This window comes from Podarcis muralis, chromosome 14, assembly GCF_964188315.1.
Source record: "Podarcis muralis chromosome 14, rPodMur119.hap1.1, whole genome shotgun sequence".
NCBI lineage: Eukaryota > Metazoa > Chordata > Lepidosauria > Squamata > Lacertidae > Podarcis > Podarcis muralis.
In genome coordinates this window covers 8,366,950-8,438,659 of record NC_135668.1, presented here as the reverse complement: position 1 = coordinate 8,438,659, position 71,710 = coordinate 8,366,950, and the positions used below count along the sequence as shown (strand labels likewise).

At 46.2% G+C, this 71,710-nt stretch overlaps 1 protein-coding gene across 3 annotated transcripts; it reads right to left on the bottom strand.

Annotated features, from left to right (window-relative positions):
- Nucleotides 1-17,171: 17,171 nt before the first annotated feature.
- On the bottom strand, nt 17,172-69,939 carry CD276 (CD276 molecule). Of its 3 annotated transcripts, none has more exons than XM_077919027.1 (8): nt 69,663-69,939; nt 53,247-53,371; nt 41,437-41,787; nt 39,399-39,767; nt 25,995-26,135; nt 24,546-24,580; nt 21,009-21,044; nt 17,172-20,357 (listed from the first exon to the last, which is right to left on the bottom strand). In XM_077919027.1, exons 2-7 carry the CDS (start codon nt 53,293-53,295, stop codon nt 21,030-21,032), a joined length of 960 nt encoding a protein of 319 aa, XP_077775153.1. In that variant the 5' UTR covers nt 53,296-53,371; nt 69,663-69,939; the 3' UTR covers nt 17,172-20,357; nt 21,009-21,029. The 3 variants fall into 3 exon arrangements, with proteins under 3 accessions (XP_077775153.1, XP_028561807.2, XP_028561808.2); XM_028705974.2 differs by having other exon boundaries at nt 24,546-24,584; nt 69,663-69,936; XM_028705975.2 differs by lacking the exons at nt 53,247-53,371; nt 69,663-69,939 and adding an exon at nt 52,611-52,747 and having other exon boundaries at nt 24,546-24,584.
- Between the last annotated feature and the right edge of the window lie 1,771 nt (nt 69,940-71,710).

The window sequence follows — 71,710 nt, the reverse complement described above, 5'->3', positions numbered from 1 at the left end:
CTAATACACTGTGTCTTTTGAGGCCGTGTTTGCTTTAGCACATTGTTTTCTTCTCCAGCATATGCCGGCAATATCCCCTCCTCGCTTCTGCATTGTTCATTGCATTACAAATGTTCAAACTTTCTTGCTTTCCATTTTTGAAGAGCATATATCCTTCCCTTCCCTTCCTCCCTGCCTTCAAATTCCGAGAATGTTACATGCACCACTCTCAAGGACCAATACTCATTCCTAATAGAATCCAGTGGGTTCAGGCCAGTCTTTTATTCAAATACAACATTCAAAGTGACAATGTGGTGTAGTGGTTAGAGTCAGTGGTGGCTGGTGCCTAGTGGGACTGGTGGGGCAGAAGGCAGAGAGACCAGTGGTAAGTCATGTCAGTGCCAATGACAGGCAAGACCACCCCCTGGACTGATTGTAAGCCAGAAGGAAGGCAGGTTCCAGTGGGGCAGTGCCCCATTTGCCAAAACAGACCAACCTCTACTGGTTAGAGCATTGGACCATGATCTGGGAGATCAGAGTTGAAATCCTCACTCAGCCATGAAGCTCACTGGGTCATTTTTCTACTCTTAAATTCAACGCTCCACATTTTGAAGCAATTTGTGATTACAGAGATATTGTCAGGGACTGGGCAGAGAAGGAATGATGGAGACCGCCTCCCTATCCTGACCCTTCTAGGGAGGAGGAAGAGGAAAACAGTATAGATTTACAACAGGGGGTTAAGGGAGGTAGCAGCTCAGAGGCAGATGAGGGGGAAAGCTGGGAAATCATGGGAGAGGCAGAGCAACACCCAGCTGACATGTTGTCATTATAAAGCATCCCAGACCCTCCATCTCCCAGAACCCGGCAAGCCTTAAAAGTAGGAGAGCAAAGAGCTCAAAGACAGAGGGCACATAGCAGCACCCGTAGAAGTGATGAATGAGGAAGTGGGAGAGACAGGGGTGGAGGTTCACTCGGGACAACACCATTATCCAAAAGGCTGGGTTCTATAGCCTCTCTCTGTAAAGACTTAAATAAAAAAGGACGGTAAAAAACTTTTCCTTGTCTTTATATTTTCCTGGGCAACCAGCCGGGAGCCGCTGACAGCATTCTGACAGATATATATATATATCCTCATGGAGAATCATCAGCATTTTCGTGCAAATTTATCCTAATAAACACATTCTTATATTTAGTTTTGACTAATGTACACATTTTGAAACCTCTCCAGGAAGGAAAGGTGTCATTGTAAAACAGTGCATCCCAGCAAGGTGGCCCAGAAAGTCGGTGATGTTGAATAAATTTGAATGGATTTAGAATGTTAGGTGTGCTCTGGTTCACAGGTGAGTGTGTGTGTGTGTGTGTGTGTGTGTGTGTGTGTGTGTTAAAAAAAAATACTTGCTTCGGTCATAAATCACTTTAGGACTGGAAAAAACCTAAATCCTAAAACTAGTTGCTGCACAAAACATCCCTCTGACACCTCAGGCCACCTCATGGTAGGGCTAGTTCCAAACAGATGAGCTTGATCTGGGAAAGTACATATCCAAAAGCAGACTACAAGATATAGATTCAGAAACCATTAAAAGCCCCAGAATTCTTGCCATGACTGAGAACATCTTCAGCATCAATACTGTTTGGAGAAATGCTTAAGCAATTAAATTTTCTTGCAAATGCAGCAGGCCTTTCCAGCTTTCCTTTCTTTCTTTAAACAAAGTCCCAAATGACGCTTGAAGGATGATACGCTAATGTAGAATATGGTCCCAGAAAGCACACCTGTGGCACATTGAATAAAAAACAGCCTCTTTCTCATTAGACAAATCTCCTGGAATTAAGCCGGATAAAGACTCTTGGACAGAGTTTCTGGCTGATCCAACTCACAAAAGATTTCCTATCTGTTAAATGGAACTGATTTATTCATTATGTGCCGGAAGCCAATTTTTACCGCCTCGGTTTGCAAAAAACAAAACAAAAAAACCCTTCAAGCTGAATTTGCAAAGGGCAACATGACATCTGGGGAGAAGGACTCCTTGAGACGAGCAGTACTATTTGGAACGGAATTGTTGTGCCTAGAATGGTACTAGATTGATGTATTTGTATTTAATATGCATTGCATTCAAAACAGTTAAGGCTTAAACAGTTTTTTGAAAAACGATTCATTTAATGATGGATGTTCCCGATAGCTGAAGTAGCAAGAAAATAAGCGTATTGGGGAGCCTGGGTCCTCTGTCCTGTCCAGGGAAGGCTCCCGTCCCCTTGCTGAAGAGCTAGAAATCAAATCACTTTGGGGTGCCACATCCACTTGACCACAGTAGAGCCTTTCTGATCCCCCTCTGCGTTGGCCACGAAGCAGAAATATTGGAATCTAAGTTCTAAGGGATATATCTACTCTCACAAGAAAACAATTAAGAGTTCACATTTACAGTGCTGCATAAAGGTGTTATTGTTCCAGTACAGTTTGGAGCCAGAACGTGTAAAAGATCATCTCTGTTATCACAGCGTTCTGCAGGAAAGGACAGCCTGTCTGTTTCATCATGTGGGATGTAACATTACAAAAGCTGTCAAATACAACATTTCCTGTTTGCCCAGAGTGGAATGTTGCTCCAGCTGGAAGGACTTCTTGTCACACCTGGTCTCACAGTGGTGTCCAAACTTTTTTCAAAGAGGACCAGATTTGATGAAGTGAAGGGCCATGAGGGCTGACCAAAGGGCCAACCAAAGTTATTTTTAGGATTGAAGTTGTTGAGCTTTTTTTAGGATTGAAAGTTGTTGAGGGTTTTTTTTAGGATTTTACCCCAGGAAATAAGCTGCCACGGTTTAAACTGACCGGCGGGCCAGATTAGGCCCCCGAAACAGACTTTAGACAGGCCTGGCTCTGGAGCATCCTCCCCTTGTATGTGACCAGATAGATAGACAGATAGATTTAATTTAATTTCTATACCACTTTATAGTTTTAAGAAGAATCTTAAAGCGGTTTACAGCATATGAAATCAATAAAACATAAGACAATCCGAAGAAAGTCAAATATAGAGTATACAGTCAAAACAGCATAACACAAATATAAAAGATTATCTTAAAGATTCCAAAATAAAACATTACAAAGGTCCACTACAGAATACGTATTTAACGTAGTAGGGCTGGTGAGTGTGTGCCCAGCCCCCTAGGCCTGGTGGAAAGGGCCTTGCAGCGAGTGGCCTTCATGCTTCACAGCTGGGCGATGTTCCTCTGGCCTCATGAGGAGCCTCTTCAGTGGGGCTGGTGAGTGTGGGTCCAGCCCCCTAGGCCAGGTGGAAAGGGCCTTGCAGGGAGCGGCCTTCATGCCCCACAGCCGGGCAATATTCCTCCGGCCTCATGAGGAGCCTCTTCAGTGGGGCTGGTGAATCTGATAAGCGTGACCCTGTGAGACCCCATAAAAGGGCCGGTCACACACAGGGCCTTGCAGAGGCCTGGGCCAGGTAGATAATATACCCCCCTTTTTTTTACCCTGGGGATAACTGAAGTCTTATAAATAAGTAAGTATATAAATAATTTTCACAAAAGTTATGCTGACAGGTAATTTTATTTCAAGGCTTGAACCATATCTGCATATAAAGACAAAAGGATTGTGAATATGCTGACCGAGGCCCCCTTTGGAGTCGGAGGCCCGGGCCAAGTGTCCCATATGCCCCCCCCCCTCTGTCTGGGCCTGGTCACACAGCCATCTCTCTCTTGATACTCTTCCTCTATTTTGATGCTATTTTGCCCCCAGCCAGCAGCACATGGGCTCATTCCTCACAAGGGGATGAACCCACACTTTGCTCTGTATCTGTAACTACAAGCTAAAGCCTGCCTTCAGGACCACACTGTGGACTGAATGTGAGTAAAGCTTATCATTACTTTAAAAGAAGATTTCATTTCATTTCATTTATTTATTTACGGCTATTAGCCCATAAAATATGTACAAACATAAAAAAGCACAAAGGCTTAAAAACCGAAATATCTGACAACAGAAGGTGAACACTGCGATGCAAGGGTGGGTCATTGGGCAGAGCCAAATAACAGGATGGGGCCCGGAGAGCTCCAAGGGACGGTTCACAGAAAAAGGAAAACTGAAGACGAGATCCGACATGCACTCTCATCATAACTGTCCGATTAGATTTTGATGTTGTTGTTGTTTTTTGGTGGTTTTTGCGTGTGAGATAACCGCATTCAGGAATCTCGCCACCTGCAGAGTAACAGAAGGATCTGTATCCTGCAAAAGCAGTGCGGCGTGTGACTCAACAGGCCTGCCAACCAAGCGCAGTAAAGCAGGACCCAAGAATTTAGTCCTGGCTATGCTATGTAAGGGACAGTTGAACATTATATGTGGAAGAGATTCAGCAGTTTTCCCGTCACACACGCATAGCGGAGACACCAAACCCTTGGAAAATCTGTGGCTCAGCAGGTTCGATGGAAGGACATTGAACCTTGCACGAATAAATGCAAGTCGGTGTGGTACTGATGAAAGAGATGACATGTATGATGGAAGGTCAAGTGGTGGGGTTATTCCGTGATACCTGGGGGAGCAGACACCCCCACCTCTGGCAAGGTTGTGTTGATTTTCAATGTCTGCTAATCTTTGCTCAATAAGGCTTTTAGCTGAGCGTAAGTTCATCTTTAGGGAGTCCGCTGGGGAAATTCCGATGCTCAGAAGTTTGGCATGGATTTTTCCTACCCACGGATTAACAAATTCGTCCCGCCAGAGGCACTGAAAAAGGTAATGGTCGGGAAGCCTATGCCAGCTGGACAGCCAATAGCCAAAGACTCGCTTCCAGATGACAGTCTCCAATATTGCAATCCTTAACTCCAGACGTATGGCTGCGTTGCTCACACACATGGGGAGTTTCAGGAGGCGACGGAGAAACTGATTCTGCAATGTCTCCAGCGATGTTAAATTGGACCCAGGGGCCCAGAGCGGGGCAGCATAGCAGAGGGTGGAAACCACTTTTGCGTGGTATACCTTCAATGCAGAGGGGATGTGGGAGGCTCCGTCAGCCGCAAAAAATTGGAGTAGAGCATAAAGTATTGTTTTCCCTTTGTTTAGTAAATACTGTATCTGTGGCTTCCAGCTTAGGTTGTAGTGAAAAAAGACTCCCAGGTATTTAAATTTGAAAACCTGTTCTAATTGGACTCCATCTAACTTCCAGCTGTAAGTTTTCCGAGACCTGGTAAAGACCAGGACTTTAGATTTCCCATGATTAATTGTCAGATGGTTGAGTTTGCAATAAGCCGCAAAAATCTTTAGAGCTCTGCATAAACCGACTCTAGAGTAGGAAAGGATCGCTGCATCATCGGCATATAGGAGCAAAGGGCAGCGAAAATCGGCTAGGCGGGGGGCATGAATGTTGGCTTGAGACTCATTCAGAAAGAGCTTCATATCGCTAATAAACAGGTTGAAGAGGAGTGGGGCCAAAATGCAGCCTTGGCGCACACCTCTATTTATTGGGACCTCGTTGGATAGGTTTCCCGCAGGTGTGAGTCTCACTCTAGCCGACGACCCGTGGTGTAATTGGGTTATGAGCCATAACAGTCTTCTATCTATGCCCCATCTCTCTAGTTTCTTCCATAGACAGTTTCTTGGGATACTGTCGAAGGCGGCCTTTAGGTCTATGAAAGCGACACATAGGCGCCCCCGCCTCGGGGCAGAATATTTTCTGGCAAGATGATACATAATTACCATATGGTCAGAGGTCGAATAATTGTTCCTAAAGCCCGCTTGCTCATGGCCAATCAAATTTGAGTCGTTTGCCCAATGGGACAGCTTAGACAGCAAAAATTTTGCATAGATTTTCCCGATGATAGACAAAAGGCTGATGTTCCGATAGTTCTCCGGGTCAGCAGGGGGACCCTTTTTATGGACTGGCACGATCACGGCCTCCTTCCATGACCTAGGGATAAGCCCCGTAGAATTAATTGCGTCAAAGACTTTGGCCAGAATTTCAGCCCACCACCTCGGTTGCGCAACAATAGCCTCAGCAGGGACTAGATCTGGCCCGGGGGCTTTGCCCGTTTTCAGATCTAATATCAAGTCCATTATCAGGTCTGGGTCGGTAGAGGGCCACAAAGGTAGATGGTCGGCTCGGAATTCCGTGGATGAGTTGGATTCCTCTGCCAAGGAGAAATATTTACTCAAGAATTTTTCCCATGTGGGCGCAGGGATAATCGTCAGTGGGTACTTCCTTCCTCTTATGTTTATCAGAGCCCAAAATTCCTGTGGTCTGCGGGATCTAGAGGCCGCAATCAAGGCTCGCCAACGCTTTTGATGCCACTCGCGTTTGGCCAGCTTTAAAGTCTGTTTGTATGCTCTTTTGGCTTGTAAATAGGAGGATGGTAGAGCTTGGGCATTAGAATCTTTGTATTCATTATAGATGGAACGAAGAAGGGATCTTGCTTGTTTGCAATAGGTGTTAAACCAAGGGGCCCCAGCACTGCAATGCGCCACTTTCGCCTTTTGAGGAGGTGATGTAAAAAAAGAGGTAAGGTTTATTGTAAGAAGGTTAAAAAGTTTCAAAACCGAATTGGAATCTTGTAAATCAGTAGTTATTTGAGGTAGATAGGCGGTGATTTCCCTATGGAAAAAATCCTGGTATTTTTGGGCCACAGCCTCCGACCATTTGATCCCTCTTATTTGGACCGATGATGAGGTTTCCAGAAGGACTGAGTGTTTATAGTCCTTCTGGCTCCGGAACAATGACAAAGTGGTCACTATTGGGAGGTGATCACTGAAATGTTGGTTTTCAACTTGGAAGGAAAGTACATTAACGGCCAAATTTGCGGAGATCAAGAAGTAATCAATAACACTGTTAGATGTTGGTCCCAGGTGAGTGAACTCCCCCGGTATATCGGGGGGGAAGGTGCCGTTCAAGAATACTAGATTCAAGCGAATGGCCATTTGGTAAAGGGTCACTCCTGCTTTGTTTACTCTGTTGTCCTTTGAAGTTCTAATTCTGGTATGTTCCAAGTCAAAGTTGTCCAAACATGGGGGAGTCCACCATTTGGACTTGGTTAGTAGGTCCCAATTAGTGGCAATACGAGCATTAAAGTCTCCCCCAATTAAGGAATACGAGTTAGGGCATTTGGTATGACATGACAATAGGTGATTTTCAAATGATTCCCATCTCCAATCAAGATCAGGTGCTGAGCCTTCGGGGGGGAGATAAACATTAGTAATTAGTAATGAGGACTTCCCTTCTGTGATCAGTCCAGATAGAGCAAAAGGCGGGGAAGCCCGTACCAGAGTGAATTTGGCGCGAAGTTGGAGTGAGATCCCAATCAAAAAACCCCCTTTGGGGCGACCTCCTTTCAAGGAAGGGGAGGCCGGAAGTGTTAGAAGATCGAAGCCGTCTATGATAATCTCTTCTTCATCCCACGTTTCTTGGAATAGAATGATATTAAATGAGTTTATGTACTTCCTGAATTCGGGGTCTGATTTTTTGGTTCTCCAACCAGCGATGTTCCAGCTAAGTATTGATAATGTCGGGTCCTTGTGCTGTCTCGGTAATTGTCACTTTGAGTTGTTTAATGGGTTCTTGGAGGTAGAACGAGGACCCATAAGAAAATCGGTAATTTTAGTTTGTGCGGATAAGGTCTTCTTCTGAGTTGATTGAATCCATGATTTGGTAACATTAACAGGCAGGAAGGGTTTTGCCAGGGAGGAAGAATTAGGCAAAGTTGGTGAGGTCGGATGCTGTTCATTGAGGTGAGTAGTAGCAAGTCTTTGATGGGCTATACTAGTAGATCCGTCAGAGTTGTCAGTCTTAACCAGGGTAGCGCTAAGCGGTGTTCCAGCCATCACTTGTAATTGCTGCGCAGATGGGGAAGAATTATCACGCAGTTGTATAGAAGGACGTGAAGATTACTGTGTCGCTATTCTTTTAAAAGGGAACAAAGGGGGATTTACCAGGAACAAATCCCATCTGGACAAACCAGAATGGGTTGCTTAACTCAAGTGATTCTCAGGAATCCAATCAACTAGGTTCCTTCTATGTACATGGGAACGTGCTCTGCTACAAGCTCACTAGTGTGAGGAAGGATAATATTAATCAATATATCCTCTCCTATTGTCCTCAACATTCCTACACATCATCCCATCAGGACATCCATTGTGCACTGGGGCCGCATTCAGACAACACTTTGTTCCATTTCCCCAATGTTTCCTCACGTGATCATCTCCCCTTAGCACATGTGTCATGGCACTTTCCCCTAAATTAAGTGTTGCACAAGACCTATCGTGACAAAAACCAGCAGGTTAAAAACTGCAGCCCTACCATGTAAAAAACGTTTCCAGCCACCATAGCCCTGTCTTACTGTATGTCAGACAGGCTCCTTCTCCCTTGCCTTTCTGACGTCCGCTGGAGAGTTTCCTCTTGTTGAAAAATAAGCCTTCTAAAAATGTTATCCCCTGTGGTATCTGCCTAGGATTTGAATGGATTTTTATGTATGTGTTGTTGCTGTTTTAAACTGATTTTTGAAAATTAGGTGTTTATATTGTATTTGTATATGGAACTGTTTTATGTATCGGTTGTATCCAATGCTAGTTCTGCTAAGAGCAGACCCATTGAAATTAATGAACCTTCAATGGGTCTGTGATGAGTAGGAGTACCACTGGATACAATCCCAAGTTGTCAGCTGCTTTGGGATGTCTTGTGGGAAGTAATTCCTAAAGGAAATGATGATGATGATGATGATGATGCCGTACCAAGTAAACTTATTCAGGGTTCCATTCTATTCCCTGGCTCTCTGGTTTTCTGTCGTCCCCCCCACTCCCCCCACAAAAAAGGCAGTCAGCACTGCATAATTTCCTGCCTCCTAAATATTTTTTGTACTTCTGCAAAGTTCAGGGCTCCTCCTCACCACAAACCTACCAACACTTCACGGCTATTTCTGGGTGGTGCCACACTGAGAGCCAGTGTGGTGTAGTGGTTAGAGTGTTGGACTGGGACCTGGGAGACCAGGGTTCAAATCCCCACTTGGCTACTGAAGCTCATTGGGTGACATTGGGTAGTCATTGCCTAACAGCCTAATCATAATAATAATTTTATTATTTATACCCCACCCATCTGGCTGGGTTTTCCCAGCCACTCTGTGTGCTTCCAGCATATATAAAAACATAATAGGATGTCAGACATTAAAAACTTCCCAATACAGGTGGCTGCCTTCAGATGCCTAACATTCCTCTTGAGCTCTTTGGAAGAAAAGGTGGACCATGAATACGATAAATGAAATATAAATAAATAGCTCCACATTCAATATGCAGCATATTTTAAAGAGTATTTATTCATTTGTTTGTTTATTGCACAATCCTTTCTGAAGCTCTCATTTGTGCACTGGCTAATAGGGTGGGGGGAACACACCCCAAAATCTGCATAATCGCTCTAAAGTTTTAGATGTTCTCCAGTGGAATGATACCTCATTAAGATTCTTGTTGGTGTCTTGTTGCATTTTTATTAAGGACTTTGGTATTTCAGCACTTAAGCACTCTAATATTTTTATGGCTACTCCACAGGAAGTATTGATTTGCTGCTTGGTAACCTTGGCTGGCTTTGTGATGTGCCTGGGCAAGCAGATCAACAAACAGGGCAAAGGAATGAGTGCCTCTGCAGAATCATCAAATTGCAGAGTTGGAAGGGACCACGAGGGTCATCTAGTCTAACCCCCAGCAAGTGGGTGGTGTGCACGGGAGATAATGAGCTTGAGCTTCTAACTGGGGGCAAGGGAATCTCCAGATCTACCATTTAAGGTTTGCCCACATGTCTGATTTCTAAAACAGAAATATGCTGTTGTTACACGAGTCCTTATTCTGCAAGTGCATAAATTTCAGGGGGGCAGTGGTCGCCTGGCCTGGTTTCCTTTGGAATGAGGTTACTGGAGCCTTCTGACATTTTACAAAAGTTGTATTTATTTACAAACCGGCACAGGAACATCAGAAGCCGCCTCAAACTGAGTCTGACTCCTTGATCCGTCAAGCTCAGTATTGTCTACATTGACTGGGGACATTCCCATGAAGTGCCCCTAAGGCACCAGGAGCTAAGCAGCAAGGCTCACCCCACTGGTTTTGCTGCTTGTGACCCTGGAGGTGGCTGACTCTCTCTGGCGCCCAGATACATGTTGTCTGTCTGCTTCCTTCTCTGCCATTCCCAGGAAATTGAGAGCAGCCCGGAATGCCACCAGCGCCGACTGGCCACTTTCCTGGATTGCGAGCTGCAGCGCCTGACCAGTTACCCTCTGCTGCTGAATCAGATCATCCAGCACACCAACGGTATGTCTCTCTTTCTCCATGTCTTGGTGTGTTGGGTGTGGTGGGGAGGGTGTCCCAGGAAAGCTGCATCTCTCCATGACTCCATGTTGATGTGCTTCCTAATTTTGGGAGGTTGTGAGGTGCATTGAGCCTGCCTTATTAGGGAAAGCCAGCACCCAGAGGGTGATGGGGCGGGGAGGGGGGTCTGTTGCATTAGTGCCCCATGAGGCTGTGTCTGTAGGGCATAGGTGTTGTTCAGCAGCCCACTTTCCTATCAGCAAACAAGGATCCGTTTGCCTTATGCATCTGGGCTACTGCTGCTCATCTGCCTTCCAGACCTGTTTGCTTTTAAATGCAGCCTTGTTCCTAGTTTGCACTGGGAGTTGCTGTAACTAAAAACAACTTTGCAGGCAGCCTCTTTCTCTCTCTCTTACCTCCTCTCTCTGCACTTTCAGAATCCACCTATGAGCACCAGTGCCTTTGCTTGGCCTGGGATGAGGTCAAGGGGATCCTGGCGGGCGTCCAGCAGGAGCTGCGGCTGGCAGAGAACAACCGCCAGCTGCAAGGGTACCAGCAGCGCCTGGACGCCCAATCCCTGCGCAAGAGCCGCCACCCACTAGCCAGGGAGTTCCAGGTAGGGTCTCCTCTTCGCCCTCCCCTCCAATCCCTGGCCTTGTCCTGCCCTTCCCCTCCATGAAATGCTGCCTTTTTCTGCCCCTCTGTGCAGAACCTTGACCTCAGGGAACACCACATAATTCAGGAGGGGCCTCTGCAGCCTGAACAAGAAGACGACTGTGGGTAAGTGAAGAAACAACCTCTCCTGCCCAGACACACCCACGTGGCACAGGCCTCTCCGAGTGGAGGGGTGATGTGCTCTGCCTCTGCAGTTGGCTTTGCCACTTAGACTCCCCTTTTCTATTAAGGCAGGAATCAAAGAGGGGAGGGCTTGTGGCTTCATGGCAGAAATACTCTGGAGTCTAAAAGCCCTGGAGAGCCACTGCTGCCAGCAGGAGGAGACAGGGCTGAGCTAGACAGACCAAGCAAAGGTCGTCAGGCAGCTTTCGAAAAGATTAAGAGAATGAAGCAGTTTTAGAACACAATCCCTAAAACAAAGTAGAGCCTTAGCTGTCAAAACATCCAACTTTCAGGAGCATTTAGAACTCTCAAACCACAAGCCACAAACCACAACTCTCCCAGAGAGACTGTGTTTGGGTGGAAGAAGGGCCCTTGTAGCTCCATGGCAGAACACTGCTTGGCATGCAGAAGGTCCCAGCTTCCATCCCCAACGGCATTTCCGGGTTGGGCTCAGGGGAAGACCCTGGGACCCTGGAGAGCCATTTCTGCCAGACAGCGTAGAGAAGACAGGGCTAGATGGGCCCAAGGGCCTGACTTGGTCCAGCCTCCTTTGTCCCTCTGGCCTGGATGGGCCTTTGGCCTGATTCTGCAGCCTGGCACCTAGGTGTTCTCCTCAGGATCAGTGGAGCAAGTGAGCAACAACCCCTCTCTCTGTGTGTGTTTGTGTCTCTTAGACCTGCATGTCCTACTTCTGGAACATCTTGTAGTATTTCTGAAGCCAAAGGGGTGGCGGATGCAGTTAAAGTGCTTCAGGAGGAAGGCAGGGGGCTCTGTTTTAAGCCCCGTGGTTCCCCTGGAGACCACCCTCGCCCGCCCTGCAGCCACAGGTAAGAAGGGGGGCCATAACACCACCGCTCTTCATGACACCGTGAGGACCCTTCTTCCATCTGGTCTCTTTTCTCTGCTCAGATCCAAGATCATTTTTTCTGGTCTACCTTTCGGAGGAGGGACCAGAAATCTACGAGCTGGTGGCGTCCAGCCCTTACGAGAGGATCAGGTAAGATGTTTGCCTCTTATTCTTCCCTCTGCTGGGGTGGGGGGACACACACACACCTTAAGTGTAAAAAGGTAAAGGGGGGGTGTATTTCAAACTGGCAAATGGAAGGCCCTTCTCTGTTCTCTTTGGGGCTTTAAGACAGTCTCTCTCTGTCTCCCCTCTTCCCGTTTTTCCTGGCAGGTGGATGCAGAATCTGGAGAGGGCAGCAGCGGCCACGGAGAAAGCCATCATCATGCCCTTCAGGCAGCCCCGCCAGACGCCCCCCGTGCACCCACCTGTGCCGTTCAGGTGAGAGAGACCCCCACTCCGCACGTTTCCTCTTGCCAGGCTGGGAGCTCCAAAGTCTCTCTCCCCCCTTTTTTCTCCCCTTCCCCCACAGCAAAATGGTGGCCAACTGCTGCCCTGGCAGACAACCAGCTTGAGCTGCTGAAGGAGGAGGAGGAGGAGCCAAAGGATTTGATCAAACAAATCATGGAAGACAGTGAGTCTCCTCTTCCACCTGTTGCCCCCCCCCCCATAGTTTCAGTCTCCTTGGTGGGGGAGGCTCCAGGGCCCCTCCAGGTAGGGAGGGGAGGCTGCCAATGGCTGTGTTCTCCCTCCCCTGGGGAGGAAGTCAATGCCTCTGACTAAGACCAGCAGGTGGAGAGCAGAAGTGGGGAAGGGGGTTGCTCTTGCACTGAGGTATCGCTTTGAGGCTTTTCCTTGGGGCGTAAGGTGGCCCCTGTGAGAACAGGGCAAGATGGGCCCTCTTGGGCCTGATCCTGCAGCAGCTGGGCTCTTGCCTTTGCTCCTTTCCTTCAGGGTCCATGTGGGTGTCCTGCTTCCCCTCAGCCTCACAAGTGTCCTGGAAGGTGGCAGAGGATGAATCCCCCCAGGTCTGAGGAGAGGCAGGCTTCAGCCCACTTGTGGGGTCGTGACATTTCTCCCCCCACCCCACCCCAGGGGAAGCCCCAGGGGAGCATTCCTGAGGATGCTCCTCAGGAAATCTGCTGAGTCTGATGGAGGACTGGCTCCCACCAAAGATGCCAGTGTGACCCAGAGCGGTACGTCTGTGATTTCCAGTGGGGTTTGGGGGCAATGTTGCTGCCTCCTTGCCTGGGGAAGGGGGCCCAATTGATGGGAGGGGTTGGTGGGTGGGTGGTGGGTGTCCTCCCTGAGGTTTCCCTGCCTGGGTATTTGGGCCTGGAGAACAGGGCCAGAGTGGGCATCAGTTGGGATGGTTTGGCCCACAGAGGACAGTTGGCTTGTGCCATCTCAGCCACCCAGGGAGCTCATGGGCACTAAAGGAGGCAAGACTAGGAAGCGTCCTGGGCAGCAGCTGCCTGTTTGCAAAGAGCCTGGTGGCATCTCAAAGGCTGACCCTTTTAACATGGAGGTTCCCTATCTCTCAGCAGAGGTGCAGCGGCCAGACAAGCAAACCATCAAGGACCTCATGTCCTGGATCTCAAAGAACCTCGAGAGGCTGAAGTTGAGGAGTCTGGGTGCGAGAGGGTGTCCTAGCAGGCCAGAGAAATAAGGGTGGGGGCAGCCCCTTGGTATGCCAGACCTATTTCCTCCTCTGAACACTTTCCAACATCTGCCCATGGCTATGAGAGGCAGGGCAATGAGTTGAATCTTGTGTCTAAATCCAGAGCCTGAGAGGGTGCATTGGGGGGGGAGCTTTTTATGTGTGTGTGTTGGAGGGGGAGGATCAAAGCCAAAAGGATGAGTGACAGTAGGCATGGAGGGGCAGGGTCTCCAGCCTTGCCAATCCCTTAGCCCCTCTTTGTTCACACAGACTGAGAAAACTAAAGAGGTTTTCACTTTGAGCTCCATTGCTACACCCCTCAAACACCCCTGTCATGCACCCCACTATTTCTCAGTGCTCACCTACATTGCAGGACCACCCCCTGTGCTCACCTGGAGTCACGGGCAAGGGAGAGGGGGCCACATATGCCTCTGGAGCAAGAAGCAGCTGAAAGACCCAGTGGTGGAGGAGAGAACCAGAGGAGGGGTCTTTGAGAGACCCCACAATCCCCCTATATTGACACCACACTCCACTTGAGGGTCTTTGCCTGGTTGGACCCCAGAGCTGGGATAAGAGGCTATCTGGGGAGGAGGGGTTGGGTGACTTTTGGCCTGACAGGACTGTAGCCAACAGGGCAAAGGTGGGAGCCGCATCCATGGCTGCCTCATCTTTGGGCCCTGACCTCTTCCACAGTCAGCAAGTGCTCCCTAGGAAGTTCCCCATGGGGCCCTCATTTATATACATGATGGGAAAAGCTTCATTAGTTCCAAATTTCCATACACCAAAAGCAGGGCTTCTAGAAAAGAAAGCCTCCCCCCCCCCCTCACATTCTCTTGTTGACACAAAAGAATTGCAATCTCTCCAGGACATTTAATCCATTTTACTTTTGGAAGCACAACATTTTTAAAATAAAAATGTGCTTGGACTTGTCACATCGCCTTCTCTACAAAAAGCAGCCACAGGAGCCCCAACCCAAATCAGGGCTGAGGTGCAGCAGGAGATGGGCTGAACTCTTTCTGCTCTGTGCTGCTCTCCCAATTTAGATCATAGCTGCCTTTTGGTAAATGGAAATATGTGGCCAGTTTGTGTTTCTGAATCATGTGCTTAAAGTCACTTCTCATTTGACACAACATGTGCATCCTCAAACAGATGTATCATACAGAAGACCATAATTATAACCTTTTAACAGGTTATAACCAGTCTCAGGAAGAACGCTTTCCTGGCCATGACTGACAAGTTCCCCTGCAAAGCAGGAATCTTTTTGCCTCTCTGAAATGTAGCCTAGTGTACAAAGGTAACAGACACACACATTGCTCTACCCACTTCTGCCTCTGGCCCCATGCACCACTGGCATGTGGCCCCTGAAATGTTCCCCTTGCGGCCCTCAAGATGAACAAGGCTCTCTATGCCAAAATTTTACATGATCCCACAACATCCATAACTGGGGACATTTTGAGGGGAGGCAGAATACGCAAAAGGTTTTGGAGATGAATTCAAGTTAGCCAAGCTTGCCCAAGAGCTTTTCTTTCCCCGTCTGAATTTGCCTCAGCTCTAGTTGGAATTCTCTCATCCAACAGATGGACTGATTCTGCCACCTGCCTGTCAGCAGGCCCTGCTTGCTGTGCAGGAGAGGCCCAGACAGAGCCTGGATGCTCTTGCAAAAATAGCCTCATTCAGATTTGCGATGGTGAGCATTCAAAATAAACCACCCCGTGCAAATTTACTGTTGAATTGCAAGTCTTCCAGCAGGCAAGAATACATTACCCCCACCCCAAAAGTATAAAACATCCAATTACGAAAAAATTGTAATGAACAGTACCCATAATCTTTTTACCTGCTCAAACTGTGAAATCCCACACTCCTTAGTTAAGAAAATGGCATGCAGTGGCACCACGGAGGGGGGTAGTGGGAGGGAGGGGAATGGATGGAGTATGCATGTGCATACCTAAATGGCCTCAAAGGCTCAATATACCTGAAGGAGCGTCTCCTCCCCCATCGTTCTGCCCGGACGCTGAGGTCCAGCGCGAGGGCCTTCTGGCGGTTCCCTCACTGCGAGAAGCAAAGCTACAGGGAACCAGGCAGAGGGCCTTCTTGGTAGTGGCGCCCGCCCTGTGGAACGCCCTCCCACCAGATGTCAAAGAGATAAACAAATACCTGAAATTTAGAAGACATCTGAAGGCAGCCCTGTTCAGGGAAGTTTTTAATGTGTGACATCTTAATGTATTTTTAATCGTTGTTGGAAGCCGCCCAGAGTGGCTGGGAAGACCCAGCCAGATGGGCGGGGTACAAATAATAAATTATTATTATTATTATTATTATTATTATTATTATTATTATTATTATTATTCAATTGCCTAATGTTGTTCCGTTGCCTGGAGAGGTCATTTCCTGGTTGGCATGGAGAAGCCGTTTTCAATGGAGCCCAGAAATGGAAGTTTGCAGCTAAGTCCTGCAGGATTTGACATCTTTCAGCAGGGCCTGCAAGATGGACCTGTTCCGCAAGGCCTTTGGTCCGGGCCTAGTCTGACCCCCTGCTTTCTTTCTATGGGACCCTGTATGTAAGTGGCCTCCTTGGCTCTTTCTGTCGGCCCATATGGGACCAGCACGGGTAGCTGGGCCTGGTGAACATTTAATATTACTTACCCCTACAGTTGTGATTCGTGGACTCCCGCTTAATTTTATTCTGATTTTAAATGTGATTTTGAATTGTATCTTAACCAATTGTTTGATTTTGTGTTTTTAATGTATCATATATTTGGTGTTAGCCGCCCTGAGCCCGGTCTTGGCCGGGGAGGGTGGGATAGAAATAAAAATTATTATTATTAATTATTATTATTATTATTATTATTATTAAGATTGCACCGGTTGTTGAAATTTTGCACCCCTAACAATTCTGCGCCTGGGGCAACGGGTGCCCCTGGTGGTATTTGGGTGGTGGATGTTTTGTGTTGAAACTGCATCACCATCCATGGTTACTACCTGACATTTAGAAGACATCTGAAGGCAGCCTTGGTTCAGGGAAGTTTTTAATGTGTGACATTTTAATGTATTTTTAATCTTTGTGGGAAGCTGCCCAGAGTGGCTGGGGAAATCCAGCAAGATGGGTGGGGTACAAATAAATTATTATTATTATTATTATTATTATTATTATTATTATTATTATTATTATGGCCTACTGTATTTGCCTCTGATGGTAAGGATCAGACCTGCCTTCAGATCATGCACTCGATGAGGCCAAGAGGATAGGCAAGAACCCCACAGAAATATTTGGACAGGGAAATCATTGACCCCCCTCCCCAACCTTTTCAGATACAGTGGTACCTCGAGTTATGTACTTAATTCGTTCCAGAAGTCCGTTCTTAACCTTAAACCGTTCTTAACCTGAGGTCCCACTTTAGCTAATGGGGCCTCCCGCTGCTGCCGCGGCGCCACCACATGATTTCTGTTCTCATCCTGAGGTAAAGTTCTTAACCCGAAGTACCACTTCCGGGTTAGCGGAGTCTGTAACCTGAAGCGTTTGCAACCTGAGGTGTTTGTAACCCAAGGTACCACTGTATCTCAATCATGCACAAAGGAAACATTCGCCCAAAAGAACCAAATGTTTATTAGATCTCCCCAAAGGCACTAAGGACTCCAATTTCTAACATTTTAAATAGCTAATTAATTTAAAAAGTTCAAATGTACTTTTTTTTATTAAAAAAAAACACAGCAAGTTTCTAAGCCCTTTTGAGCGAGAGAGAGGAAAATCCCCAGAAAATATTAGACTTAGAAAGCAAGAAGTGTGAGAATGAGGCATCTAGCAGTCCACAGTTCAACAGAGACTGCCTCAGCTCTTATCCCAAACTTTCTAATACCTACTCTACTTCTGAAGTGTTCAGTGTCTCCCAGCTGTACAGCTCAACTTCTTTCATCAGCAGTAAGCAACACGGTGCTTTCTAGGTGTTGCTGTGCTACAATTCCCATCATTCTTGTGCACACTGGCTGGGGCCAATGGGAACTGTAGTTCCAAACACTTGGAAAGCACCATGGCGGCTACCCTGGCTTTGGGGGTTGGGATAAAAAGGGAGAATGCAACCCTGCCCTCCCCAATAAACCAGATCTCTGCAGATTTGCAAATAACATGCTAAATAATGTAGACTATGTTGGGTGCAAATCTAATCAGAAATGCAAGAAAGTTTACTCTTTGGTTCAGCTTATGGGGTAGAGGGAGCCATCTGACCAGCAGATTCCCCCTCGCTAGTACCATGACTAGCCATCCATTTTCAGCCCAGTATTTTTATATATTAAAAAACACCAAAGAGACAGAACTGAATGCTCTCTCGGGGAAAAACAAAGAAATTTAGCTCCAGTGAACCAGGTGGTTAACTGGGAGGAAAGCAAGCACAAGGCAAAATAAGGCTACCCTGGTGCATGCAAAACACCATACCCTGTTGTGTTGCAATGCTCAAACCAAAAGCAGAATCTTAAAACATGGCTCCAAAGTCTTCCATTGTCAACAGTGAATGGAAATTCTCTCTCTCCCAACAGAGGAAGAAGCAGCAGCCCAATTGCTGGGCCAAAGCAGTTGCTCTGCCATATAGTTTTCCCTTTGCATCTAATATTAAGAGATCCCTGCAAATTCCACTCACCCCCACAGTTGTGGATTTGCTCCCAGACATGGCAAACAGCAGCTGGAGATTGCAGTGGGCTCTAAAATCATATGAGCACCTTCAGGAACCTCACAAGATGCCGTTTTGCCTCAGGCACAGGAAACATCAACAGAACAGAAATGCACTCAATTCTGAAACATTCCCATTCCACAGAATAAAGGCTTTGGGTTTGAGTTGGGAGGTGTAAAGGGGAGAAGATTTCTGAAATGCTATGCAGACTTGGCTGAGAGTAAGCCCCATTCAGCAAGTGGGGCCGTCTTTTGAGTAAAGGCACTGCCAGCGCCACATTCCTATTTCAGCTCAGGAAAGAGGCTCCCCATTTTGCCTGTGATTGTCTTCCAGCTGTGGAAGGAAGGCTGAGAGGGAGAAGAGACCGACATCTGAAGGCGAGCTTCACAAAGATAATACTAGAAACTCGAGGCCATCATTCACCTAATATTGGAAAATTCAGGACAGACAAATGGAGGGACTTTGACACAGCACACTATGGAGTTCGTTCCCACGAGACGGAGGGATGGCCACCAACCTGAAAGGCTTTAAGAAACAATTGGATAAATTCATGGAGAAGCCTCTCAAGGGCTACTGGCTGTGATAGCTATGCTTCTACCTGCAGTGCCACAAGGGCTTAGCCTCTGAGAAACAACTCCTGAGACTCACATGTGGGGAGAGTGCTGTGGCTGCCCTACTCCCCACAGGCCTTTGGTTGGCCCAGAGGTGGGCCTATGGCTTCATCCAGTAGGACTTAGTACTGAATCTTATCCCCTTCTTCCAAGAGACCTCAAAGAGCAATTCACCTCACATGGTTTTTCTTTTCAAAAAAGATAATGCCTTATCGTGCATCTCTTAGTTATGCTCAGTTAGGAAAATAGGAGGCTCTCCCACATTGAGTCAATTACTGGTCCACCCGGTCTAGCACCACTGATTCCAAAGGGATCCAAATCTCTCCAGGATCTACCACAGAGATCTTCTCTAGCATTGCTTCCTAACAACACTCTTCTAGGTGGAGCCATCAAGGATTGTGACTGACTTTCTGTTTGCCAAGCATGTGTACATTACACCGCTGAGTGAAGGGCCCTTCCTGCTTCTTGGCAGCTACTGCCGTTAGGTTAAAAAGCAGGGTTAGGGAACGTCAGGCTTGGGAGCTGAATGTGGCCCTGCGGTCATTTTTATTTGGCCCCCAGGACTCTCCACATTACACCCCTAGTGTCCCTGCTTCACATCTAACTGGTGTGTTTTCGCCTGGCTGAAATGTGCCCTAGAACTCTGACAGTGCCTCTTCCTTCTCTGAATGAAGGCCAGAGAGGTGCATGTGAAGCTAGCCTACAAAGTTAAATTTTACATTCATTGCCCTTCCCACTTTTGCTCCCAGCCCTATCCAGCAGGGCCATGTGGGCCCTGAAAGAATGGGATGCAGCCCTCGGGTTGAAAGGGGCTCCCTGCCCCTGTTATAAAGTCAATGGTCATTACCCAGCCTCCAGCAAACATAAGAGAGAACACAACATAACTCCAGCCATGCTAATCTAAAATTGGACAGGTGGCATGCCTACAAGCAAATCCAACTGAAAACTGACCCTCAAAACAGCTTTGAGTGCCATGATCTCCTCTGTTAGAGTGGCAAGTTGATCTGTGAGTTCTTCCCTTTTCTTTACAGTACACCTGGTTTGTCCAAATTACTCTCATTCAAGCAGGAAGTCGTTCCCTTTCCCTTTGTATCAGTTGACAGGGTCATTGATGGTCGAACTCTTGGAGCGTCCCAGTAAGACTATGGAATGGGAACTCGGAGCATCCCAGTCCTGGGAGATTGGTGGTGGGAGGATGTCATCAGTAAGCAACGATCTGCTTCTAATGGGAAGAAGAGAGTCTCACGGGGACAGAGAGAGTTCAGGGTTGTATCTTTGTGGAGAAGGTAGGGGAGGAGAAGGCAATTAATTGGTCATGGCCAAAATCAGCAAACTGCAGCAGGCGCTAGGTGAAAGGTCTCTGTGCATGCTGCGTCAGTCACATTTTCGGCAGTCCATTGATGGAGGAGCAGGAGCAGGATCACAGCTTGCCATGTGAGCCTCGTGGTAGCACAACTGCATTTCCCTTCCAATTCTGGTCAGTCAATTTCTTCTCCAATGTCTGGAAAGAAAAGGAAGGGAGGAAATGAAACCACGCGGAAAATGGGTAAGTGACCAAAGTGAAAAAAGAGGGGAGATGTGTGCATTTTCTCCTGCAATCCCATTACAAGGTGAAGCAGTTACGGGGCCATGTTCAGAAGCCCATCGCTGATGCGTCATGTAGTGATAAGGGAGAGGAAAACATTTGGACTAGGTAGACGAAAGAGAGATCAGGCGAGGAATGAGGGCAGGGGGAAGGTTCTACCCAACGCTACTGCTGTATTTGCAGGTTTCAGACAGCCCCCCCCCCATCACACACACAGTCGGTTCTGCAACAGGGCTCCATCGTGTGGGCACTTTCTCTCTTTTTACCCAATATATGTTCTCACTCTGAGTTGGCTTTGCAATGACAACTGAAGCCAGTTCAGACAGAGGGCAATGCCTCCTGCCCTCACTCTGGCATCAAGTGGTGCAGAGAGGGCAATCACCACCACCATCAAGAGGAGGCAAAGAAGGAGGTCAAAGATCTGGGGGTTATTAGCTCTGCCAAGGTGCGTGTATCGTGCTTGACCTGTGGAAGTGACAATCTGCACATTGACTGCAACATGCTGCTTTTCACTTCAAAGCAGCTCAACACATGGGTAGCAACCACTGAGGGGAGACTTTCCATTACCTTCTTTGTTTTCCGTGTTCTTCAGAGGCTGCAAAGCTGTCGAGGGAAAGAGAAAGAGAGAGCACAGCACATGAGATTATTAGGCCCCAGGGCGTAACGCTGAGCAAATGTACTGAACAGACTAGCATGAATCGTGGAGAATATGACTTTCTGTCTCCAACTCTTGCGGAGCCCAAACGTGTGTGTCTTACCCCACACCGGAGAGACAGCAGACTCCCTCCCTCCCCAGACCCAACTCAGAAAGGCTGCTTTAGAGCTGGAAAAGGCTCAGAAAAGTACAGGACAGAGGGGCACAAAACTATCTGTGGGGTAGAGAAAGTGGAAAGGGGTCTCCTGACACCACGCAGGCCAGTGCAGCCTTCCACAAGGCTGCACCGGTTTGGTCCCCATGGCGTTGGAAGACACAGATAATAATATAATAATAATTTATTATTTATACCCCGCCCATCTGGCTGGGCTTCCCCAGCCACTCTGGGCGGCTTCCAAAAAAATATTAAAATACTGTAATACATCAAACATTAAAAGCTTCCCTAAACAGGGCTGCCTTCAGATGTCTTCTAAAAGTCTGGTAGTTGTTGTTCTCTTTGACATCTGGTGGGAGGGCGTTCCACAGGGAGGGCGCCACTACCGAGAAGGCCCTCTGCCTGGTTCCCTGTAACTTGGCTTTTCGCAGTGAGGGAACCGCCAGAAGGCCCTCAGCGCTGGACCTCAGTGTCCAGGTAGAACGATGGGGGTGGAGATGCTCCTTCAGATATACTGGACCGAGGCCGTTTAGGGCTTTAAAGGTCAGCACCAACACTTTGAATTGTGCTCGGAAACGTACTGACATCATGCGACATCTCACACACACATCACATACACGGGTGACATCACATACATGACCGCCCCCGCCCCCCAATCTTGGGGGCAACGCAGCACCTGTGATTCGAGGTAATGAATTGCGTGGTGCACAGGAGTAGAACGAGAAGCTAAGGTTTCAAAATGGAATCCGGTAGGAACATAGAAAGCTGCCTCCCACTGGGGCAGGCTATTTGCCCCTTTGGCCCACTGCTTCATGCTCTGGCTGGCAGCAGCTCCCAGTTAGAGGTCTTTCCCTCCGCCTGCTACCTGAAGATCCTTCTAACTAGAGAATTTACAGAGCTACGGACCCTCAATTTGCATCCTTGTGCTCCGCTGCCTAATGTGGATGTGAAGCACAACAGGAGTACTTCTCAAAAGGAGGGGGACAAATCTGCAAACCTCACTGCCTGCTTCCCTCCCCCCCCCCCCCCGGAATACCGCAGTCACACAGGTAGACGACGATGCCTGAAGCCTCCGCACTCTCAAGGAAAGATTAGAAACCAGGCAATCTATGTGCAATGTGTCTATTGCTGTGCTCAGAAGCAGATAAAGGGAATCACCAGGCTTATAATTAATCCATTTGATTACAGCCGAGTGCAGCTATCACACTTTATTAAAATGATAATCCAGTTTATCAGAGGCCTGCGTGGCTGAGAGCTTGCTGCAGCACATCAGGGAATTCTCTGCTCCAAGTCAATATCGGTGGGTGGGTGGGACATAAGAAACTGACTTGGACAGAGTCAGACCCCTAGTCCACCTCGCTCGGTATTGGCTGGCAGAAGCTCTCCAGGGTTCAGACATGGCTCCCCTACTCACACTTATTTATTGTGCTTTTATAGCACAATATCCTTACAAAAAAGCAAAACAAAAGAACTTTGGCTTACTAAAGAAAGCTCCACAACTTTGGTTAGATCACTGCAGGTCTTTTTACGACAATGGGTAGATCACTGCCAGATTTTTTTAATACTGTGAGTAGATCCCAGCCTATTGGGACTTGGATGTCCCTGATTTATAGGATTTCTAAGTTTTCCTTCACAAGGGTGGGTTACAATCATATAAAGAGACCCTATTAAAATCTGCGACCAGGGGAAAGAGACAGTGGAAGAAGACTGGAAGAAATTTAAAATATATCTTAAAAATTGTTGTAAAATTGAGGAGTGTTAAGATGTCAAGTTGGCAAATAGAGAATTGCAGCTGTAATCAATAAGTTAAAGAAGAACTTAAATGAAATTGAATTGAATAATTAGTTAATTGGAGGAGTTGCTGAAGAAATGTAAAACAAGGATGCAGAAAAGGGGAGGTATGGGGAAGTCCGGGAAGTAAGGTGTATGAAAATAAGATTATGAAGTTATATATGTTTGTATGTCTGTGTATTGTGTATTGTTTGTTTTTATTTTGTGTTTGGAAAACCAATAAAAATTTATTAAAAAATAATAATAATAAAATCTGCTAAATTTACATCAGAAGAATAGAGGGCATCCTAATACAGTCCCCATCTGCACCATACACTTAAAGCAGTATCATAACACTCTAAACAGTCCTGGTTCCCCCCACAAAATCTCATGGGAACTGTAGTTTGCAAAAAGGGTTACAAAACCCCTATTCCCAGAGCTACAGTTCTCGGAAATTCCCTGGGAACAGGGCTTGATGGTTACACCATTCTGGGAGTTGTAGTTTGGTGGGGGGAATAGGGGTGTCTTAACAACTGATAGTATCCTTAACACGCCAATTCCCATGATTCTTCAGGAGAAGCCATAGCTCTTTAAAGTGGCACCCAAGTTAGGCATGCATCGATGGTGGTGATGCTCTCAAAGCACTCCGTGTTGGAAGAAAGCTGTACATGTCATGCCATTCTGGCTACATATGCAACAGCACCCCTAGCCCAAACACTGAAGATAGAAGGAAAAACATGGCGCTGCTCCAGCTTCAAATTCAACGGAACTCCTAGCCTGAACAGCGGGAATAATATTGACCCAATCTAGTGCTCTGCTACTACAGTGGTCCCTTGGTTCTCAAACTTAATCCGTTCCAGAAGTCCATTCCAAAACCAAAGCGTTCCAAAAACCAAGGCGCGCTTTCCCATAGAAAGTAATGCAAAATGGATTGATTCGTTCCAGGCTTTTCAAAACAATGCCTAAAACAGCAATTTAACATGAATTTTACTATCTAATGAGACCATTGATCCATAAAATGAAAGCAATAGACCATGTACTGCAGCCACACAATCAATCAATCAGTAGCTGAACTGGTTTCCACACAGTCACAAAAACAAAACAAAAAAGCCACAAAAACAAAAACGCAACATAAATAGCAAAAACAGACAGACCTCAGCGTAACACTCAAAACAAAAGCGTGACACTCAAAACAGAAGTGTGGCACTCAAATTGGAAGCGTAACACTCAAAACGGAGCACATTCGGCTTCTGAAAAATGTTCGCAAACCGGAACACTTACTTCCATGTTTGCAGTGTTTGGTTTCCAAGTTGTTTGAGTACCAAGGCGTTTGAGAACCAAGATACCACTGTATTATTTTTTAGACTTTTCAGTCCAGAACATACAATCAGAAACAGGCTGCTCTCCCCATGCGCAGTTTCACATTGGCCAGGATGCGTAAATTGGCAAACTACAGTTGTTAGCACATGACCCACCCCAGAGTTCTTGCTCTGGGGCTGCCAGAAAGATACAAAATCCAACTAACCTGTCTTGGATCCTTCTCCTTCATCCTGTTCCTCTCTTGCTGGGAAAAAAAAAGTGAAAAAGGAAGGTTAAAAAATAAAAACCAAACACTGCCATCCAGTGGTTAAATATCCCTGTTACCAGCCAGGTGGAGCTGTGTAGTACTGGACTCACTGATACTATTAAGATTCAGATCAAGGATGGAGAACATATGGTCTTCCTGTTGTTGTGCGACTCCAACTTCCATCAGACTCCCAACTCCCATCCAGCCAGAACACCTCTCAGGTGGGTGTCATTGCCATTGTAAGAGAATAAGGGAAGCATTCATTGTGAGTTCCGGCACCTCTTTTCCCCCAGAAAAATAGCACCGGAGGTGTAGTCTAGTAACACCAGGCAGGAGAAAGCTGGTCCACACTACAGAAACATTGAGGGGTTGTTTTTTAAGAAGCAAACAAGCCACTTTTAGCAACGAGAAATAGCAGAGATGGGTACAATTCAAAAACTAACACCAAGAAGCTAACACAACAGAGCCTTTCCAAACTCCCTTCTCGCTGTACTAAAAACTTGCTTTAAATTGCCACTTTCATCCCCTGCTCGCTCTTATTAAACATCTGCCACTTTTAAAAATCACCATTTCCCCCTCTCGGTGTCCTTCCATCCCTGCTTTACTCAAACCCCTGCTGTTGTTTAAAACATCCTCTTTTTTTCTCCTTTCAGCATCTTTCCCAATTTGCTGTACTTAGAACTTCTGCATCTTCCATTCCTCAGCTGTCTCATGTGCGGGAGATAAAGGATGCGGCACCCTCAAATGCCCCATAGTACTTTACTCAAACCTCTCCCGTTGTTTTAAACTACAATTTCAGTGTCTCTTCCTTCTTCTCCCCCCCCCCCTTTTTTTTCTTTTTCAGTAAGGTAAAGGTAAAGGGACATTTGGTCCAGTCGTGGCCAACTCTGGGGTTGCGACGCTCATCTCGCTTTATTGGCCTAGGGAGCCGGCGTACAGCTTCCGGGTCATGTGGCCAGCATGACTAAGCCGCTTCTGGCGAGCCAGAGCAGCGCACGGAAATGCCGTTTACCTTCCTGCTGGAGCAGTACCTATTTATCTACTTGCACTTTGACGGGCTTTTGAACTGCTAGGTTGTCAGGAGCAGGGACCGAGCAACAGGAGCTCACCCCGTCGTGGGGATTCGAACCACTGACCTTCTGATTGGCAAGTCCTAGGCTCTGTGGTTTAACCCACAGCGCCACCCGCATCCCTCTTTTTCAGTAGTTTTTTTTAAATAATAATAATAATAATAATAATAGATTTTCTTGGTGTCTCTTCCTTCTTGGTCCCAGGCCACGCTGTCACTTTTGCTCCCCTACCCTGCCCTGCCTTCATGCAAACCCAGGTTTGTGACGCAGCGCTACAAACCCTCCAATGGGGACTTGCACAAAGACATTCTTTCACTTTGATTATATTTATGTATACCAGCTCTCTCTCTCTCTTCTTTGCAACTCTGGCGGATTTTCTTCTGGCACACATACGCCAGGGCAACCAGGAGGATGACAAGGCAGATGGCCAATCCTACTGTCACCCAGAGAGCCACAGCAGGAAGCAGGAGGTGTTGACCTGGAAAGGAGAAAACAGGGAGAAGATGGTAAAGTCTCTGTCAATGCCATTGATGGGAAGCAAAGGAGGGAAATGTCTCTGAAGGGAAACAAGTAAATCCACTGGGGTACCGCAAGGTCATCTGCACACATACCAGATCTCACTTTAGACAAGGAGATCCTAACAGGCATCCCATTCAAGATGTATGGAAATATTCCCGCAAAATTTGTGCAAGATGTTATGCTTTGCTTCTATCATCTATCTTTCTATCTTTCTATCTATCTATCTATCTATCTATCTATCTATCTATCTATCTATCATCTATCTATCATCTATCTATCTATCTATCATCTATCTATCTATCTATCTATCTATCTATCTATCTATCTATCTATCTATCATCTATCTATCTATCTATCTACTGTATCTATCTATCTATCTATCTATCTATCTATCTATCTATCTATCTATCATCTATCTCTATCATCTACCTATAATTTTTATTAAATTTTCTGTTTTACAATTTAGAATATTCATTTAAACAACCTTAAAATATCAATGACTTCCCTTCTTCTCTTTCCATTGTTCATTTTGCATAACATAAATCCCTGCATAAACATAAACTATACAATTCAGTATTCCATTACTGCATCCTTCAAAACTTATTTACACTGTTGAATTTATCTTAATGCTGCCAACGTTTTCTAGTGTACACAACTTTCCCCCCCCCCATATATTCAATAAACATTTTCCAATCTTCTTTAAACGAAGGTTCTTCTTGTCCTCTTATTCTATAAGTTAGATCCGCAAGTTGTGCATATTCCAACAGTTTAAGCTGCCATTCTTCTTTAGTTGGGACCTTGCTCATTTTCCACTTTTGGGGCTAACAAAACACGGACCACATACACAAATAACCATTTTTGACACCTGGGAATTTCCATCTGAATTATCCCCAACGAAAAGAGATCTGTTGTTGTTTCGAAAAGTGCTTTTTATACATTTTTTTTCAATTCATTGTAAATTATTTCCCAATACTGTTTTACCCTTTTACTGGTCCACCACATATGAAAGAACATTCCCTTTACCTCATTGCATCTCCAGCACTTATCTGATTCAGTCTTAAACATCTTAGCAAGCCTAAATGGTAAAGGTAAAGGGACCCCTGACCATTAGGTCCAGTCGTGGCTGACTCTGGGGTTGTGGCGCTCATCTCACATTATTGGCCGAGGGAGCCGGCGCACAGCTTCTGGGTCATGTGGCCAGCATGACTAAGACACTTCTGGTGAACCAGAGCAGCGCACGGAAATGCCATTTACCTTCCCGTCAGAGCGGTACCTATTTATCTACTTGCACTTTGACATGCTTTCGAACTGCTAGGTTGGCAGGAACAGGGACCGAGAAACGGGAGCTCACCCCATCGCGGGGATTCAAACTGCCGACCTTCTGATCGGCAAGTCCTAGGCTCTGTGGTTTAACCCACAGCGCCACCCGCATCCCCCTTAGCAAGCCTACTCTGAGTTAAATACCACCTGTAAATCATTTTCAAGTAGTTCTCCTTCAAGGAATAACATGCTGTAAACTTCAGGTCGCTCTTCCAGAGTTTTCCCCAGATATTAAAATCTATATTAACTGCTTTGCTACTTTCAAAGGGAAGTTCCAGTATGTAGCTGATAGATTTGGGCTCCATCGGAACTGGGGGTAGCTTCCTCGCAAAAGTCCTGCCGATTTCTCCACAGCTCTCCAATATCACCATCAAATAGGCTGCAGGACAAGAACGCCTGCTTCCTTAATTATAGCTTTTAAGAAAATGTACTTGACAATGTTCTGCACTGGCCTACAAGGTAATGATCACCACCAGTCCGCTTCACCAGAAGCTGTGGGCTCCTTTGTAGGCAACCTAGCCAGATGGGCAGCATATAAATAAATTATTGTCATTCTGTTGGGATGTCCCCCTGTTTTCTGCCACCCTCATTTTTAAACACAGCCATTGCCTGAGAAGCCCACAAATCCTGCCAGATATTTCAACTGAGCAAGATGACACTACCATACTTTTCTGTTTATAAGACGTTGCCATGTATAAGACGCGGGTGGCGTTGTGGGTAAAACCTCAGCGCCTAGGGCTTGCCAATCGCATGGTCGGCGGTTCAAATCCCCACGGCGGGGTGCGCTCCCGTCGTTCGGTCCCAGCGCCTGCCAACCTAGCAGTTCGAAAGCACCTCCGGGTGCAAGTAGATAAATAGGGACCGCTTACTGGCGGGAAGGTAAACGGCATTCCGTGTGCTGCGCTGGCTCGCCAGATGCAGCTTTGTCACACTGGCCACGTGACCCGGAAGTGTCTGCGGACAGCGCTGGCTCCCGGCCTCTAGGGTGAGATGAGCGCACAACCCTAGAGTCTGGCAAGACTGGCCCGTACGGGCAGGGGTACCTTTACCTTTACCTATGTATAAGACGCCCCCTATTTGTGGGGACTCAAATTTAATAAAATGGGGGGAGAGGGCACAGAGTTGTTCAGCTTTTTTGTGGAGTATCGCCCACCAGGGTTGTTGAGCTTTTTTTTAGGGGGGAATGCCGGAAATCACTGACCCGCACGCATCAATGCATCAATAAGTCCGCCTTCTGTCTGTCCCATCGCCAATTGCCCCCCCCCCCCAATTGCAGGAGTGTCAGCCAATCAACACCACCCATTGACGTAGCAACCAATAACACGCACAACAGCCGCTGACCGCCTTGGCAGCAACCAATCAAACGTCCCTCCTATGCACTACCCATGTATAGGATGACCCCCATTTTTAGCATGCTTTTTAAAGAAAAAAACATAGTCTTATACACTGAAAAGTACGGTATATTGAAACTAACTGAGCAAGTTGAAGACTATAGAGGTCACTGTCCTGCCTGATAATTCTGGTGTCACTCTGGTGTAGGTCAGGGCAGCAAGCGTTTGGAGGAATGGGGGAGGAGGATATTGCAGCCCCCCCCCCTTGTGATCTATTTTTCTCCTTTTGCCAATTCATCCCCAGGTAGTGAGGTGGCAGGCGCTGTCCAGCCTGCAATCACCCCACATTTAACAATGATTTTGGCATCAGGGCCTGGGACCTGAGAAACATCCTTGCCCCAGAATTGGCTAAACTGACATACAAACTGCGAGATAAATACAACTGTCACTTTAAAGAAGAATGGGAACTTTTTACAAAGTACAGTGGTACCTCAGGTTACATACGCTTCAGGTTACAGACGCTTCAGCTTACAGACTCTGCTAACCGAAAATAGTACCTCGGGTTAAGAACTTTGCTTCAGGATGAGAACAGAAATCGTGCTCCGGTGGCAGCGGGAGGCCCCATTATCTAAAGTGGTGCTTCAGGTTAAGAACAGTTTCAGGTTAAGAACGGACCTCCGGAACGAATTAAGTACTTAACCCGAGGTACCACTGCATTTTAAAAGACAACAAATGCACTGGACTCCTTGGCAGGTTTTGAATAAACATACACAATCTTACTGATTGATAACATGGTAGATAGATAATATAAGGATCGATATAATTTTATAATATGCAGAGAACAACATGTGATGAGAAATCAGAGAGAGGAGCTGAGGGAAGTCTCAGGGGGGAGGGTTTGATGGGGAGTGGGGGGAAAGGGGGGAAATAATGAATATTATATGTTTTGATATATTCTTATGTTGAAATTGTTAATAAGTTTTTTTAAAAAAAGAGAGAGAGAGAGAAACATCAAAATTCACCCTGGGCCAGTGACTCTCTCTCCCAGCCTAGCCCACCTTACAGGGTTGTTGAGAGGGGTGGCTGGGAAAGAACTATAACCGTCACCTTGAGGTTCTTGGAAGAAAGGTGGGGGAAGAATCATAGAATCGTAGGGTTGGAGGGAACCCCAAGGTTCATCTAGTCCAGCCCCCTGCAATGCAGGAATCTCAGCTAAAGAAACCATGACAGATGGCCACCCAACCTCTGCTTAAAAATCTCCAGGGAAAGAAGTTAGAATAATATTATGTCAAACTCAAATAACTGATAACAAAGGGAAAAATTGGAGACATAATAGTTGAAATGTATAACATAAAATAAGACTTGAAAGAAGGTGAAGTATTGCTGAATAAGATTTTGTAAAAGGGAACACAGAAAAGGGAGATGTGAGGGAGTCTGGAAGGAGGGTTATGAAAATAATATTTAAGAAATTGAATCTTTTTTTTATGTCCTTTTTATGTTTTTTTTTTCCTTCTATTTTGTATGGGGGGTTTTCTACTGTACTTTTTTTTCTTTTTTTGGCTTTTTTGATTGATTGTGATGGTGTTTTTCCTTTTTTGGTTGTGAATGTGAAGTTTGTTTTATTGTCTAAAACTTTAATAAATATTTTATTTAAAAAAAAAATCTCCAGGGAAGTCTCCCGAAGGAGACCATTCCACTATCAAACAGCTCTTATTGCCAGAAAGTTCTTCCTGGTGCTTAGTCAGAATCTCCTTTCTTGTAACTTAAAGCCACTGGTTCGAGTCCTTCCCCTCCAGAGCAGGAGAAACCAAGCAAATTCAAATGGCACAAATGGAACAGACAAGCCTTGCACACAGATGGCAATGTCCAGATTTTTAATGAATGTGCTTCTTAAGTTTCATTAAAGGGCTGCTGGGGTGGAAGAGGCGGAATCAGCTGGCGAAGTGGAGAATAAGGGGACACTCCCTGCAAAACTGGAGTCAGCCGTGTACTTTTGCACGTTCAGGAGCCCAAATCCCCCGCCCGATAAGAGCTGATGGAACGACAACGGTTCGCTCAGATTGTGGGAGTCAGGGGCCAAACGATGCGAGCGGGTGCTTCCAATTGCTGCCTTTCTACAGGGCCAGCGGATACGCCAGGGAAGGCAAGGAAACAGCAGGTTGAAATTACCCCGTAAAACACTTCATTAACCTTTAAATAATTATGCTAATAAATTCAAATAGATGCTGATTGTCACACTTTGCTAGGGAAGGGAGTCTCGACTAAAGGCACTTTAAAACAGGAACAGTCTCTGCAAAGACAGCAATTCCATGTACGCCAAGGAAAGGCCAAGGGAAGAAGGATTGGAACTGTGCAAACTCATGTGCACCAATATTTCCACCGTGTGCAGCCGTCCTGTTTCGGGCCCTCCAGACTCTCCCCAGGCTACACAGCTCACCAGCCCTGCTTTGCATCCTCCTGGAATGCTTTTGCCTGGCAGGAACAAGTCCTGGAACTCTGATATTGCCTCTTGCTTGTCAGGATGGGGAGAGAGAGGGCAGTGCACAAGTAGGAGCCAGCCTGTTTTAGAGATATTGAACTTAGATGCATGAGTCTGCCCACTTTTGCCTCTCACACCACTGGCACACTCGAAGGGAACGTGGCCTTCAGGCTTACAAAAATAATAATAATATAATAATAATTTATACCTTGACCATCTGGCTGGGTTTCCCCAACCACTCTGGGTAGCTTTAGCTAATGGGGCCTCCTGCTGCCGCTGCGCTGCCACCGCGCAATTTCTGTTCTCATCATGAAGCTAATAATAATAATAATAATAATAATAATTTATTATTTATACCCCACCCATCTGGCTGGGCATCCCCAGCCACTCTGGGCGGCTTCCAAAAGAATATTAAAATACTATAATACATCAAACATTAAAAGCTTCCAGAAACTTCATCCTGAAGCAAAGTTCTTAACCCAAGGTACTATTTCTGGGTTAGCGGAGTCTGTAACCTGAAGCGTATGCAACCTGAAGTGTATGTAACCTGAGGTACCACTGTACAGCATCAGGCATTAAAAACTTCCCTAAACAGGGCCGCCTTCAATTGTCTTTTAAAAGTGAAATAGCTGTTTATTGCCTTGACAACTGCTGGGAGGGCGTTCCACAGGGCAGGTGCCACTACCGAGAAGGCCCTCTGCCTGGTTCCCTGTAACTTGGCTTCTCGCTGCGAGGGAACCACCAGAAGGCTCTCGGCGCTGGACCTCAGTGTCTGGGCAGAACGATGGGGGTGGAGACGCTCCTTCAGGTTTGCCACCTCTCTCCTACTCAAAAGTACAGATTAGCCCTACCCACTGGCGTCCACAAATAAGGGGTGGGTGCTAGGGGCAAGGCTAGTGAGCACATCTGGTGTTCAGGGCATGGCTACTCATTGGTCATGCACCAAGCATTGGCCTTGCACCAAGGTATAGCTTTCAAATAGGGCTGGAGATTTCTGGTGTCCATTGATAGATACAAGGACAAAATATAATCCGTCCAGTGCATGTGCACATATATTGTTCTGAGAGTATCCTGTTGTTTTGTGTGTTCGCCAAGGTATCTTTGGCACTTTTGTAAAATAAAAGTAAAGGCCAAAAAGAAGAAGGAAATGCCTTTAAATATGTGCAGAGTGTCCTTCCTTTCTCACCAGCAGCCCCTAAGGCAGGCCATGGCTCAGATATGGGGGTGTTCAGCCCAACCATCTCCTGGTTCAGATATTTAAAAGGCAGCTAAACTAAGAACCAGGGACGCGGGTGGCGCTGTGGGTTAAACCACAGAGCCTAGGACTTGCCGATCAGAAGGTCGGCGGTTCGAATCCCTGCGACGGGGTGAGCTCCCATTGCTCAGTCCCAGCTCCTGCCAACCTAGCAGTTCAAAAGCATGTCAAAGTGCAAGTAGATAAATAGGTACCGCTCCGGCAGGAAGGTAAAAGGCGTTTCTGTGCACTGCTCTGGTTCGCCAGAAGCGGCTTAGTCATGCTGGCCACATGACCCGGAAGCTGTACGCAGACTCCCTCGGCCAATAAAGTGAGATGAGCGCCACAACCCCAGAGTCAGCCATGACTGGACCTAATGGCCAGGGGTCCCTTTACCTTTAAACTAAGAACCACAGTTAAAAAACAGTTAAAAACAGTTCAACTGTTTTTTAAAAAAACACAGAGATTAAACAAATTTGTGATGCTGCTAAATTTACATAAAACGTATTCCCATCGCAGAATTGAAGTTTGCAGGTTGCAGAATGTGAGAGGTGCAGAATTACATAGAGAGTTCCAGGACAAATGCAAACGTACACATACACACTCAATTGCACCTTTGCGATACAGGGCTACCATAAGCATCTCTTTAACAGCCGTGGCTGCCATACTGTTTAGGCTGCACCCAAGAAAAGGTGTTTTGCCAGGTGTAGCAAGGCCCAGCCATTCTCCATCGCCATTCAAGTGGCGCCATGCATTTAGCCAAAAGGTTTATGTTCCTTGAGGGACCCTCCTTCACAAGCCAGCAATTGCTGTGCCAAGGATAATTAAACACTAATTAATGTTACCTGCAAGTGAACAAGGTTACAAAGAGCTTCAGGGTGTCTATAAAAGTTGAGATGGCGTGACAACAACTGGAAGCCACAAGGAAGAACCAGGGGGAAGTCATGTGAACAGAATTTCACAGGGAGATCGAACTTCTGTCAAAGATGTAAGGCTGCAATCCTATATATACCTACCAAGGAGTAAATCCCACCGATCCACGTTTTCTACTGCAAAAACTGCAATCCTAAACATATTTACTGTATTTTTCACACCATAGGGCGCACCGGACCATAGGGCGCACCCAGTTTTTAGGGGGGGAAATCAAGAAAAAAATCTTCCCCCCCCCCAGCCCCAAAGAGCAGCGTACAGGGTGCGCACAACCTCTCCCTGCCGGAGGGGTTGCGCGCAGCTATGGAAGAAGGCAAGGCAGCGAGCGGGATGGATCCCGCTCGCTGTTTTGCCTTCCCCTTTAGCCCCGCGCAGCCTCTCCTTGCGGAGGGGTTGCGCGCAGCTATGGAAGAAGGCAAGGCAGCGAGCGGGATGGATCCCGCTCGCTGTTTTGCCTTCCCCTTTAGCCCCGCACAGCCTCTCCTTGCTGGGAGACGCTGCGCAGGGCTTTCCTGGCTTTTCTGGGAGGTGGGGGAATTCCCCCACCTCCCGCAAAACCGGCAGAAGCCGCGCGCGCTTTAAAAGGGCTGCACGGCTTCTTCTGGTTTTCCTGGGAGGTGGGGGGATTCCCTCACCTCTCGCAAAAGCCCGCAGAAGCCGTGAGCTCTTTAAAGGGGCTGCGCGGCTTCTCCTGGCTTTTCTGGGAGGTGGGGGAATTCCCCCACCTCCCGCAAAACCGGCAGAAGCCGCGTGCACTTTAAAAGGGCTGCACGGCTTCTCCTGGCTTTCCTGGGAGGTGGGAGAAGGGACTGATGCGGCCAGTCAGTCCCTTCTCCCTCCTGTGGAAAAGCCCGCAAGAGCGCACGGAGCTTGTGTGCAGCTCTTGGGGGCTTTTCCCGCCTGCCTCCCCCTGCATTCGCTCCATAGGACGCACACACATTTTCCCTTGCTTTTTAGGAGGGAAAAAGTGCGTCCTATGGTGCGAAAAATACGGTACCTGGAAAACTGTAAGACCTGCTTCCCCAACCAGACCCTCCAGATGTTTTTGACTCCAACTCCCATGTATGGCCAACAGTCAAGGATGGTGGGAGTTGTTGTCAAAAGTTGGGGAAAGGTTGTTCTAAGCCAGCCTTTCTCAACCTGTGGGTCCACAGATGTTGTTGAACTACAACTCCTGTCACCCCTAGCTAGCAAGGCCAGAGCTCAGGGATGATGGGAGTTGTAGTCCAACAACATCTGGGGACCCACAGGCTGAGAACAGCTGTTCTAAGCAAACATCGGCAGGACTGAACTGCCATATTGATCCTAACCTGAAACCCAATAAGGTTTAGCACAGGGCAACATTATAAAGGAGACCCTATCTAAAAGAGAAGACAAGCACAGGCATGCTTGGCCTCTGGAAAGTTTTGTAAGGGGTAGACAACATCTGTCTAAAATCCAAGATGCTATACTAAGCAGTCGGCTGTGATCTGAGCCAAGGAAAGGTTTCCCCCCAGAGGTTGTGGAATCTCCTTCCTTTTAAGCAGAGGTTAGATGGTGATCTGTCATGGATGCTTCAGCTGAGATTCCTGCATTGTAGGGGGTTGGACTAGATGACCCTCAGGGTCCCTTCCAACACTACAATTCTATGATTCTGTCACTTATAGAAGGCAGGCTTCCCCAAGCTGGTACCATCTGGATATTGTTGGATTTCAACTCCCATCAGCCCCAACCGGCATGGACAACAGTCAGAGATGATGGGAGGTTGTAGCTCAGTTAACATATGGAAGGCACTAGATTAGGGAATAGAGAGAGCATCAGTGAACAGAGTGCTCAGCAAAAGAGACAGGCCCTGTCTCTCAGAACTTACAAGTTATATTTGTCAAGAGGGGGGAAGAACAGAGCGAGTCTCAGCGGCGACTGCAGCTAGATTCAGGAATCATCCTCAAGCGGGTGCATAGTTCCTCCATATGCTGCGCTAATAGGGCCAGAGGGGAAAGCCTCTCTTTTGGAAGTTCTGGACTCCTGGGATAATTCCATGCAGCCAACAACATGCAACAGCTTTGCTGGCTTCTAATCCATTTCAGGATCACGATACCTCAAGGACCACCTCTCCCCATATGAACCGACTAGGACCCTACGATCGTCATCTGAAGCTCGTCTTCATTTGCCTCCTCCTTGAGAGGTCCAGAGGGTGGCAACATGAGAAGGGGCCTTTTCTGCCTCCTGCTGCCGCTGCTCTGCCACTACAATATTTTGTTCTCATCCTAAAGCAAAGTTTTTAACCTAAGGTAATATTTCTGGGTTAGCAGAGTCTGTAACCTGAAGCGTATGTAACCTGAAGCATATGTAACCCGAGGTACCACTGTATATATAAAACTGGGACTGATAAGAAATAGTCTGGTGGAAGTGGTAGTGGTTTATCAGCATCCTTGAGGCAATTCAGAGGTTGGCAGAACCTCAAAAACAGGGTTGGGACAAAGGTTAAGGAGAGGGGCTTCTCAGTGGTCATGCTCAGTTTCTGAAACTTTGCTCCCTCCCACCAGCTCTCAAAGCAGGGCCAGCTCTGTCATTAGACAAAGTGAGACAGCTGCCTCAGGCCCAGTGTTCTGGCTGCACTAATGGAAACGAGCAGTGTGCATACACATTAGTTTCTTGTCCACCAGTGGTGAGAAATCCGTGGTCCTCCAGATGGTTAGGACTGGGCGATATCTGGTTTTCAGCATTGATATATCAGCAGCGAAATACCGAGATATGCTAATAGGTTGCGATGTCTGCGATGTATCTCGGCTGCTTCTTCCACCCCAACCTAGGGGACGAAGAAGCAGCCAAGATACATCGCCAAGCCCTACTGAGCAAACTGTGCTGGTCCCGGGGGGAGGTTACTGTGGGGCGAGGTCCAGGACCAGAGTCGAGGGTCGGCAGACAGTCCTCCACGGGCGAAGCGGGGTCCAAGGCGAGGAGCCGGGCAAGGACAGGAACTCTGGAGGAATAGGACTGGGTGCTGGCCGAAACAGCCCTTCAACGACGTTGCTCCCGCAACCTGGGACTGGGCTGACTGGCCTTTATCTTCTCTGAGGCCAGGGGCGGTCCCGCCCTCCAGGAGACCCTCCTCCCCTGGCCTTAAGGTGACCACTACTCCTGAGAGAACCTAGTTCCCTCCCCCTCTCTGCCCTGAGCCTCTGCAGCTCAGGAGAGGCTGGAGGGTTACTGGACCCAGGGGGGAGACTCACCTTCCCCTGACAGGGCTGGGAGAGGCACACCTGTAGGCACTGTGTCCTCAACCACCTCCGGAGCCAGAGTGGATTCACCTGGTGCCTGCTCCTGAGGATCCAGCACAGGTGCAGGCGCTTCAGAATCAAGGCCCTGCCCCAGTTCAGCCGGCCCTGGAGGCGGGGACTCCTGTGCAGGCTGGGATTCCTCCGGTTCATCCTCTGAATCGGATTCCCAGGCCATCACACAAGCCCTCCCTGGCTCACACCTCTGCCTGCCTGCCTGTGCCTTTGCTGTCTGCAGGCAATTTGAGCTGGGAATACATCACGGCTCCCCGGCCACCACAATGCACTGCCAGCTCAAAATGTCTAAAACTGGTATCATGACATGAACACCATACCAGTTTCAGACAATTTACTAGCATATCACCCAGGTCTACAGATGGATTCCAACTTCCGTCAGCCCCAGCCAGCAAAGCCAAGGGTCAGGGATGAGAAGAATGGAAAGTCGAACAACAAATAACCCCACTCCTTCCATATGCACCCGGATGGCAGTGTTTGGCCCAGAACTACGAGATACCCCGCGCTCAGCCCTTTCTCCTCTCCACTTTCTCCCACCCTCAAACCATCCCTTTCACTGCAAAAGTTCTAGGAGCCTCCCTCCCCACTAAGGCTGGCTGGAATAAACAGCACCGAAAACTCTTACACAGAATCAAGACATTAAGGGCCAGAGAAGCAGCCCTGCCGAAGGATCGTCCTGTACAATAAACAGCGCTTAATAAAGTGTCCCTGCTGCCGTTATTTATGAGTTGTTTCAGCATCTCCCTCTCCCGTGCTCGTATTCCTGGAGCTTGTCACCAGGCAGCAGCATCCCAGAGCCCTACAAGAGCCATCAAACATCCGCTCCCGAGTGCCTGCCGAAAGCCAGCCAGAATATTTCGAGCACCGAGTTAACCGCAGCCCAAATAATGCAGATCAACGAGGGCTTGGGTCAGGCAACAGGGCAGGGACCTGTTCAGAAATTCTGTCTCGGATCATGGGAGGGAACACAAAAGACCCCCCGCCCCAAATCCCTCCTGTGCCCGAGTGCAAGGAAGGGAGTCAGGGAGAGAGGTCACCTCTTCAGCTTTCAAATCAAAGGCAGGGTGAAAGCTGGGGTGGGGAAACTTTTGCAGTCCTGGGGCCACACTCTCTTCTAGATAACCTTCCAGGGGCCACTGTTAGAATTCTTGCTCCATGATTGAAGTCATGGAATTATTGTCTATCACATGGCGGTATATGTTTTGATTCCACAGAGTGGGAAGTGACGGAGACAGGATGTTTGTGTTACTGTGTTCCGTGAAGTGGGACTATTGCCCTTTGCCCTTTTTCTCTTTGCTGTCTGATGCTAGAGAGAGAGGGAGCCATGTTGCAGTGCTCCGTGTGTGTTTATATGTAAATAAAGTAGATTAGCCAAAATGCTGAGTTGCTGAGGTCTGTCACGCATGATGCGCAAACTCTGCGGATCCCTAAGTGTGCCGGTGTCGGTTGGCATCGGTCGCTGTGATGTTCGGGCTGAAGAAAGCTTTTGAAGCTCCCAAACGATCGACCAAGAGGGAGAGAACATGCCAATCGGGCATGTGTCTCTGCCAGGGTCCTACTCGAGTGTAGGCTGAACTCCTGACAGCCTCAAGCAGGTGGTGGATAGGGGCAGAGGCAGAACTATGCAGAGCAATTGCTATAAATTTTATGTTTGCAGATTTGGCTAGTTTCTCTACAAACAGCTGTCTACCCAAACACGGTGCTAGACTAGATGGGCCACTAGCCAACCAAACATTAGGAAGAACTTTCTGACAATAAGAGCTGTCCAACAGTGGAACTGACCACCTCGGAAGCTGGTGAGCTGTCCTTCATTGAAGGTTTTGAAGCTCATTCACTGGAGGTTTCTAAAGAAGTCCCAGCGAAAGAAGAGTGGGTTTTAAAGCGAAAGATAATAGACTCTGCAGGGATGGCAAACCTGCCGGCAAAAATAAGAGATCAAAAAGAAGAGGACTTTGCTGGAGGTTCTTTTCTGACTATGTGAGAAAAAAGCCATACTCAAATGTAATCACAAGCAGGATTTGAATAATAGGAAGGAGAACAAATAAATGACTGTGACATAACTTATAATACAATAAATGGCAGCTGTGGCAGCAGATAAAGGAAAACAACAGGAACATCACGGATCTAAGGATGGGAAGTCAAAATGTAAAAATAATAATATTATATTGAAAGTGAATTGGAGAAGATTGGAAAACGTTTATTGAATATATGGGAAATAATTGTGTACAGCTGAAAACGCTGGCAGCGTTAAGATAAATTCAACAGTGTAAATAAGTTTTGATGGTTGTAATAATGGAATACTGAATGGTATAGTTTCTGTAAAATATGCAGGGTTTATGATATGTAAAATGAACCATAGAAAGAGAAGAAGGGAAGTCATGGGTATCTTAAGAATGTAAAATGAGTATTTTGAATTGTAAAACAGAAAATTTAATTTTATATATAGGGATTCCTGAGCTGGGATTCCTGCATTGCAGAGTCCTGGCAAGAGGCAAACCTTCCAACTCTAGAATTCTAGGTTCTTTGCTTCCCTTTCCCCACCTGGCCTTGATTCTATTGGTTTTCCTGAGCAGCAGCCAGACCTTTCTCACACAGAGCCCCCCAGCAGCATGCCAGCCCCCAGCCATCCTCCCCTCCCTGCTCCCACCCAGCTGACCTGTGATGGTGATAGAGGCGTGGGTCTCCTGCCGTAGCAAAGGGTTCCTCACTAAGCAGCTGTAGGTGCTGTTGGGCTCCAGCACCACCTGCAGAATGCTCCGCACGTCGAAGAGGCCCTCCTCGTTGGCCACCTGGGAGGTGGTGATGTGCTCCGTTATGTTGTTGCCGCGGCCATCTTGCCACAGCACCGTCGCCTCAGGGTAGCCGGAAAAGGTGTGGCATATCACCGTGACCAGGTCTCCCGGCTTCAGGTTCTTGTTGGGCTCCAGGTTCTGGTTGGGCTCCAGGTTCTTGTTGGGCTCCAGGTTCTTGTTGGGCTCCAGGTTCTTGGTGGGCTCCAGGTTCAAGTTGGGCTTGGAGTAGAAGGCTGGAAGATGAGGAGCAGGTGGAATGCTGTTCAGCCCACAAGTACATCCCTTATCATAGATCAACAAAGGTAACATTGACAAAAACTCACATTACAGTCATACCTCGGGTTGAATGTGCTTTAGGTTGAGCGCTTTCGGGTTGCTCTCCGCTCGCCATGTGCAGACGCTCAAAATGACGTCACGCACATGCGCAGAAGCAGCAAAATGCGACCCATGCATGCACGTCTTACATTCTATTCAGGATGTGAACGGGGCTCCAGAACGGATCCCGTTCGCATCCCGAGGTACCACTGTATTCGAAATGCATTATATTGCTTGCAAAAAAATGCATATATTAGCAAAGAAGTTTCACTGGAATGCTAAGGAATCTTTGTGATCTTTTTTCTGTTTAAAGAATTGCAAATTGATGAAGAAATGTAAGGGACTAAATGCAAGATGGGGGAGGGGGACCAGGACTCAGCCTTTAGCAATGGTTCTCAAAGTGTGTGATGTACCTGTCAGGATGCTGTCAGTGGTTCCCGGCTGGTTGCCCAGGAAAGTATAAAGACAAGGGAAAGTTTCCTACCGTCCTTTTTTATTTCAAACTTTACAAAGAGAGGCTCTAGAACCCAGCATCTTGGATAATGTTGTTGTCCCGAGTGAATCTCCACCCCCGTCTCTCCCACTTCCTCATTCATCTCCTCTACGGGTGCTGCTACGTTGCCTCAGTCTTTGAGCTCTTTGCTCTCCTACTTTTAAGGCTCGCCGGCTTCTGGGAGATGGAGGGTCTGGGGTGCTTTCTAATGACAACATGTCAGCTGGGTGTTGCTCTGACTCTCCCATGATTTCCCAGCTTTCCCCCTCATCTGCCTCTGAGCTGCTACCTCCCTCAACCCCCTGTTGTCAATTTATACTGTCTTCCTCTTCCTGCTCCCTAGAAGGGTCAGGATGGGGAGGCGGTCTCCACCATTCCTCCTCTGCCCAGTCCAGGACAATCAACATTTAAACATTTCAGTGTGGTATAGCATAATAATCATAGTAATAATTTATTATTTATACCCTGCCCATCTGGCTGGGTTTCCCAAGCCACTCAGGGTGGCTTCCAACAGAATATTGAAAACACGATAAGACATCAAACATTAAAAACTTCCCTAAACAGGGTTGTCTTCTAAAAGTCAGATAGTTGCTTATTTCCTTGACATCTGATGGGAGGGTGATCCACAGGGCGGGCGCCACCACCAAGAAGGCCCTCTGCCTGGTTCTCTGTAACCTCACTTCTCGCAGTGAGGGAACTGCCAGAAGGCCCTCACAGGAGGTCCTCAGTGTCTGGGCAGAACAATGGGGGTGGAGACGCTCCTTCAGGTATACTGGGCATAGTACAATATAGTATCAAAATATTATTATTTTTTATTTGCAGAATATGTAGCTGTACGGTTTTATACTTTCTAGATGTCCTGTGATCATATTATAAAGTAGTTGTGTTCTGTGTTACAAACTGAGCACTGCTAGAGGCTGTTTCTGCTTGTTTTACAATGCATTTCTTATCGATCAAAATGTTGGTGAGTCATGAGCAAATTTTTATTCTGAAAGGATGTCCCCAGGGGGAAGGCTTGAGAACCGCTGGCCTAGGGACTCCCTGAGGGAGGGTGGCCGATGGCCCCTGGGGAGCCCTGCTGCCCTCCCTCTCACCTGCCACCTGCAGCGTGACGGCCGCGCTGCTGTAGCCCTGGACTTTGACGAAGCACGTGAAGCTTCCCTCATCCGCAATCCGGACGCGGCGCAGCAGCAGAGAGACGTTGCCCCTGGGCAGCTGGTCGTAGAAGAGAGCCGTGCGGTTGGCGTAGCTCCTCCCTTGGTTGGCCAGTTGGTCCTGGCCTCCCGCAAAGCTGTGCACCAACCGCTTGGTGTCCGTCAGCTGCCAGATGAGGCTGAGCTCGTCCAGGCTGAAGTTGGCGTCCGGGGAGAAGGAGCAGCACAAAGTCGCGTCGCGGCCAAAGAGGGTGACCACGGGATCGTCGGGGACCATGATTTCGACAGCTCCTGGTTGTGAGGAGGCAAGCAGGGAGAGAAGCACACAGCAGTGAGATTTTGGCAGCAAAAGGGAAGGCTAATGAAATTAGAAATTGCTTTTTGAGTTATTTTAAAAAACTCTATACCCAAGGCCCGCAAAATGAAGAAGATATAGATAAATTCCTTGATAAATATGGATTACAAAAAATCTCTCATCAAAGTAAGATGGATCTGAACCAGAGAATAACAGAACAAGAGATAGAGGACGCCATTCAGAATATGCAATTGGGCAAATCTCCAGGACCAGATGGATTGACTTCTAGATACTACAAATCCTTGAAGGAATGGTTGATTCAACCACTAAAAGAAGTTTGTAATGAGATTCTTGAGGGGAAAAAGGCACCTGAATCGTGGAAAGAAGCATACATCTCACTCATACCAAAGACAGAGACTGAAAAGACTCAACTGAAGAACTACCGCCCAATATCACTACTTAATGTGGATTACAAAATTTTTGCAGACATTTTGGCAAAAAGATTTAAAAAAGTGTTGATGGAAAAGATTCACAAGAATCAAGCAGGCTTTCTCCCAAAAAGACACCTAGCAGACAATGTAAGGAATATAATAGATATTTTGGAAAAGCTAGAGGTGAATATAAATACTAAAGCAGTACTGATTTTTGTGGACGCGGAGAAAGCCTTTGACAACATTTCTTGGAGCTTTATGATAAAGAATCTTCATGGGATGGGGGTAGGACAAGGTTTTGAGAACGGTATGGCTGCAATATATTCGGAACAAAAAGCTAAATTGATTGTAAACAATGTGATAACTGAGGAGCTTAAGATAGAAAAAGGAACACGACAGGGGTGCCCAATTTCCCCGTTACTTTTTATTTCAGTTCTGGAGGTGTTGCTGAATATGATTAGGAACGACCAGCAGGTTAAAGGAGTGCAGGTCGGAGCTAAACATTATAAGTTAAGAGCATTTGCAGATGATCTAGTATTGACTCTGCAAGAGCCAAACACTAGTACGAAAAAGGTTTTAGAAATAATTCAACAGTTTGGCCAGGTAGCTGGATCTAAGTTGAATAAACAAAAAACCAAAGTTCTAGGAAAAAATTTAACGGATATGGAAAAGGAGAAATTCCAAGAGGAGACAGGGTTAACGGTGGTTAAGAAGGTGAAATATCTAGGGGTTTATTTGACATCTAAAAATGTGAATTTGTATAAGGACAATTATGAAAAATGTTGGTCAGAGATCAAAAAAGATCTAGAAATATGGTCAAATTTGAAATTGTCAATGTTAGGCAGAATTGCAGTGATTAAAATGAATGTATTGCCTAGAATGTTATTTTTGTTTCAGACCTTGCAGATTCTTGACAAGATGGAATGTTTTAAGAGGTGGCAGAAAGATATTTCGAAATTTGTCTGGCAGGGCAAAAAGCCCAGAATCAAATTTAAAATATTGACAGATGCTAAAGAAAGAGGGGGTGTTGCCCTGCCGGACTTAAAATTGTACTATGAGGCAGCAGCTTTTTGCTGGCTGAAAGAATGGATGCTCCTCGAGAACACAGACATCTTGGATCTGGAAGGTTTTAACAATGTTTTTGGTTGGCATGCATATCTATGGTATGACAAAATCAAGCTGCATAGTACCTTTAAAAATCATATTGTTAGAAAAGCATTGTTTAATGTATGGACAAGATATAAAGATCTGTTGGAAAACAAAACCCCGAGATGGGTGTCACCAGTGGAGGCTAAAGCAGTAAAGAAACTCAATATGGAGGTCGGATGGCCGAAGTATTGGGAAATCTTGGAACAGGATGGAGACAAGTGGAAATTACAAAGTTATGAGAAATTGAAACATAAAGTACAAAATTGGCTTCAATATCATCAAATAATGGAGCTTTTCAAACAGGATAGGAAAATTGGCTTTCAGGTGGAAAAATCAAAACTAGAGACTGAACTGTTAGAACCCAATTCTAAGAATTTATCAAGAATGTATAACTTGTTGCTGAAATGGAATACACAGGACGAAACGGTGAAATCAGCTATGATTAAATGGGCACAAGATATTGGCCATGACATTATGTTTGCTGACTGGGAACAGTTATGGACCACCGGTGTTAAGTTTACGGCATGTAATGCCTTAAGAGAAAACATAATGAAAATGATTTACAGGTGGTACATGACCCCAGTCAAGCTTGCAAAAATTTACCATTTGCCCGATAACAAATGTTGGAAATGTAAAGAGAATGAAGGTACCTTTTATCACCTTTGGTGGACATGCCCGAAGATTAAGGCTTTCTGGGAAATGATTTACAATGAAATGAAAAAGGTACTTAAAAGTACTTTCCTTAAAAAACCAGAGGCCTTTCTCTTGGGTATTGTCGGCCAATTGGTGTTAAAGAGAGATAGAACTTTTTTTATGTATGCTACAACAGCAGCAAGAATACTTATCGCAAAGTATTGGAAGACACAAGATCTACCCACTCTGGAAGAATGGCAGATGAAAGTGATGGACTATATGACACTGGCCGAGATGACAGGCAGAATCCGTGACCAAGGAAAAGAGACGGTGGAAGAAGAATGGAGAAAATTTAAAAGTTATCTTAAGGACTATTATAAACTTGATGAATGTTAGAGTGTTATGGTTTTTAAGAACAAAGGGATACAGTGATATAAGGTCAGACTATAGAGATAACTAAGGACAGAGGTTGGAAAGTAACAATTGGGAGTTGCTATAAAACTATGGACATTGGGATGCAGAAAGGAGGGGGTATGGGGGAGTCTCAGAAAAGAGGTTTATGAAAAACATTATGAAATTATACGTGTTGGTATGTCTTTTTAAGTGTTTGTTTGTTTTTAAAATTTTGTAAAACCAATAAAAATTCTTTTAAAAAAAAAAAAAGGGGGAAGGCTACACAAACACCAAGCCCTGGAATAATAATAATAATAATAATAATAATAATAATAATAATAATAATAATAATAATAATAATTTATTTGTACCCCGCCCATCTGGCTGGGTTTCCCCAGCCACTCTGGGCAGCTTCCAACAAAGATTAAAAATATATTAAAACGTCACACATTAAAAACTTCCCTGAACAGGGCTGCCTTCAGATGTCTTCTGAATGTCAGATAGTTGTTTATCTCTTTGGCATCTGATGGGAGGGCGTTCCACAGGGCGGGCGCCACTACCGAGAAGGCCCTCTGCCTGGTTCCCATTAGCTTTGCTTCTCACAATGAGGGAACCGCCAGAAGGCCCTCGGAGCTGGACCTCAGCGTCCAGGCAGAACGATGGGGGTGGAGACGCTCCTTCAGGTATACTTGAGGCCGTTTAGGGCCAAGTCACCTTCAAAGGTGCACATTGCAGTAGTCCAAGCGGGAGATAACTAGAGCATGCACCACTCTGGCGAGACAGTCTGCGGGCAGGTAGGGTCTCAGCCTGCGTACCAGGTGGAGCTGGTAGACAGCTGCCCTGGACCTGCACCTCCATAGATAGCTGTGAGTCCAAAACAAGCCTTGTGCTCTTGCTCACAGCCTCCTCTCTTGGCTGAACTGCCTGTATTAGCTGCATCCTGGTTTGTGCAAACCAGAGTTTGCTGTTGGACGCCAACCACAGTTTGCACTGACTCAGCAAGCTGAAGTTGGGAAGCAGGGCAGCTATGCTTGCTTGGCAGGATGGGGGGCAAAGGAGAGCAAAGGAGCCCAGCCGTGCTCCTTCTGGGGTGGTTTGTCCACCTTTGGCCCCCACCCTGCACTCAGCTCTTGCCTGTGGAAGCATGCAACAACGGCCACACCCAGGAAATGGCTCTGACTGGGTGGCAAAACTAGGTGAGGATAGCTGTTGGGTCTCAAATCCTTGATGGGTTGCGGAATTCTGCTGCAGGTGAAGGCATGCCCTGGTGGATGGAGCAGATGAGATCAACAGTGGATAATCCAACAGTCAAGAAGGCAGATTCTCCCCTTCCTGCAGAGGAAAGTGAAGGGCAGATGGGGCTCGTCAACCTGGGAAGGGAGCCCATTGAGAAGGAAATCTCTGGTCCTAAACCTTCACTGCCTCGTGGATTATCTTCAGGAGAAGAAAAGGCTATGGAGGAAAACCTACACAAATCCAGAGTGGAGTCTCTAAGATGGTGGGATGGTGCCCCACAAACCTTCTTTCAGCAGCTCCTGCAGCCAAGCTGGTGCCAGATGTATTGCTCTGCTTTTCCTTGGACCACAACAAACAACGCAAGCAACACAATGACCAGTATACTAGATTGCACTGCAATTCTTATTGCATAATATACATAATTTAGGGCAACAAAAACAAAATGTGTACACTTGTAAATTCTCTAATATATTTGAAATCAAATGAACACACGTCTGTCAATCTTTGAAAGTCCATAGAAGTATAATAGGTCTATAGCTGAAACAAAGCAATAGATGCTATCCTGTGGGCTAAGCGGTAAAACTTTTTAGGCATTTATAGTGCCGAAGTAGTAAGTGAATAACAAGGTAGGACAGTGATCCCGAATAATCTGACTGTTTCGCTGGAATCTTCTTCAGCACAACCCATAGATTAGAAAAATGCACAAGGAGCAGTGGTCATAAGGATATGTAACCATATTAGAGAATTTACAAGTGCACACATTTTGTTTTTGTTGTACTAAATTATGTACTGTATTTTTCGCTCTATAGGACGCACCGGACCATAGGAGGGAGAGAACAGGAAGAAAAAAAATTCTCCCCCTCTCTGCTCAGTGCCCCTTCTTCGAAGCGCCAGGAGAAGAGTATACCCCTAGTATACCCCTTCCATTTTTCCTCCCGCTTCGCTGAAGGGGCGCTGCGCAGAGAGGGAAAACTGTGCAACGCCTCTCCAGCGAAGTGAAGCCTGAAGAGCAAGAGGGATCGGTGTGCACCGACCCCTCCCGCTCTCCAGGCTTCAGGCAGCTATCTGTAAGCCTTCTGAGCGCAGCGAGAACTCCCGCTGCTCTCCGAAGGCTTGCGGATAGCTGCCTGAAACCCCCAGAGCGCAGCGGCAGTTCACGCTGCGCTCCAGGGGCTTCAGGCTTCTCCTTTTTAGCCGTGGGGCTGGGACAGGGGAAGCCCCAGCTTCCCCGGACCCCAGCCCCCAAAACAGGTCGGGGAGTGGCGGTCCCTTCTCCCTCCTGGGGAAAAGACTGCAAGATCCACGTGAAGCTTGTGTGCAGCTCTTTGGGGGCTTTTCCTGCCTGCCTCCCCCCTGCATTCGCTCCATAGGATGCACAGACTTTTCCCCTTAGTTTTTAAGAGGGGAAAAGTGCATCCTATGGAGCAAAAAATACGGTATATTATGCAATAAGAATTGCAGTGCTATCTAGTATACTGGTCATCATGTTGCTTGTGTTGTTTGTTGTGTTACATTTGCAACACAAGGGTTTGTTGTTCCTTTGGACCACAACAGTGAGACCAAGAGAGGGGTCTGGTCACCTGGGCAGTCCAGGGCCTGCTTGCATTGATATTGAACTGTGTGGTCCTCAAGGCTAGCCTTACATATGACACCACCTACACAGTGCAGATTCCCTCCAGCCCCACTTCGTGCAAGGGAATAGATCCAGTGGAAAGGAATCAAAGGGGAAATGTGTGGCATTAGCAAGCGGTGTGACCCTCCAGAACACAGCACTAGGATCAAAAGGAGTCAGGAGCCATGGTGGAACACTGCTGCCCCCTGCTGCCCAACAGGGGGTGTTGCAACTTTTCCCTGATTAAAAAAGAAACGAATCAGCATGGGGACGACTAGACACTGACAACAGCATTAACTGCAGGTGCAAAGCCCGCAACCACCTTCCATCAATCAAGCATGGGTGACAGCAACAAGCAAAGGCTCAAGGTTTCTTCTGCTGCCTTCTCTTTGCTGTGCCAGATGGAGGGGGAGCCTGAAAAAAGGATAGTGTCTAAGGAAGAGATTTGCTGGGTCAGACAGAAGGCCTGCCCAAGCCTGCCATCCCATTTCCCACAGGGGGCCAACAGATTCCTCTAAGACAGCCTTTCTCAACCTGTGGGTCCCCAGATGTTGTTGGACTACAACTCCCATCACCCCTAGCTAGCAAGGCCAGAGCTCAGGGATGATGGGAGTTGTAGTCCAGCAACATCTGGGGACCCACAGGTTGAGAACCGCTGCTCTAGGACATGGATCGGCAAACTAAGGCCCGGGGGCCGGATCCGGCCCAATTGCCTTCTGGATCCGGCCCATGGACCGTCCAGGAATCGTCGAGTGGATCGGCAGGGGGTTCTGATCATTCAGGCTGTGCCATTCCTCCCCCACACACACCTCCCTCCCTCCTCCTGGCTTCTCCCTGCCCTGCCTAGAGGAGGAAGGAGGATGGACTTTGTTGAGCTAATTTTGAGCTGAGCGCCATTTTAAGCAGCCCCTCTCCAGAGCCAGCCCTTTCGCACTGCTCATCGTCCCACTACCAGCTCCTGCCACTCGCAAGGCAGAGGTAAGCAGCCACTGGGGCTCGTCCGTTTTTGTGGAAACGGGAGGGAAGAGTCGTGGGGGAGGGATTTCTTTTCAAAATATAGTATTTTCCGCTTTATAAGACGCACCAGACCATAAGGCGCACCTAGTTTTTGGAGGAGGAAAACAAGGAAAAAAAAATATTCTGAATCCCAGAAGCCAGAACAGCAAGAGGGATCTGGCTTCTGGGATAGCCTCTTGCTGTTCTGGCTTCTGGGATAGCCGCGCGAAGCCTCTTTAGGGCAGCGGGATGAAGGCTCTCCCTGCCCAGAAGAGGCTGCCGCGGCTAAGGCAAAAGCCAGGAGAGGCGCTTCACTGAAGGGGCGCTGCGCAGCTCTCCCTCTCTGTGCAGCGCCATTCACTCCATAAGACGCACTCACATTTCCTTTACTTTTTAGGAGGAAAAAAGTGTGTCTTATGGAGCGAAAAATACGGTAGTCCGGCCCACCACAAAGTCTGAGGGACAGTGGACCAGCCCCTTGCGGAAAAAGTTTGCTGAGCCCTGCTCTAGGAATCACACCCTGACCTCCATGCACGCTCACACAGAGAAACTGGTATTCAGTGGGACTCTGCCTTTGAACACAGAGTCTCTATTCAGCCATTGCGGTTAAAAGCCATACACTGACCTAGAAACCTAGAATTGTAGACTTGGAAGGGACCCTGAGGGTCATCTAGTCCAACCCCCTGCAATGCAGGAACATGCAGCTGTGCCATATGGGGACTGAACCTGCAATCTTGGCGTTATCAGCACCCATGCTGTAACCAACTGAGCTATCCTCTGGGAATTCATCTAATCGTGTCATCTGAGTAAGAGCACTGCAGCAGAGGCTAGGAACCTTTTCCAGGACAAGGGAGGCATTTCTTCCTGGGCAACCTTTTGGGGGCCACTTGCCGGGAGTGGGCAGGGCCGGACGCGAAAGTGGGTGGAGCAAAGGATGTATACTTTACCTGTCAACCAGGATTGACTAGACAATGGGCGATGGTTTTAATTTCTATAGCAAAGGTGTCAACGGACCTTAAATTACAACTTATACAACAAAAAACAATTTTAAAATTTATTGGACTCCGCTACGTTTGTATAGAACAGGGCTGTCTAGAACAGCATTTTATTGGAAATATAATAAGGATAATGCTTCTTTAAAACAGTTTTTTTTTTAATAAAAATTTTTGTTGATTTTCCAAATACAAAATAAACACAAACAATATACAATACATAAACAAACAAACATTAAACATGTATAATTTCATAACCCTCTTTTCATAAACCTTACTTCCCGGACTTCCCCATGCCTCCCCTTTTCTGCATCCTTGTTTTTGCATTTGTTCAGCAACTCCCCCAATTAACTAATTATTCAATTCATTTTCTTTTTGGTTCTTCTCTAACTTATCAATTACAGCTGCAATTCTCTATTTCCCAATCCCTTGACATTTTAACACTCATCAATTTTACAACAGTTTTTAAGGTATATTTTAAATTTCTTCCTTTAAAATAGGTTTTTACACTGTCCTGCACTTACTATGTCTTGGGAGAACGTAGTGGATTATATAAATATGGCTGTGTGGAAAAGCTAACATTTTCAGAGGATATTCTTGTTTTGAACTAATATACCCTCTATATGGGATTTGACAACTGGACAACATAAATGGATTCTCTGTGCCCTGACTATGGCCAAAAGACCGATATTGCTGCATTGGAAAGAGAAATGCACCTTGTGACAATTAATTCCACAGTTTAATTATGCACTGCGTGACCCAAAGCAGAGGCATGTTCTCCAGAAAAACTGTGGTAAGTTCAGAAGCAACTGCCTATGTAAAGGTAAAGGGACCCCTGACCATTAGGTCCAGTCGTGACCGACTCCGGGGTTGCGGCGCTCATCTCGCTTTATTGGCCGAGGGAGCCGGCGTACAGCTTCTGGGTCATGTGGCCAGCATGACTAAGCCGCTTCTGGCGAACCAGAGCAGCGCACGGAAACACTGTTTACCTTCCCGCCAGAGTGGTACCTATTTATCTACTTGCACTTTGACGTGCTTTCGAACTGCTAGGTTGACAGGAGCTGGGACCAAGCAATGGGAGCTCACCCCGTCACGGGGATTCGAACCGCCGCCCTTCTGATTGGCAAGTCCTAGGCTCTGTGGTTTAACCCACATCCCTTAACTGCCTATGTAAATACATCCAAATACAGAAATGTTTCTCTAAGAAACAGTGATTGATTAATCTGAAATTACAGGGAACCCTTTCAGGTCGCCTGATGAGCAGGGTTGCGAGGAAGGAAGCACAGGCGTCTGACTAACCATAGGGCTTATTACTAAACAGGCTTGGTATTGTTTCTAAGCAACTCCAAGTTTTAGTTCCCCAAGTCGCCTTATTATGTAGCGGGGAGAGAGGGAGACTGGAAGTTCCTCCATTCGCACACTAGATGTCGCCCTTGCTCTGATTTTATGAATCCAGTCGCTGCAAAAGGAACCTGAGCTGTGCATTGTCTATCAGCGCTTTGCATCATGAAAGAAAATAATTCTCTATCTGAGGACTGAACCTCATTGCAGAGTACGGCTACTCCCGTGTGTGTGAATCCCGGACAGATCCCAAATTTACATAAAAACCCAGTCATACAGCTAACTGAATATCAGAAGCTGCCTCCTGGTGACACAGACCATTGGTCCACCTGGTTCAGTGCTGCCTGCACGGACTGGCAGCATCTCTCCAGGGTTTGGGAAGGCCGTCGCCCCCAGCCCTACCTGGAGATCTCCAGGGATTGGACTTGGGGCCTTCTGCATGCAAAGCAGATGATCTACCCCTGAGCGTCAGGGCTGGATCATCAGCAGGTCAGAAGGGAGACTCGGAGACTTGAAATGAAGCCAGATTTTTAATAATAATAATAATAATAATAATAATTTATTTATACCCCGCCCTCCCCAGCCAAGACCGGGCTCAGGGCAGCTAACAACCAATAATAAAAACAAGTTGATTAAAATACAACTTAAAAATCAAGATTAAAATACAACATTAAAACATTAAGATGCAGCCTCTTCACAGGAGAAGAAAGATGGGGAGGGGATCAAGTTGATTCCAAGCCAAAGACCAGGTGGAACAACTCCGTCTTACAGGCCCTGCGAAAAGAAATCAGATCCTGCAGGGCCCTGGTCTCATGAGGCAGAGCGTTCCACCAGGCCGGGGCCAGAGTTGAAAAGGCCCTGGCTCTGGTTGAGGCTAATCTAACTTCCTTAGGGCCCGGGACCTCTAGGGTGTTGCTATTTATGGACCTTAAGGTCCTCAATGGGGCATACAGGGAGAGGCGGTCCCCTAGACCGTGAAGGGCTTTAAAGGTCAAAACCAGTATACAAGCAGAGAGCATGCAGGGGACGTTGCCAAGTCTAGCTCTCGGCCGCTCCTGCTTCTGCCTAAATCTCCGCCTCCAGATGTCTCCCAAGGCACCGTAAACTCCAGAGAGGAGGGCTCCCCCTTTGGCTTTTTGAGCTTTCTATTCAGCTACATGCAAAACCCTGTGTAGTATTCCTTTCCAACCTGGGAAGGGAGGAGAGTGAGGGATGGGCTGTTGCTGAGTGGTTAGAGCAGGGGTCCCCAAACTAAGGCCCGCGGGCCGGATAAGGCCCAAGGGACTCGTTTATCCAGCCTGTGGTGACCCCCGCCACCTGCTGCCTGTTCTTACCAGCGCTGCGCGGCTGCCCACGTCCGAGTTGGAGGAGCACCGGAAATAGCTTGTGCGCATGTGCAAGTGTTATTTGTGCATGCGCAAGCTTTATTTCCAGTACACATCCAGGTCAGAGGAGGCCCACGCACATGTGCACAAGCTATTTCCGGTGTTCCTCTGACTCAGAAGTGCGCCGGAAATAGCATATGCACACACGTATGGGCATGCACTCCCCCGCCCTCCAGCCCACTGCACTATCAGCGCTGGAGACACCGGCCCGAGGCACGGTAAGTTTGCTGACCCCTGGGTTAGAGCATCTCCTCTGTGTGCAGAAGGCTGCAAACCACACTTAGTACCTGTGCATGGAGTTCCTCAACCCTGAGTTAATGTATGGAGCTATTTTGCACTGAATCAGGTCCATGAGTCACCTAACCCAGTACAGTGGTACCTCGGTTCTCAAACTTAATCTGTTCCAGAAGTCTGTTCCAGAACCAAAGCGTTCCAAAACCAAGGCACACTTTCCCACAGAAAGCAATTCAAAATGGATTAATCTATTCCAGACTTTTAAAAACAACCCCTAAAACAGCAATTTAACATGAATTTTACTATCTAATGAGACCACTGATCCATAAAATGAAATCAATAATCAATGTACTGCACTATAAAATAAATAAGAGAGTATTGTAGATGATAAAAACAAAAATTAAATTTTTTTCTTACCTGCATTGATGATGGTCATTGTTTGGGTGGGGGGCTTTTATCCATTTCCGCAGTCACACAATCAATCAATCAATCAATCAATCAATCAGTAGCTGAAGTGGGTTCCGCACAGTCACAAAAACAAATTAAGTGAAAAAGCCTCAAAAATAAATAGCAAAATAAATAGCAAAAACAAAAGTGCCAAACTTAATCTGTTCTGGAAGTCTGCTTGACTTCCGAAATGTCTGAAAACCAAGGGGATTGGTGCAGGCGCCCTGGAAACAATAGCCATCGGCCATTTCGGAAGTTTGGTTTCTGAAAAACGTTCAAAAACTGGAACACTTACTTCCAGGTTTTCGGCGTTTGAGAACCAAGGTACCACTATACTGTTTACTCTGACAGGCAGCCATTGTCCAGGGTCTCGGATGGGAGACTCTCTCATCCCTGGCCACCTGTGAACCAGCAGACAAACCTAAGACTAAAGAGAGCAGGGCATGGTCAGGAAACCTCAATTTCCCCTCTCTTCCAGCCTGCAAAATCCTGGAAATATTTTGAAATAGGTGTAAAGGTCTGGGTCTCACTCCTGAAAATCAGAGGCCCCTGAATCCAGGACAGAACCTTGCAGAGGCACAAACCACAATTATCCCCACTCCTTACCAGCCAGTGCTGACAGCAGAAGACCAGCGATCCACAACTGGAAGCACATCTTTCTTGCAATGTTTGCTCCCTTCGGGACAGAGCGCTGGGATGCAATTTTAGGGAGACCAAATCTTCACACCTTCCTAGGAGAAAAACAGGAACAAAAAAAATCAGCCATGAATTCCTCAAAAGACGATTCCATCTCTGGATTGGTCAGCTGCTTTTGATAACCCTCAGGGACTTCTAGAGAAGATGGGGCAAAGCACACCTGGGCAACCGTCACTCTGTGATGCAGCTGGACTCCAACTCCCCAGGGTCCAAGCCAGCAGGTCCAATGGTCAGGGATGAGAGGAGTTGTAGTCCAACAACATATGGAGGGTCACAGCTTCACCACTCCTGAAATGATCACACATCCTGCCTCTGCTTATCGCTCTGTGGTCCCAATGACCCTTTCTGATTTTAGATTGGAATCTCTTTGGGGCAGGGAGCTTCTCTCTGTAAAGAAGGCTGGGAAACCGGTGGGCCTCCAGATACTGTCAGGATCTAACTCACATCAGCAACAGCCAGCAGGGCCAATGGTCAGGGGTGGTGGAAGACGTGGTCCTGCAGCATCTCCAGCCCCATTGAGGGTGCCAAGTCAGCAAAACAAAGTCTCTATCTGCAAGACCCATTGGCTGTGTCGGAGATTGCCAAAAGACCAGTAAGGCACACGTTATTGTTACTAATGGAATTTAGGTAAAGGTAAAGGGACCCCTGACCATTAGGTCCAGTCATGGCCGACTCTGGGGTTGCGGCACTCTCCTCTCTCTATAGGCCGAGGGAGCCGGTGTACAACTTCCGGGTCATGTGGCCAGCATGACTGAGCCACTTCTGGCAAACCAGAGCAGCGCACGGAAACGCTATTTACCTTCCCGTTGGAGCGGTACCTATTTATCTACTCGCACTTTGACGTGCTTTCAAACTGCTAGGTTGGCAGGAGCAGGGACCGAGCAACGGGAGCTCACCCCGTCACGGGGATTCACACCCCCGACCTTCTGATCGGCAAGTCCTAGGCTCTGTGGTTTAACCCACAGTGCCACCCGCGTCCCACTAATGGAATTTATATCCTGCTTAATGCCAAAATAGGCTTTTAAATGGTTTACGGAGTATACCAATGATAGAATCATAGAACTGCAGAGTTGGAAGGGACCCCAAGGGTCATCTAGTCCAACCCACTGCAAAGCAGAAATCACAACTAAGGAATCCCTGACAGATGGCCAATGTACCTTCGGAAAGAAAGGCCACCACCTTCTGATATGGTCTCCTAAGGCCCCTAGATCTAAATAAAATACTTTTTTCCCTCCCCTGCACTACAACCCTGCCTACTTTTTGAAAACAGACTACTTTCTTTGGTGTGCCTGTTTTCTTCATTCAGTTTCAGAATTTGTAAGCATGCGTGCTATTTCCTGAATTTCTGAGATAAATGGAAAGAATGATTCATTCTCTAGACCATGTTCCCACTTACATCTTGTATTTGCATTATGTTGTTAAGTTATATGGAATTGTTTACAACAGGCATGGCCAAAGCCCGTTATGGGGGCCTAATGAGGCCTCTGTGGCAGAATATGTTCTGTAAAATTGTAAGAAAAAGCTCAGCAACTTTGGGGTTAAATCCTTTAAAAAGGGCTCAACAACTTCTGGGTAAAATTGTAAAACTTTGGTTGGCCCTCACACATGTTCACGTCATCAAATCTGGCCCTCTTTGAAAAAAGTTTGGGCACCCCTGGTTTACAACGCTTGAGAAATCAACTCCATCATTTTTTTTGGGGGGGGGGGTAGTAACTGTTAACTAACTTGGGCTTTTTAAAGCCCCAAAGTCGTTCTCTCCCCGCCCCTTTGTTCTACTAAAATAGTGCTTTAAATACCTGGCCATTATTTGGCAGACCTTGATGGGTCTAATACAGTGGTACCTCAGGTTACAAATGCTTCAGGTTACAGACACTTCAGGTTACAGACTCCGCTAACCCAGAAATAGTACCTCGGGTTAAGAACTTTGCTTCAGGATGAGAACAGAAATCGTGTGGCGGCAGCGGGAGGCCCCATTAGCTAAAGTGGTATCTTGGGTTAATAATAATAATAATAATAATAATAATAATAATAATAATAATAATAATTTATTTATACCCCACCCTTCCCGGTTCAGAAAACCAGGCTCAGGGCGGCTAACAACAAATTTAAAACACTTAATTGTGATACAACAAAAAACAGCATAAAATACAGTATAAAAGCGTGAATAACAATAAATTCAAAGTTCTAAAATCAATTTAGGGGGAAATACATCCACATTTTCAGGTTAAGAATGGCCCTCAGGAATGAATTAAGTTCTTAACCCGAGGTACCACTGTCCCCAGTTGTCGCTGCAAATGCTTTTTGAAAACAGCTGCAGGCATCCTATTCCTGGGGACAGAAAAGCATGGAAGGATATACCAGCTCAGGAAGTAGCTGCAGCTGGGCTGCTCTTCCTCCCATTTGCTGTGGAGGTTTTTTCAAGGGGGGGCGGAGAGGATATTGTGGCTGCGGAGGAAGCATCCAAACAGTGAGGAGATTCATTTGTCTCACAATAAGTTGTGTTCCAGGCTTCCGCTTGCTGAAACTCAGCTGGGAATGTCCCCCCAGTTCTGTGCAATTCGCAAAGGATGCTCAGTGTGCTAGACCGAAGGGACTGTTTTAATGTGCATTTTATTATCGGTTTATTTGATGCATTTATAGCTCACCTTTCTTCCTCCAAGGTGTCATACCTGGTCCCCCCCCCTCATGTAATCCCCATGACAAACCTGTGAGGTAGGTTAGGCTGAGAGGCAATGACTAGCCGAAGGACACCCAGCCAGCTTCATAAGTGAGTGGGGATATGAACCCTGGTCTCCCAGGTCCTAGTCTGATGCTTGAATAACCATTATATCACACTAGAAAGCAATGACAAACCTAGACAGCATCTTAAAAAGCAGAGACATCACCTTGCCAACAAAGGTCCGTATAGTTAAAGCTATGGTTTTCCCAGTAGTGATGTATGGAAGTGAGAGCTGGACCATCAAGAAGTGATGCTTTTGAATTATGGTGCTGGAGGAGACTCTTGAGAGTCCCATGGACTGCAAGAAGATCAAACCTATCCGTTCTTAAGGAAATCAGCCCTGAGTGCTCACTGGAAGGACAGATCGTGAAGCTGAGGCTCCAAGACTTTGGCCACCTCATGAGAAGAGAAGACTCCCTGGAAAAGACCCTGATGCTGGGAAAGATGGAGGGCACAAGGAGAAGGGGACGACAGAGGACGAGATGGTAGGACAGTGTTCTCAAAGCTACCAGCATGAGTTTGACCAAACTGCGGGAGGCAGTGGAAGACAGGAGGGCCTGGCGTGCTCTGGTCCAGGGGGTCAAGAAGAGTCGGACACGACTGAACAACTAAACAACAACAATATCACACTAGTTCTATGGATGTTTACGGTGCAATGCTTTTCTGTATTGACTGAAACCAGAACAACATTTTTGGCAATGCGTTCATCTTAATTGCTGCAATTCTCCTAATAATGATAAATTCATTCTACCCCATATCTCTAGATTCCTTTATATTTCGTTCCAAATCTTTTCATAATTGTCTTTGAAAATATTAATAATCTTGGTTGTAAGTCAAATTCCTAGATATTTAACTTTCTTATGAATCTCTATTTCTATAGTCTGATATAGCTCTGTTTTGTCTGTTTCTGGTAAATTTTTAACTAACAGCTTGGTCTTATTTTTATTTAATTTAAAGCCTGCAACTTGCCCAAACGTTGTAATGCTTTTTTGTAAAACGCTAATCAAATTTGTGGGTGGCACCAAACTGGGAGAGGATTCAAGACCGCCTAAACAGAATGGAGAACTGAGGCCCAAACTAACAAAATGAATTTCAGTCGGGACAAAGGTTATAGACTTACAAAGGAAAAATCAGATGCACAAATATAGAACGAGGAAATCCTGGCTTGACAGTAAAGGTAAAGGTAAAGGGACCCCTGACCATTAGGTCCAGTTGTGGCCGACTGTGGGGTTGTGGAGCTCATCTCGCTTTACTGGCCGAGGGAGCCAGCGTGCAGCTTCTGGGTCATGTGGCCAGCATGTCTAAGCCGCTTCTGGCAAACCAGAGCAGCGCACGAAAACACAGTTTACCTCCCCGCCGGAGCAGTACCTATTTATCTACTTGCACTTTGACGTGCTTTCGAACTGCTAGGTTGGCAGGAGCTGGGACCGAGCAACGGGAGCTCAGCCCATCGCAGGGATTCAAACCGCCGACCTTCTGATCAGCAAGTCCTAGGTTCTGTGGTTTAACCCACAGCAGTGCATGTGAAAAGGTTCTAGGGGTCTAATCAACAGAAGTCTAGTATCCAGATCAAGGGAATTACATAGTACCCATCTATCCCATCTTGGTCAGACCACACCTGGAGTCCTGTGTCCAGTTCTGGGTGCCACAAATCCAAGAAGATTATTGACAAGCTGGAACATTTACATTTGGAGGATGGCCAGAATTATCAAGGGTCTGGAAACCAAGCCTTATGAGAAATTGGTTGAGGAAGTTGGGTATGTTTACCCTGGAAAAAAGAAGACCAAGAGGAGATCTGATAGCCAAATATCTAAAAGACTGTCATGTGGAAAAGCAGGCTTGTTTTCTCCTGCTCTGGAGGCTAGGACCTGAATCTATGGACTCAAATTACAAAAAGGAGATTCTGACTAAACACCAGGAACAACTTTCTGACAGTAAGAGCTGTTTGAGAGTGGAACAGTCTCCCTTGGGAGGTTGTGGACTCTCCTTCCTTGGGGTTTATAAACTGAGATTGTATGGCCATCTGTCAGGGACTCTTTAGTTGTGATTTCTGTTGGGGTCATTCCAATTCTACAATTCTGTGATTCTGTGGCTAAACCACAGACCAGTTCGTGGGCTAGCAAATGCTACCATCATACAGGATGACAGTTTCTTTTTTTCCCTGTGATGTCTCAGGGCACTCCCATGGTGGTTCCCAGAACAAAATCAAAATATAAAACCACAAAATATATAATCAATATAAAAACAACAACCCCTCCCTGAAAAGCCCCACATTTTAAAAGGGCATAGGACGTCAATCAAATTTAGCTGCTTTAGCCTTGAGCCAAACAGAATAAAAATCAGAAACAGAATACATACAGTAACAGAAACCTTAAAACATTTATTTATTTTTTTAAGATGTATTTCGAATACAGAAAATCCCAAGTTTATTCTCTGGGTTGATCCAGATGGCAAATCAAGAGTATGGCTTTCATTAAACATCTATGCCAGAAATTGTGGGAGCTGTTGTCTTAATTAGCATACTTGTTGTCATTCAACCAATAAATCATTAATTTACTTGCTAATACAAACCAGTAATCAGGGCTATGCAAACATTCACATTAACAGGACATAAAAAAGAAGAAGTAATGTGTTAGGTTGTGGGTGAACATATCAGACGACACAGCGATTCTTCAAACAGCTCTTATTTATTCACAGGCCAAGACAGAACTGAACTGAAGGGCTCAGTCAGCCTGCTTATATAGAGCTCCAGTACCACGTTACTGTAACAACTTTCTAAAACTATCCAATCACTGAATGTCACTTTTGATCCTTCATTTGCATAACTATCTACAGTATCCCCCTGCTGGCCCAGGGTGAGAACTTCCGTACATAACATAATGCATCAGACAAAATTTTTCATCTTAAGCAGACCCAGATGTATGCAAGTTTAAATTACAATGTATATTCTGGTATCTTCCCCTCAAGAAATGTAGATGGTATCATGTTAAAACCTAAGAAAGGTGGTCAGTGTTGCTTTCAGCCCAAGAGCCCATATTGCTAACTTTCACAGTCAACTGGAAACAGAATTAACACAGCAGATCCTCATAACACTTAATATAGCTACAATCTCAATGACTGTTCACCTCCATGCCAAGATCCGCCATGACGTTGACTTTGAGGCAAATTCCATTCAAAGGTCTCCTACAGCATTAATTATAAGCTCCCTCCTTGAGATTATTCTGCCATGAAAGGTCCTCTGCACTATTAATTAGATACTTCCTCCATGAGTTTATTCTGTCACTAACTGTGTCCTCTTCAGAGGAGCAATGGTATTACCAATTAATTGCCTCTTAACTGGGCAGTTCTTATTCCCCTTGGAAGGGGGACTTTAATTACTGATTTCCTCTGATTTGTATCTAAACATTTCTCCATGGGTGTTTTGAATAAACAGGCAAGCGGGGCAAATGCAAATGAAACAGGCCATTAAAGCCTCCACCCCAGAGAACAGGAAGTGACTTATTAAGAGCCTTATTATTCACATAAGAAATGTGAACTATAAACGTTCTAAATAACCAAAGAGTGACCAAACAGATTCAATTCCCAAAGTGGTTTAACAATCAGTCACTCTTTACAAGCAGCTCTGGAATTATAGCTCTGTGAGGAGGGTCTCCTAACCACTCTCAACATCCTTAACAAACTACAGCTCCCAGGATTCTTTGGGGAAAGCCATGGTTCTGTAATGTATGCTCCCGAGCACAATTCAAAGTGTTGGTGCTGATGTTTAAAGCCCTAGACAGCCTCAGCCCTGTATAAGAAGAAGAGGAAGAGGAAGAAGAGGAGGAAGAGGAAGAGGAAGAGGAAGAGGAAGAGGAAGAAGAAGAAGAAGAAGAAGAAGAAGAAGAAGAAGAAGAAGAAGAAGAAGTTGTTGTTTCCTCAGCCACACTCTGGGCGGCTTCCAACAAAGTATTAAAATACAGTAGTCTGTTAAACATTAAAAGCTTCCCTAAAGAGGGCTGCCTTCAGATGTCTTCTAAAAGTCTGGTAGTTGTTCTTCTCTTTGACATCTGGTGGGAGGGTGTTCCACAGGGCGGGTGCCACTACCAAGAAGGCCCTCTGCCTGGTTCCCTGTAACTTGGCTTCTAACAGTGAGGGAACCGCCAGAAGGCCCTCAGCGCTGGACCTCAGTGTCAGGGCAGAATGATAGGGGTGGAGACGCTCCTTCAGGTATACATTGAAGGAGCATCTCCACCCCCATCATTCAGCCCAGATACTGAGGGCCTTCTGGCAGTTCCTTCACTGTGAGGTTACAGGGAACCAAGCAGAGGGCTTTCTCAGTAGTGGCACCCACCTTGTGGAACGCCCTCCCATCAGATGTCAAGGACATAAGTAACTATACAACCTTTAGAAGACATCTGAAAACAGCCCTGTGCAGTGGTACCTTGGTTCTTGAACTCAATCCATTCTGGAAGTCCTTTCGACTTCCAAAACATTCAAAAACCAAGGCACGGCTTCTGATTGGCTGATTGGCCCCGGGAAAAATGCTGACAGCCGAAATGGATGTTTGGCTTCTGAAAAACGTTTGCAAACCGGAACACTTACTTCCAGGTTTGCGGCGTTTGGGAGACGATTTGGGAACCAAGGTTCCACTGTATAGGGAAGCTTTTAATGTTTTGATGTTTTGTTTTGTTCCTTTATGTTTTGTGGGAAGCCGCCCAGAGTGGCTGGGGTAGCTCAGTCAGATGAGCAGGGTATATATAAAAAGAATGATGGTTGAGGAGTTTAGTTTGGGGGCAGCGTGTATGCAAAACCCTCAGCGGGTAGGTCAAAAACTTGGTCTAGGTGTCCCGTTACTGCTTCAAACATGCCTAGGAAGATCCCTTAGACCAGGGGTCAGCAAACATTTTCAGCAGGGGGCCGGTCCACTGTCCCTCAGACCTTGTCGGGGGCCAGACAATATATTTGGGGGATGAATGAATGAATTATTATGTGCCACAAATAACCCAGAGATGCATTTTAAATAAAAGCACACATTCTACTCATGTAAAAACATGCTGATTCATGGACTGTCTGCAGGCCAGATAGAGGAGGCGATTGGGCTGGATCCGGCCCCCAGGCCTTAGTTTGCCTAGCCACGCCTTAGACATTCTACAAAACACAGACAACTATCAAAGACTTGCCTAATTCTAGCCACTGCCCTTTCCCCACAGATTCCTGGCACTCTAATTATCATTCTCATTGTGGCGTGTGTATTTATTTTTATATAAACCCTGGAACTATCTATTTATAAAAGCTTGCCTGTGTTTGTATTTTAAGCCATATGATGATGCAGCCTCTTCCTCCAAGAGTTCTCCTGGTTTTGCCTTTCCTCGCTAACACACCACTGTAATTGTCAAGTCTGAAATGCTTCAGGGTTACTGGATGAAGTCATCGCCATGCCCCCAACACACTAGACATGTAGCTCTACTGACAACACAACCAGAAGGCTAAGGAAAGGGCAGCAAGCTCTCCTAAAAAGGTAAAGGTAAAGGGACCCCGGACCATTAGGTCCAGTCATGACTGACTCTGGGGTTGCGGCGCTCATCTCGCTTTATTGGCCGAGGGAGCCGGCGTACAGCTTCCGGGTCATGTGGCCAGCATGACTAAGCCGCTTCTGGCGAACCAGAGCAGCGCACGGAAACACCGTTTACCTTCCTGCCTATTTATCTACTTGCACTTTGACATGCTTTCGAACTGCTAGGTTGGCAGGAGCAGGGACTGAGCAACGGGAGCTCACCCCGTTATGGAGATTCGAACCGCCGACCTTCTGATCGGCAAGCCCTAGGCTCTGTGGTTTAACCCACAGCGCAAGCCGTGTCCCAAGCTCTCCTAGAACTGGTCATAAAGCAGAGGGGTGTGAGGAATTCAATTCAACTATATAAAATTATAAGACAGCATATTACCTAACTTCAAGAACTGGTCTTCAGTTTTTTGTTTTTTTTTATTTTATTTTTTTAAAATAATTTTTATTGCATTTTTTCCAATTACAAACGAAGCAAAAGAAATAAAAAAAAAAGAGAAAAAAGAAGAAAAAGGAAAAAACCATAACATTTCAACAACTTACTTCAATTTTCCATCGAACTTCCCCACGTCTCCCTCACAGTGCATTCCCAACAATAAATTTATCAGCAAATTATAACCTTGTTTCATGTGTTTCTTTTGTACTTTCAATTGCAATTTAAGTTTAAATCCCTTATTATCCATTTACTCTAAAAACAAAACATATTATCATTTTTGACCATTTAAACTTTGATTCTTTCAATAATATTATCCAGTTTCATATAAATTCCACTTTCCTTGCTGGGGCTAACATTCCAAATCATGCGGCACCTTATAGTTCATATAACTTATAAAATTTTTGCAAATAGTCCTTAAATTTCTTCCAATCCTCCTCCATCGCTTCTTCTCCCAGATCTCGGATCCTGGCAGTCATCTCGGCCAACTCCATATAGTCAATCAATTGCGTTTGCCACTCTTCCAGTGTGGGCAAATCTTGAGTCTTCCAGTGTTTGGCGATAAGAATTCTTGCTGCTGTGGTTGCATACATAAAAAACGTTCTATCCTTCTTTGACACCTTTTGGTCCATAATGCCCAAGAGGAAGGCCTCCGGTTTCTTAAGAAAGGTGTACTTAAACACCCTTTTTAACTCGTTATAGATCATCTCCCATAGTTTTTTGTTTTTTTTAAAGGAGGAAGAAGTTATTGCTGGAGGCTTCTACTGAAAGCCACAAGGAGAGATCGAATTTGTGCGTGTGTGCTTCAGATCCTCCAGGGAAACAAATAGGGATGCAACCTATTGGAAAAGTAACATATCGATTTTGCCTTGAAAATGTGAGAAAATGACAGGACACAGAAGCAGCTGAAGTAGAAAGCAATTGCTGGATTCTTCAGGGGCATTAGCCTAAAGACCCGAATGATACCTACGCTGGTTGTGAGTTTGTTACTTGTTTAGTCGTGTCTGACTCTTCGTGACCCCATGGACCAGAGCACTCCAGACACTCCTGTCTTCCACTGCCTCCCACAGTTTGGTCAAACTCATGCTGGTAGCTTCGATAACACTGTCCAACCATCTTATCCTCTGTCGTCCCCTTCTCCTTGTGCCCTCCATCTTTCCCAACATCAGGGTCTTTTCCAGGGAGTCTTCTCTTCTCATGAGGTGGCCAAAGTACTGGAGCCTCAGCTTCAGGATCTGTCCTTCCAGTGAGCACTCAGAGCCGATTTCCTTAAGAATGGAGAGGTTTGATCTTCTTGCAGTCCATGGGACTCTCAAGAGTCTCCTCCAGCACCATAATTCAAAAGCACCAATTCTTGTGAGTTTGTTACTGGGCTTTGCTAAATTGAATAGGGCCCTAAATTGAGATTGGCTGGAATCCGGTTCCCATCCGTCAGAGGCAGCATGGCCAATGGTCTGAGATGATGGCAGCAGTAGCTCAACAACATCTGGAGAGCCACAAGTTCCCCACCTCTAAAGAACAAGTGATCTCTTTGAAGCTATCCTCCCAAGTGTCCCTTCTCAAAAAGAGGGAGGACGCCCTACCAAGCCAGCTATATTTTTGTCACTGCCCCCCCCCATCTGTGTTTCACTCAGCTGAGGAAGTGCCTTCAAACTTCCTTCACTCCTTCCCTTCATGCAGGTGGCGGAAGTTCTGTTTCTTTCAGCAGACAGGGAGATGGATGAGAGAAAGAAACAAGACAGGAAGCCGCAGCAGCACTACTCAAATCAAAGGGAAGTCCACTGTGCTGCAACAATCCTGTTGTTGACACAGATCTTCTTGGGAGTAGCAGAAGATGGGCAGAATCCAGAATGCGGCAGCTAGACTGGTGACTGGGAGCGGCCGCAGAGACCACATAACACCGGTCTTGAAAGACCTGCATTGGCTCCCAGTACATTTCCGAGCACAATTCAAAGTGTTGGTGCTGACCTTAAAGCCCTAAACGGCCTCGGTCCAGTATACCTGAAGGAGTGTCTCCACCCCCATCGTTCTACCCGGACACTGAGGTCCAGCGCTGAGGGCCTTCTGGTGGTTCCCTCACTGCGAGAAGCAAAGCTACAGGGAACCAGGCAGAGGGCCTTCTCAGTAGTGGCACCCGCCCTGTGGAACGCCCTCCCACCAGATGTCAAAGAGAACAACAACTACCAGACTTTTAGAAGACATCTGAAGGCAGCCCTGTTTAGGAAAGCTTTTAATGTTTGATGTATTACGGTATTTTAATATTTTGTTGGAAGCCGCGCAGAGTGGCTGGGGAAGCCCAGCCTGATGGGCGGGGTATAATTAATAAATTATTATTATTATAAAAGGTTTCAGGATCAATGCCTCACATCTCCAGCCACAGATGGGGAAAACTCTATAGAGCCTGAAACTCTATACAGCCACTGGTGGGAATACGTTTGTAGAATGGGGGCTGTGTTGCCTTCTGAGTAAATTTCCAGGGTTCAGTGGCGGGCACGGCCTAAGGCAAATGTGCATGGAGCAACAGATTAAACCTCTGCACAGTTTTACATAAACCTCTGGCCTTCATCCAAACAAGCAAAGAGGCATCTGTCATGGATGCTTTAGCTGAGATTCCTGCATTGCAGGGGGTTTGAATAGATGACCTTAGGTGGTCCCTTCCAGCTTCATAGTTCTATTATTCTATTATCGGCAGGGTGGATAAAAATCAATGATTTTTTTTATTTAAAAAAATCGGATTTTAAAAAATTTAAATCAGATTTTCAAGATAAAATGCTTTTGGAGGAAAAAATCTTTCTAAAGATAAGTTTCCTATTTAAGTTACATTATAGTCCAAAGGCTATTCATCAGGAAATAAGTTTTTCATGTGTGCTGAAACTCAGTCTAAGTTGGATTTTAAGGAAATTGTTATTCAGGAAATGATTATTTTTCTCCTTCCAATAAAGTATAGCAGAAAAGTTGTCCAAATATAAAAAGTTAACTTATTAAACTTCACAATAGTTTCATAATTATCTATGTATTTCTAATAGTATAACCAAATCAGTAGTTTTTGATATAACTGTAAAAAAAACTACTCTGAAAATTTATTATTCCAAAAATGAAACCTTCATCTGGTTGTAAATATTAAGATTGTACCAGCAGGAATGTCTTTCTGTAAAAAAATAAAAAAGATTTAAATCAAGTCTTACTGACTAGTGATTTAAATCATGATTTAAACAGTGATTTAAATCAAATCCACCCTGATTATCAGAGTTCATGGATACATTCCAGCCAGGCCATCCACACACAGAGAACCTCTTGGGGTGCAAAATTTCTCAGGGTGAAATGTGTATCCTAGGAAGAAGGGGTGAGGCCCTAATCAGAGGTCCAGATAGAGAAGATTGGGGAGGGGGATGAATTTGGCCTAATGTTCTTAAGCCCTGGTGTGGAGTAGATGGGCAAGAGGTCTGATTTCGTATAAGGCATTTTATAAAAGCGGGAGGGGAGACTGTTTCTAGAGCATCCACAATTTAATGTTGACTTGCCCTGAGCATCAGTCATCCTGGAACACCACGACTCTGGCTGAAAGCCCAGGGCCACAATTAAAACTTCCCAGCACTCTTGCAACCATCTACATCTTCCAGGCAACACTACACTCTCGAGGCCCGATTCTCTAAAACACTAAAGCAATATGATGCTTCTATCAGTAATTGAATGGGGGGAGGGTGTTCATCACTGTAACCAGGTGAAGAGCTGGTTGGTCTCCTCTGTAGGCTGAACTGGGGGAGTCGCAAACAGGCTCTTGTAGTTCCCAACAGTACAGCCTCTTGCATTAGCCAGCAACAGAGCACTTAAATCCATTGGGCAGCATCTGAAACATCTCCCAAAGTGGTACCCAGTTCTTCAGATCTGTTGTCTGCAGCATTGTCAACATCACGCTCATCAATCCTTGCTAGCCCACGGTTCCCCCTTCAGGTACCTTCAGATGTTTCCAACTGCAAATCCCATCATCCTCGACCAGTGATCTTGTTGGCTGGGTCTGATGGAAGTCCAACAATACTTGGGAGGTACGAGAATGGGGAAGAATGAGCTAGCCACTACGCAACACTGACTCTGTTTCATCTTTGGGAAGAAGTCTCTTCAAATTCTCTCCGGCATTCTCTGTTGTTTACTTGATGCAAACAAGTGGCGCCCACCCTGTGGAACACCCTCCCATCAGATGTCAAGGAAATAAACAACTATCTGACTCTTAGAAGACATCTGAAGGCAGCCCTGTTTAGGGAAATTTTAATGTTTGACGTTTTATTGTGCTTTTAATTCTGTTGGTAGCCACCCAGAGTGGCTGGGGAAACCCAGCCAGGTGGGCAGGGTATAAATAAATAAATAAATATTATTGTTGTTGTTGTTATTGTTATTGTTATTATTATTATTCATCCACCCATTGCACAGGTGGTCACCCCCTTGGCCTTTTAAAATTGTAGGGTCTCCAAACTAGCATTTAATCCTAATGTGCTTAATTTGTTATCCTTTATATGCCATGCCCTGTATTGGTTAGCAACATCTTTTCTATGTTTTGGCCAAAGCTAGTCTTTCACAACACCTGGACTTTCTTCTTGGAGTTGAGGAAATGGATTTAACCTAGGACTGCATGTGAAGCGGGTGCTCAAACACTGAGCTCAAAGTCCTTCCCTACACCTAAAATGGTGGCTGCCATTCTGCATGGCCGTAGCAAGAAGAAAAATGGGAAGCTCACTCAACCAAGTAGGCTAGGGGGCCAATTCCATTGGGGTTTCTCTTCTCCCTGAACTGTTCCAGCCAAGCTGGCTTTTTATAAGAACTGCCACGTAATAATTGGCACTGGAGTTTGTTCATCTTCCTCTTCCTCTCCCCTTCCCATCCCTTTTTTCTTTTGTGTTGCATCTTTTAGACTGCTAACATATGAGCAAAAAAAGCTTGTATGTTACTGATCTTCTGCAAGCCACTCTGGGAGCCTTTTCAGCTGAAGAGTGGGGTGAAAATGCTCTATATACGCAAAAATCAATAACTTGAAATCAGCAGAAATTACTGAGACACAATTATGTATAGGGCTGCAGCTTTAATTTGCATGCTTTGTTGGGGTTGCAAAAATAAGTGCGCACAGTTTAGGGACGTGTGTGGCTGTTGCGATTAATGTCAAAAAGGTTTTAAAGCGGCTGTTTCCAAACTGTGGTCCATGAACCACCAGTGGCCTGTGAGCTTCCTTCATGTGGTCCATAGCATTTCTGTGGATTTGTGATTAATATTCATGCTGATTTTTAATTGTATTCTTATTGCTTCTTTTGTTTCCTATACAGTGGTACCTCGGGTTAAGTACTCAATTCGTTCTGGAGGTCCGTTCTTAACCTGAAACTGTTTTTAACCTGAAGCACCACTTTAACTAATGGGGCCTCCCCCTGCTGCGTGATTTCTGTTCTCATCCTGAAGCAAAGTTCTTAACCCGAGGTACTATTTCTGAGTTAGCCAGAGTCTGTAACCTGAAGCGTCTGTAACCTGAAGCGTATGTAACCCGAGGTACCACTGTACTGTATTTTTATTGTACTGTGATCCAAATTCTCTGGAATTCAAAATAAAAGAAGCAAACTTAATACAATTTTTTAAAATCCCACACCATCTAGCAGAGCACATTACAATTGCTGCTACAACAGGCAGAAAAACCGTTTAGCAATTTTCAAGCGGCAACTGGAAAAATAAAAGCTTGGGAACGACTGATGAGCAGTTGTTTAGTCATCCCCAAGAAGTGATGACATACTTGTTTCAGATCCTCAAACTGGGGATGGGGAAGAACTTGGCAAACGCCATACAGCAGGCACGTCCAACTTTCAAGAGACTGCGATCTACTCCCACTATAAAAAAAAACTGGCAGTGATCTACCCATTGGATTGACAAGAGTTGTTGAGCTTTTTTGGGGGAGAAGCTTCATCAAAGTTGTTGAGCGATCGACCGGGATCAACCAGGGACACCCCATGATCGACCAGTAGATCACGATCGACCGGTTGGACATCCCTGCCATACAGAAACAAATAATGCCAGTTTCCAAAGTCCTAAGAGCGACAGCAATCTTTTCCAAACTTGAGGTAATTACGTACGTCTTTTGAAAGTTTAGTCTTACCTGTATACGCCTTCTCAAGCAAAGATAATTTGGGGGTAGTTTTAATGACACTATTTTATCTAGACTAGGGCAAATACCCTGTACCATTTAAAACCCTTTTGCATACGCTTGGGGGGCATCCGTACCACAATTTAGGAAACACTTGGACTACATGATTGCAGGGTCCCCACCCCACCCAAAAGAAAAATATCCAGGTTGCACAATTGGAGCGCTTGCACAACAAACCTTCTTCCATATATATATATATATTCAGACTTTCTGTGATAAGGGAAGTGACGAGATGGGGGGATGCTCTGGGAAGCATGAGATTACTATTGCATGATAGAATGTCGTCTAACTTCCCCATCAGTCAGCAGACACCTCGTCCGGAAGGACTCATAGTTCAAACACAAAACCACAAATCCATATTTCGACCAGCACTGCCACCATTTCCTTTCCGTCAATCCCTGTGTGCCACAGGTCCATTTTATTTTGTTAAAAAATAAATGATCAGAGCAGCAATGCTGGCAAAGAGGTAGATCTTTCTTGATCTAAAGCACCACTCACCCAGAAGGGAAGGGTGGCTGAACAATACAGCTACTTTACTCAGAAGTAGACCCACCTGCATCCTACAGAGTTAACTTAAGAAGGCATAGGAGTGCCCTCTGTATTGGCCATTCTCTTCCCCCTCTTCCAATTCAATCTTTATTGGTTTATATACAGTACATCCAATCACATTGAAACCCATAAAGCACTACAAACAAACCACTATGTATTGGCCAATCTCAACTGTTGGCCAGAAGATACAAAAAAGTGGAGGCGGAGCAGTCCTGTATTGTTATCAACACAGAAGAAGCAAAATATTTAAGGACATTGACAGATCCTAACCCTTTTTTAAAGAGATATCCTAAGCAGCTGGCAAGTGGCATATATAACATAATCTGGCTGGCATCCGATCTAAGACCTGCCTAAAGCAGACCTATTGAAATCAAGGAACCTAACTTTACCAGGTTCCTTCACTTCAATGAGTATGCTCTGGGTATGGTTAACATTGTACACCCCCCCCCCCTCTCTGAGGCAATTCCTAGCGGCCGATGTCCCTTTGCCGCCCCTATAATATTTGAGGGGGCCTCCCCCCAAGTTAATGAACATTGCCATTCCAATGGGAGTGTGCGCCTTGTAATCGATTACAGTATGTGGGGCAGGGCTTATCTTGTCTCCCCCGCCCCAATATTTTATTCAAGTTGGCACCCCTGTGGGTCACACTGGAGAGAGAGAGAGAGATTTAAAAAAATATATTTAAAAGCATTTTAAAAAGGCAACTCAGTGCAAGAGCGCGCGCGCGTCCAAGTGAAGACGCCCAGAAAAAACGAAAAGTTCTGCAGGAATTCAAGATCCTTTTGGCAACGCTTTTGGAGGAAGGGAAGAGGGGCCGAAAGAAGGAAAGAAAGGCGGATTGTCTGCCTCTTTTCGCCCGGGTGTCGCTCCCTCTCTCTCCCCCCACTCAGCCCAACAGCCAAGCAGGCACTTACTCGGCCAGAGTCCGTCCTTCCCGGGAGCGACTCCGCTTTCGGACAAAGGCGCGCCGTTTCTCCGGCTCGCCCTCCGTTCTGCTGCGCCCTAGGCGCAGGGCGCGTCTCGCCGCCGGCCCGGGACCGTCTTCCTGCCCTGCCCTGCCCGCCCCAGCACCCGTCGCCCCCAGCTCCCTCCGGCGGGCAGAGGTCGGTGCGCGGCTCCCGGCCGGGGGAAGGAGGAGGAGGCCGCGGGAGCGAGCCTGGGCAGCGAGAGGCGGGGAGAGGAGCGCAGCCCCCCTGGCTTCCGGGTTGATTCGGGGCCGGAGCGCCATGTGGCTGCTGCCGTGCGAATGGAATCGGGGAATCCCATTATGGGGAGGGGTTCCGGGGGGTCATCTAGTCCAACCGGCTGCAAGGCTGGAAGGTGCCACGGAGTGTCCAGTGCCAGATTTACGTGTAAGCTAAACAAGCTATAGCTTAGGGCCCCACTCTTTTGGGGACCCCCAAACAAATTTAAAGGGGAAAAAACTGGATGTGCATTTCCAAAATGTAAGATTAAAATAAAATAAAACCTACATACAGCAACAGTGCTTTGTGTTGTGTAGGCTCCGATGATGTAAGTCATGGGCCCCGCCTGCTCCCTAAAATATCACTGGTTTGCTCATTTCTCTATATACAGGGTGCCTACATTTTGCATGTGCAAATGGCTTTAAATACCTATTAGGTTCATCACTTACCTAACAGCATATACCAGTATTCAACACAAAAAACAGCGACAATTTGTTCTTGACAAAGGACAGCTGGACATATAAAGGGCCCCATTAAACCTAAATCCGGCCCTGGTAGTGCCCCATGATAGGACAACTGGAATGATGTCTTCTTCTTTTTTGTATATAATTGTTTTACAATTTAAAATACTGTACTCATTTTTACATTCTTAAAATATCCATTACTTCCCTTCTTCTCTTTCCATGGTTCATTTTACATATCATAAATCCCTGCATATTTTACAGAAACTATACCATTCAGCATTCCATTATTACATCCATCAAAACTTATTTACACTGTTGAATTTATCATAATGCTGCCAGCATTTTCAGCTGCACACAGTTATTTCCCAAATATTCAATAAACATTTTCCAATCTTCTCTAAACATATGTTCTCCTTGTTCTCTTATTCTGTATGTTAAGTCTGCAAGCTGCGCATATTCTGTCAACTTAAGTTGCCATTCTTCTTTAGTTGGGACCGCGCTCGTTTTCCATTTTGAGCTAACAAAACATGGGCCACAGTAGTGGCATACATAAATAACCTTTTTGACACCTATGGATTTCAGTCCGAATTATCCCCAACAGAAAGGACTCTGGGTCTTTAGGGAAAGTACTTTTAAACATTTTTTTCAATTCATTATGGATCATTTCCCAATACTCCTTTACCCTTTTACAAGTCTACCACATATGAAAGAACATTCCCTCAACCACGTGGAGTTTTGTCTTCCACATGGAACTCCCAGCCCAATAGCTGTGTACATTCGTCTGTCATTGGCTATTTCTTGTTAAATGTGCATTTATTGATTTGCGCTTCCTCTTTGATAGTTGATTCGATTGTGCATTTCATGATTCGACAGTTTGTAATTTATGGTATGAGTGCATTCATTCTGAAAGGAAAATGAGAGTATATGCCCTGATAAGAAAAATCCTGGGGTGCGAATTTACTCCACTGCCCAGCTTGTCAGGGTGCCACCACCGCGGATCTCTCTGGTCAGCAAAAGAAGGCGTCTCCAGCCAAGTCAAAGAAGCAAAACAGCGGTCAGTAGACCTGATCTTTATTTGTTGCAACAGGGTTCAAACACACAGAGTAGGAACCCTGAGCCTGGGGTTGCGTGAACTTTTAAGACTTCTCCCCATTTCCCATAATACATTTTTCAACAGCATCATTGATACATCACAAATATGTCACAAAGTAGGAGTGTTTGGCACGTAGAAACATGAGACCATCACCCACCCCTGTCAATTACCCCAGGTCCCAACACCTTTTAAGTACCCTCTTCCCCAGAGAACAATAAATG

What these genes read in the sequence shown, in the direction of transcription:
- CD276 (XM_028705974.2), bottom strand. Translation starts at nt 53,295, where the DNA reads ATGTGCTTCCAGTTGTGGATCGCTGGTCTTCTGCTGTCAGCACTGGCT. An exon ending in CGCCTCTATCACCATCACAG is followed by an intron (nt 26,136 to 39,398) that starts GTCAGCTGGGTG and finishes TCTCCTTTCCAG; the next exon opens with GTCAACACCTCCTGCTTCCT. An exon ending in AGAAGAGAGAGAGAGAGCTG is followed by an intron (nt 24,585 to 25,994) that starts GTATACATAAAT and finishes TTTTTTTCCCAG; the next exon opens with CAAGAGAGGAACAGGATGAA.